The sequence below is a fragment of the Coffea arabica genome, chromosome 5c (genome assembly GCF_036785885.1).
Source record: "Coffea arabica cultivar ET-39 chromosome 5c, Coffea Arabica ET-39 HiFi, whole genome shotgun sequence".
NCBI lineage: Eukaryota > Viridiplantae > Streptophyta > Magnoliopsida > Gentianales > Rubiaceae > Coffea > Coffea arabica.
Window position 1 is genome coordinate 35927325 of NC_092319.1, and position 60948 is coordinate 35988272.

The 60948-nt window shown below is 34.2% G+C and overlaps 2 protein-coding genes and 1 long non-coding RNA gene across 3 annotated transcripts; all 3 read right to left on the reverse strand.

The window, feature by feature from the left end:
- Positions 1–12466: 12466 nt before the first annotated feature.
- LOC113688978 (lysM domain receptor-like kinase 3) lies at positions 12467–33435 on the reverse strand. The gene is made up of 11 exons (XM_072050007.1): positions 31811–33435; positions 30391–30423; positions 30001–30150; positions 28288–28472; positions 25659–25748; positions 24087–24180; positions 23243–23394; positions 23072–23163; positions 13039–13174; positions 12808–12907; positions 12467–12594 (listed from the first exon to the last, which is right to left on the reverse strand). Exons 1-11 carry the CDS (start codon positions 32436–32438, stop codon positions 12467–12469), a joined length of 1788 nt encoding a protein of 595 aa, XP_071906108.1. The 5' UTR covers positions 32439–33435.
- LOC140007514 (uncharacterized) lies at positions 15387–16403 on the reverse strand. The gene is made up of 2 exons (XR_011814829.1): positions 16298–16403; positions 15387–15570 (listed from the first exon to the last, which is right to left on the reverse strand). It is a non-coding gene; the product is annotated as an uncharacterized lncRNA (long non-coding RNA).
- Positions 33436–44307: 10872 nt separating the features above from the next.
- Positions 44308–60542, reverse strand: LOC113689340 (chitin elicitor receptor kinase 1-like). Its single transcript, XM_072050008.1, has 11 exons — positions 59861–60542; positions 57070–57090; positions 56178–56342; positions 54998–55182; positions 51917–52006; positions 50146–50239; positions 48925–49076; positions 48753–48844; positions 44999–45134; positions 44657–44755; positions 44308–44568 (listed from the first exon to the last, which is right to left on the reverse strand). Exons 1-11 carry the CDS (start codon positions 60501–60503, stop codon positions 44308–44310), a joined length of 1938 nt encoding a protein of 645 aa, XP_071906109.1. The 5' UTR covers positions 60504–60542.
- Between the last annotated feature and the right edge of the window lie 406 nt (positions 60543–60948).

Consider the following 60948-nt stretch of genomic DNA (forward strand, 5'->3'; position numbering starts at 1 on the left):
GATCACATAGATGAATGTGGATATCCAACATCAGTTAGGCTATGCCTACATAATTTTTTTTTTTTTTTAACAAAAGAGAGATGGAATTTAAAAAACAGAGTTCCGGGATGGAGATATTCCTACATAACTAAGATTCTGCGGAGTACGCATTCAAATGGAACATATAGTACGCCTTTGAACTTAACCACTAAAGAAAAAGTATGCAACAGTGTCGGCATGCTTTATTTATCAAGATTTGAAGGGAAAAAAAGAGTAGAACATACCAACAGACTAAAGAAGAAAATCTGCCAAAGTTGGTGTGATTTTCCATACTTTTTAATCTCAAATTGCAAGCATGACATCAAAGTTTGACACCACTTCCGCTCTGTAGCCCCATACATTCATCAACTAAGTAAAATATCATCAGATCTGAAAGGCATCTTTTACTGGTAAGTGCTTTCAATTAGTTCCACTTGAGTGTGATGTTGAACGAATTTAATGTTATGTCCCCATGATATTACTATGCCAGACTTTATTCTATATTCTGCATTATTGGATTTCCATAGTTTGGTCAGTGCATTAATTCAAGGCACGAAGAAATTCACTTCTTAATTGCGTCTACGACTAACTAACGCTACTTTGTACCCTTAAACTTGCATCACTTTCTCACTTTTGCACCTTAAACTTCAATTTTGGACGCTTTTGCACCTTGAACTCTCAAGTTTGTCCCATTTAAATTCAATCAAGAATTAGGTTTGCAAAATTAACGAGATAAAGGATGGTAAAAATTAATCACAATGCATCATTTTGTTTTAACTGTGATCTCTTAATTTTTTTTGACTATTTTTAGCACATTGCTATTAATTTATAGAACCTCAATCACTAATATTGTTAGCAACATTAAGGAGATAAAAGACGGTGTAAATTAATAATAATATTTTATTTCATTTATGCCATGATATTTTGGCATCTTTTGATCTCGTTCGGCACATTGTCTTTGATTTATTGGGTCCATTATGCTGTTAATTTTGTTAAAATTATCATTGATTGGATTTAAATAGAACAAATTCAAGAGTTTAGGTGCAAAGTATCTAAAATTGAGAGTTTAGGATACAACATATCTAAAATTAAAGTTTAGGATATAAAGTAAAAAAGCGATACAAATTCGAAAGTACAAATTGAATTTAGTCTTTGTGTCTATTCAGGTTGCATCACCTAGGCAACATAATGCAGCCTTTTGTCCCACAAAACCAGTAATGGGTTTTTAGCTTTTCTTTCTACCTTTTGAACTAATGAAGCAAACAGCATGAAAATTATGATAACTTTGAATTGCATGCATTAAGTATTCTATGCTAGCTCTTAATACTTGAGCGTTTGTGTGTATGACTAACCATGGTGCATTATTGATGCATGTAGTTTGGTGTTTATAACAAAAGTTAAACTTTTAAATGTAATAATAGTTATTCAATTAAGGATCATACAAGCAATTAGGATTTAGGAGGTATGTCAAAACGCAATAGGCTATCTCCAAATAAGTTTATTAAATTTAAATTCATATTTATGCATCTAGTAGGCAGGATAAGAGATTCTGATGTGGGTTTCGCAGAAGGTTCTGGTAAAATAATCTATTTAAAGCTCAAACAGATTTAACAATCATAAATGAATGTATAAACCACAACAGTGAAGAAGAAGAAGCATTTTTTTTTTAATAAAAATTTTATGTTCAAAGACACTATTAAGTTTAATCACAACCCAATCCAGTTGAAAATGAAAAAGTTCAACATAAATCATTAAGTTGAATTATTATACATCACATTCAGTTAAGATTAATCTTAAAAAATTGCACATCTCCTAGCTATTTAATCTGTAATTAAACCTAAATTATAGGGGCTAAACTGCAATATATTTTCCTGCGGACTTATAAGTTCAATAAAAAAGTAGAGTTTAAATTCCATATCAGCACCAAACTTTGAGTGAATTATGTTGACAGATGTCAAACCTGTACAATAATAAATACGTACTCAAGGAAAACAAGAATTTTGTAAATAGTGGTGAGTAGGTCGTATCCATAGGGATTCGGGGAATTCTATTCCTTTTTAGAGTAAAATTACAAGAGGAGATTTTTGTAAATTTAAAAGTACCTAATTAATCACTAAATCTTGAGTACTCAATAAAAAAAATCAACAAATTGCAGAAACAACTAAAAATCAAATTAACAACACAATAAGTGAGAATTAAATTAACAGGAGACGCGACTTTAGCCAAAGGTACAACTTCTTAGCTACCGTTCATACAACTGATCACTGATGCAGAAATAATTCAAATATTCACTGGTAGATTGGTTATAATCATCAATAAGCTTTGACAATAAACTCTTTCGTATTTTTTCGATAGTTAAGGTACGACCATTAACTATTTCCCTAATCAAGCAACAATCTTAGGTACGACTTTAGAATTTAATTCCTCAATCGCATTAAGAATTAAAAGAACCTAATCCTAACTAATAAATACGCTACGATGATTTGTTTAAATTAGATCATACATTTCCCTAACTTGAGACCAATCACGTTAGTTGCCACTAATGCTAATCGATCAAACAATTACGGATTTAATCATTTAAACTGACAGTAAATTAGTAAGTTAATTCGAATATCGAGCCATTGACATTAAAACAACAAAATAATCGTGAGAAATTAAAGCAGAAAACGTACAAATACCAATGAATAAAAGAAAGAAATAAAATTAATTCGATCTCTTAGATATTTGGAACAGTGACTTCAAGTCGACCCTTGACTAGAAAAAGGGATTTAGCTATGTATCATAGAGAAAATTTCAGACAACTTCATTGAATCTGATTGCATATGATTTTTCTCTAAAACTAACGAAAAGCAAGAAGAATTGAGAAAACAAGTGACGGCTCTCTTATGTTCCAAAGAATCACACCCATGAAATTGTTGCTGGCTGAACTCTTAATGACACAGGTCCGTCCTTCTTTTTCTCCCTTTGTTTCCTACTTAACATCAACTACTAATAATAAGACATGTTCCCCAAAATAGAAAAAGGAAACTACTAAAGATAATATTCCAAGTTTCCTAATCTAATACTAAAACTAATAATGAAAATTAAAGTCTTCAAAGTCTTCCTCCAAAAGCTGTCTTGAGTTCGATCTGGACTTGGAAACCAACCCTGATTGTGCCACCATCAAATTAACTTGAAAATTGCCTCTTTTAATCATGTTTGCTCCTTTTCCAACAATTAGACCATTAACCAAATATAAGTAGCATCCATCAATTAAAATAATATTTGGCTAAAATCAATGAAAAAATAATCATAAATTAAATAGCAATTTTGCACCTTATCATATGTAGTATAGAAATATATTTTTTTGTATTTCCATATTGTTGCTTATATTTTCATAGGGGCTAAACTGCAATATTTTCTTACGGACTTATAAGGCCAAAAATAATCATAAATTAAATACCAATTTTGCACCTTATCATATGTAGTATAGAAATATATTTTTTTTGTATTTCCATATTGTTGCTTATATTTTCATAGGGGCTAAACTGCAATATTTTCTTACGGACTTATAAGGCCAAAAAAGTAGAGTTTAAATTCCATATCAGCACCAAACTTTGAGAAAATTATGTAGTACAGAAGTTTTTTTTTTTTTTTTTTTTTGTATTTCCATATTGTTGCTTAAATTTACAAATTTTTTTCAATTGGCATATATCTAGATTACACCTAATTATCTTTCGAGTTCAAAATGCTAACTTATGTGAGAGAATTATGCTCAAGAACGAATTATCTTGTTTTGAACTTCAACAAAAGTATGTGTAATCTAAGCATGCTTACTTTTAGGGGATTAGGGCCAGAGAATTGTTTGGTGGTCTTTAAAATTATAAATAGAAATGAAAGATTAATTTCCAGAATAGACAAAATCTCATAAAAATGATTTCTTAGTCATCCATATTTTCCTTCACTTTTATTCTCGAAACTTGAAATTTGTTATAAAATTCTACCGTTGTGCAAACGCAAAAGTTCATACTTTTCATGTATCTAACTTCTGTGCAAATAGAGTTGGCATCATTAAATGGACGCATTATTGTGCCAGCGCCATGGAGCTGAAAAAAGAAAAAAGGGAGGGGGGGGGGGAAGTGTCTAAAGAAAAGTACTTTTGGAATTTTCTTTCACTAACAAGTTCAGAATTTGAATGATGCAGATGGAAGGGTAGAATGCCAAAAAAGAAAAAAAATCTAAATAGGAGAAAGTATTACAAAAATATAGCATTCATTATAAACTCATGAATATTGACACTAAGAATTTGGCACTATAAGAACAACTATGCACTATCAGATTTTGGCCAGTGCACACTCCACACCATCATTTTATACCTAATTTTTACTATGAAAGAATGTGACCTAAACACCTTCAAAATATAGGATGAAATACAGAGGCCAGCAGTCACCAAACTATTCAAAAATTTGATGTACAGACTTGATATTTTTTATTTGTGTCAATTGGTGCATCAAACTTTTAAAATTGCATTATTCTACTAATTTCTACAAATTATCTTAAACATAAGTAAAAAGCACATGATATGCACATCTTATTCTCTAGAGACAATTTTGCCATGACAAAAAGTGAATTTTTACAGATTTAATAGGTGAACTGACACAAAAAGAAAGTCAAGTGGGCAACTAAAAATATCTTGATGCATACATTATCATTATGGTAATTATTGAAAGTTGGAGGGATTAGTTTGGCTAGCCCTTTTCTGTATGATTGGAGTGTCTAACAATTTGAACAAAAATTAATAGATGTTTGTCTTTCGATTTGCCTAATAAACCACAAAAGTACATCCAGTTAAATGAATTATGAAGTTTTCTATGGTTGAGTTTATTCTACTTAAATTAATCATGAAGTTTTGTGATCCCGTTGTTTCATTTTTATAGTGTAACAACACTATTTTTTATTTTTATTTTTATTTGATTAAGTGAAGATAACTGTTTTTTCCCTTCCTTCTTTTTAGTTATTTTTTTCCGGAACATGCAAGTTAAAAGCTACTATTCTTGGTTTAATCTGTTGAAGTCCCATTCCATGATAATTAACTAATTGAAGTAACTTTAGTTAATAATGCTAAACTTATTTAGGAAGATGTCTCTATTTATTGCATTTAATTGGCTCCTATAACATCTATGGTTTGAGTCCGATACTTGCCTTACTAAACGTAGTTGCGCAATATTTTTTGTGCCAAACAAGATAATAGATTAGAAAAACTCCAGATTGTGTGAATTAACTTAGCCACCCTACCCTAAGAATCCTTTTATTAGATCCTATATTGGCCTTCAGATAACATTATCACCCAATTAAGAAGGTATATATCTAAACCATGCCATGAAATTGTAGGCATATCAGGTTCAAGATACTCTTTATTGATTACATGACTTGTTTACATGACAGATATTGGCCTTTAGATGATTTTGATTAAACCAATATAGAAACAGAAAATTCTATGATAAGCGATATACGATTTAAGAGACAGAAACAAACTAATAGATAACCCATCTTTTTTTAAAGATTCCCATGTTTTGTGTCAATCGTTTAAGAAAAATGTCATGATTTAGAATCATTTTTTTATAGGTAAACTCAGAAATAATCTTAGTTATGTCTTGAAATGGTAAGATGCTTGGGTCAAAATTAGATTACTCTCACGGTATCCCCTCTGGTTTGCTTCATATATAGGAAGCCAATAACCATTTAATTTGCAAATGGACCTCTTTATGTTTGTATAGCAAGTCAATAACTGTAATATCTCTATTGTTTGTGATAGGATTGTTACATTTTTTCTGAACTAAAAAGAAAATAAAGGACGTCAAATAAATGGTACCAACTACTAATTGAAGACAAACATTAATTTGATTAGGGAAGACGATCATATAAAGGCTGGCTTAGGGCAAAAGAACATTTTCTCAACAAAAAAGATGATCAGTTACATTACAATGGGCGTTTCTGCCTTAGTTCTTTCTTTCTTTTATTGTCTTCAAACCACTCGTGTTTTGCCTTGTATGAAATTCATATTGTGAACCGTCTCCCAAACATACCAATCATTTAAAATTTCACTGTTATTCTTCATGAGAGGGAAATTTGGCATTCCATGATCTTAGAGTAAATGGTGATTTCCATTTTCAATTCAACATGAACCTTTTTCAGTCTACTAAGTTTGTCTGCAAATTCTGGTGGGGCAATAAGGCAAGGAAATTTGCAGTGTTCGAAAGTAGTATAGCTTATAATGGTTGCAAGATTAAGGACGAATTGCAGTTTTAATTTTCAATATTTGGTCTATGTATCAAATTAGTTCCTAATGTTTTGGTCAAAAGTAAATTTGGCCCCCAAAATTTTCAATTTGAGCAGATTTAGGACAACTAATGAAAAATCATAATAACTGACTGCCAAAATCAAATTAGCATTAGTTAAAAGTTTTGAAGTTGCATTTCTAGTCTCCAGTGTTTGGAAGTTGGGATTAATACGGTCCCTTAAGTTTTAAATAGTTACAACTAGGATCTGCAAGCATTAATGGCCAGCATTGTTCAAATTTTTGTTTTAGCAGCTTTTAATGTTTTCGATAGGTAAACACCCTCCATGTGGTACCTTAACTTCTGATAACTTTCTGAACATTTGTGTTAAGAGTAGAGATACCTCTTGGCTAACATAAATTCATGCAAAGGTGATGAATCATTTGACAAAAGTTACAGTTCTTTGTGTATATTCAATCCTACCTATATAAGGTCAAATAATCGATGATTTGCTGCAAAAAATTATTCTCTACCTCTTGAACTTTCTACAACAACACTTCTATTGCTCTAGTGGTTCGTCACATAAGTTTGTATTATAGACAAATCATTCTTTATCTTATCGTAAAGGGTATTTGTCCAAATGATTACACAAAATATAGGACAAATATAGCTTAAAGAAAACTGAATCTGATTCACGATTTGAATCCTTGTTATTCTTGTTATTTCATGTATTTGTACCACCATCCTTCTGCTGAGCCAAGGGCAAATTCTGTCAATGAGCTCACAGCAACTAACATGCCAGCACATAATACTCGAATTGCAACCTAGCCATTCGTTTCAGCAGTCTCGACTTCCTCCTCTAACTGGTCAAACTCCACCACTTCCATATTGCCTGCAGATTCCTTTCCAGACCTTTTGGATCCGCCCAGGTCCATCGAGAACCTTCCTACACTAAATCTACTGTGCATCTTGGAATTTGTATCACTTTCTCTTAAATATTTTGCATCATAAGCTCTCAATTTTGGATACTTTGCAATCTACCCTCTCAATTTTGTCACATTTAAATCCAATTAATGATAAATTTAGTAAAATTAATGGCATGCAGGATCCAACAAATCAATGACAATATCCTAAAAGTAGTTTAAAGGTGCCAAGATATCGTAATAAAAACAAAATAATACATTGTTATTAATTTGCACTATCTTTTATCTGATTAATTTTGCTAACAATAATATTATTGATTCAGACCATATCAATTAATGACGATCTGTTGAAAGTGGTCAAGAAAAGTTAAGGGATCACAGTTAGAACAAAATGATACATTATCATTAATTTTCACCATTCTTTATCTTGTTAATTTTGCAAACGTAATTATTAATTGGACTTAAATGAAACAAACTTAAGAGATTATGATGAAAAGTGTCCAAAATTGAAATTTAGGTACAAAGTGAGAAAGTGATACAAGTTTAGGAATGCAAAATGAAGTTAGTCCGCTGTTTTGCATGCAATGAACCGACAACTGCTGCATAACATGTCGAATCATCGAGCACCGGAACTGCACGGATGTCATCCAGAAATATAGATCATTGTCGACTGTAGATTAAGATTCTGAAGAATACGGAGTCCAAATATGAAATATACATTTTACTGATTTAATTAAGACACAGTATCATGATCATTAAACTAGATATAGAAACGTGTTTTGCTAGGAATCTGAGCTGTTTCTTGAATAATATATCCTCGCACCAGTTTTACATGTTGAGGCTGGAATTCCTCAACCCTCAAAGTTTCAATCCTCTTTGAAAGAGCCTCAACTGAATGCATTGAGTCCTCTATCTGAGTATTCAGATCTCTCATTGCTGCTCTAGTCTTTCCGATTGAAGAAGGATCTACTCCTTCAACATCTTGGTTTCTAAGTTGCAAACACTTTATTTCATAAGTAATCCATACACGGTCACCCTCTCCGACTTGTTGATAGAACACATTCACTTCTTTTCATACATTAAATAGCATCTCTTTGTTAGATTAGTTATAATTGGATGAGAACAAAACGATAATACATGTAACAAAAAATTAGTGGAGGAAAAGGAGATTTCTAGTTCTAAAATATAAGTTTATCATAGTTAGTAGTACACAAATTCTTGCATGTCTTATGCGCACAAGCTTCAAATTCTTGTAGTCAGTCATTATAATTATAAAAACTAATGAAGGTAATAGCAATGTGAAGTACTTTTAAGAATTTTTGAAAAAATTCTCTTTTATTTTTTTGTTTTTCCTAATAATTAAAATCCAATGTTCCAATACAATAGTTTTTTTAAAGTCCTTATTTTACAATCTGATTTTATAAAATGCAGACTTTATTTCAAACTCATTTAATAATCTATTGAGATGCAAACAAAAAATTACTCACTTTGATTTAGCATATATATTTTTTATATTTTAAAGGGATAATTAATTGAACTATTCAATTATCACTAAAAATAGTAAATGATAAAACTCATTATCAACTAATTATTAATAGTCAATATAATAATATAAATATGTTATACCAAATTTGAGACTAAGTATGAAAAGACAAGAAATACATGAGATATTAGTGGCATAAATAGATGAAATAAAAAAGGAAAAAGAATAAATTTAATTAAAAATCCTATTACCCATTTGATACAAATTTTATTTTAACTTTCATCTAATTTTATCTTAAAACCCTTAAAGTCACTACTTAAAATTTAGAGAAATATAATGATTCAAAATCAAAACATTGGGGGCCAAAATTGCAAAGTCAAAGTTGTTGTTGACTAATGGCAATTTAATGTGGCCCATTGGTCATTATTAAGTTTCCAATAGTAGTCCTAAATGTGCCGCAAATCATAAATTTAGGGACTACATTTGTTTCAAACGAAATATTTGGGACCAATTCAGTACACTGACCAAACAATAGGGATCAAAACTGCAACTCTTTCCAAGATTAACTACATTGATTCTAGCTTATGTTATTGGCCAGTGAGAGCTGATGGCTTTTTTTATAGGCCGCTCACTTGACCATTCTCCAGGATCTTTCAAGAAAAAGAATATATGGCTTTGATGATGTGAAATGTAATGCTCTAATATATTATGAAGTACCCAATATTCATAAAGATCAATCTGAAAATTATATTATGAAGTACCAAATAAGTACAATCTTTTTTTTTTCACCTTTCCACCTTGAAAATTTGATAATCATCTTACTTGATATCAAACTTCCTAGTCAATGCTTTCTTCGTGGAAAAATAATTACAATGAAGTACTCTTTCCAAATCTTGTTTTTCTTTCTTGATGGCATGTAGGATTCTGTATTCATGCAAAGCCATTTGACATGAAATTCTAGATATCCAAGACGAAATTAAAAGGGCATGCATGTAAAGTAAATCCTATTTATTAAAAAAATTGTAGGATAAGCTTTTTCTGTCTGTCCCTAGATTAATACTTTACACACTTGCACCTTTACATACTTTGATGCATGGCTTATTTCCACTTTGCACCTTTAATTATACTTGCAATCTCATTTGGTCCTTAAACTTTAAAATGGGTCATCTTACACCTTAAAATACAAAATTTGTCCTCCGTAGAAGTTGTTGATGAAAGTGAGACAAATTTTATATTTAAATAGGACAAATTTTATAATTTAGGGATTAAATTGGAACACTTTTGAATCCTTAGGGCACTAGAGGGTGATAGAATTTATGCTTTATGAACTTTAGTGAGATAGCTTTTACACTTTAGGGACTAAAATATTCCACTTTAAGGATCAAAATGAGAGTTCATGTATAGTTGAAGCATGCAAAGTGAAATTAGCCCTGCATGATATACGTGCTTAAAATGCACATATAGACCTGCCTTTTTAACCTAATCACTTCGATTCTACTAAGAAACTCACTAAAATCACGACTGTGATGCACTTGCAAAACACTATGCATACATTTTTTTTTCTAAAGAAAAAATTCCAAAAGAAAATTGAAGCAAGCATGAAAAGAGAAGGAAAGAAAATCAGAAGACACAATACTTGATCTTCAATCTTATCTAAAATGGGATAAGTAAATAAAGATACAAAACTTAGAGTTTAAGCATCAAACAACTAAGCATGGCATATTTTCCAAATGGCTAAACTTAGGTGCATTTGATAAAATTGTAATTTAAAATCTGAAATCTGAAATTTGAATCCGTTAAGTTAGTGAATTGCTAAGTACTGAATCTGATACATCTTAGCATCTTCTACATTCAATAATGAGTGAACAACATATCACTTATTTGGTGAAATAGTATTTGTCTAGGTAATTCAAAACCACTTAATTAATTAAGATGTTCTAGTTTTTGTTATTAAACACACATGCATAAATAAGTTAAGATCTAAGCATATATAACTTAAGTGCTGAATTGATTATCAAATAGAATCTTAAATTGTCTTTCTCGTTAGTATCTTAATTCATTTTTGTACTTTTTTGGGTGAAGAAAACCAAAAAATATTTTTTTACAACTATGACTTTTGTCTTCCATTTATAAATTGTCAACTGGAATTGACAAGATTTCAGTTGATCTAAAAGACATTATAACATTATCTAGAAATAAGAAGGGATGATAGTCCAGGCCACCTAATATAACTAGGAAATCCTTACTTAGAAGGGATAAATTCAAAGATTCAACCTTTTCTTCTTTTGCTATGGAAGAATTTAGTGATTGAACACTGTGACAAAAGCACACTAATGGGGATAACTTTATTATAATTACATGGAATCATAACTTATATTGATTCATATTATTAAAGATTGTTTAAGTAACTTGAAAGGTTAAAAAAAATATTATAAGGGAGGATTCTTTAAGAAGACACTTTGAGGAGACGTTGGTATTAGATGTATAGCTTATAGCTTCATTCCAGGCAATTTAGAAACAACATTAAATTATAGTTAATCTTATATAAACCATCACAATTACATAAATTCAAATTATATGTCATGTATCTAACGATAAAAGTATATAAACTGACAATTATAAAAGATTAATCCTTCATTTAAATAGAGAAAAATATGAAAAAACAGAAGATCACAGTTTTTTTTTTTTTGACACCAAAAATGAGATAATTAAAGGTCTCACTACATGGTAGAAAAATTGAAAGATATAGCATATTAAAGTTCATTGTGGGCTTCAAACCGACACGAATTATGCCATACTTAAAACATGGGTACTGATAAACTGCCCACTTCCTCACCTCAAGCAACTTCTAATTAAGACCATGATCTTGTGCATGACTTCTAATAAATCATCATCTAGCATCATAGCTTTTCTTCTCCCTTATATATCTAACACTTATCAACACTTGTTCGTGTACATCAGTAGAGCCATTATGTCAATTATTGATGAATCTTCCGTTGCTTTTACTTATTGGCCCCAAGTCGATGTTGCTGATAAATTTTAGGCGGCCAATTTATAAGTAATGAATATTTTCCTAATATATAGATGAGTTATCATTGAATAACAACCTCTATTTGTCATGGCTGATAAATCGTTCATGATCTGGCCGATTACTTGTTTATCGATAAGTGATAAATATTGCATCATTCTTCTACTCCAATAGAAGTGGTGGTGCTTCGATCACATATCATGCCCGTAATTCTTTATTAAACTTAGAAATATTTCAAAGATTGGTTATAAGTATGTTATTCTTTCTAGCTAGTTACCTTTCTTCCCAACTAGAAAAAGAATAATCTTATACATATTACATAATCTTTAGGTGGAGAGAAGAGTATGATTTAATTCATGGAAAATTAGACCATATTTTACTCAAGCATGCATCTCACAGATGAAGCTTATGCTTATGGAGCAGTTGAGCATCCTTTGCCGATGAATTGGGCATTGTTCAATATATATGTCTTCCTGTTGATTTCAAAGGATGTATAGGAATATCTAAGGATATCCAATATCATCTCCTGTCAGTCGAGGGCCCTGGATACTGCGAATTTGATATTTGATGGCACAATCTCACTACCATGTTGCAGATATTAGTCACAACACCTCAGGGCAAAGACTCATTGCGGTTGCAAGTTCTATCGCAAGTATCTCCGCAGTCTTGGCACTAATTTTACATTGCAAAATTTTCCTTCCCATGTAAAATAAGTGTGAGTCGCTCAAATTTTGTCAGGTCAACTGCAATCCAATCCTTAATTGACTGCTTCAGTCACATCTTCTACTCTGTACACCTCAAATCCCAAGACCACAGTTTCCACAGATGCAACACTAGAAATCTCTACTCTTAGCACATCAGTTTCAGGGGTTTCATATCCCAATACTTCATTTTCCAGAGGAGGAACCGATCATAGACTCTTCTATGGAAGATGAAAGTGTCATTAGAGTAATGATAACAGATTTCATGCTCGGTCGGAGTTGAGGTTTTTTGAGCGTGCAAAGTTTGGCTAGCTGAAACATCTGCAAATAAATGAATTGTTTGTAAGAAGCTAACGGTGCATTTTTAACAGGGACTAGTGCATAGGTTGCTGCATACTTCTTACCTTTCTGACTGATTTGAGGGGGTAATTATCACCAAGTCTGGGGTCAACCAGATGGCGGAGGTCATCATTTGGATCTGGCAAAACTTGTTCAAACTGTCATCCAAGGGAAAAAAAATCATTAGGTCCCCAACAACTTCACTTACAAGATGGTTAACAGTCATTAATCAATTTCCAATTACTTCCTTGCCTATTGATTTATAATTCAGGAGGCTAATGAACTTTACCAAAGTAACAAGGCCCTTAGGGCCAGTAGCAGAGCCTCCATCAACTATGGCTGCCTTGGCCGAAATTAGTTCGTAAAGCATAACACCAAACGCATAGACATCAACTTTAGGAGAAACAGTACCGCGATTAGCATACCTACACAGAATAAAAGGTTGATATTTCTGCATGTCATGTGCAAAACAAACCAGTAATAACTTCATTCATGGCAAGTGAAATGCTTCTTCCAAATGAAAAAGGGTCTTATGCCGAATATTCAAGCCTCATCAAATAGGTATTAGGCCTTAACTCTATAATCATGATACCTAAGCCACGTCCAAAAGCGATTTTTAGCACATTTCTTACTTGTAGGACTGGGACTCTTCTACTTAGACATTAACATCGATTTTTTTTTTTTGGGGTCAAACAGCCAATGTGATTTAACCTAGGAAACTACCTCCTGTGAAGTAAAATCAACTAGTGCAGACATGGAGCTAATCGCGATGTTCTAAGGGATAATGTCAAATTGTAAGATTTTGAGTGATAAAATTTCTAACGAGTAATTCCGTACTTTTACCGCAGCATTTTGGTATCAGTGCCATACATTTCACCACCAAGTTTTCATCAGTTGGCAGATCCTATAAACCTAGTCTAATTTTTGAAGCAAGGAAACACATCTATAAATGATCATCTGCAGGAGTTTCACGACCTTTTTGTTCAAATTAAGGTTCTTGAAGGTCCTTAGAGAACAAGTACTCTATCTAAAGCTGGTTTGAAAGATGAAATAGAGAACAAGTTGCAGCAAAAAGTCTTACATTGCACAAACTGGTTTTCGAGCAACTTTAAAGGCTGGTCAGTAATTAGGACATCCTTAGATAAAAATGAGGTTCAAGCCAGAAAAAGAGCACCTAATGAACTTCATGACGTAGATCGTAATCCAACTACAGATCCTTTAGGTCCAAGAAAAGACCAAAGACCTAAAATTTTGCAGAAAATAACAATCATGGGAATCCTGATTCACATCCAAAAGAAGCTCATGATGATTTAACTTGAAAAGCAAGGAAGATATGCTTGAAGGCTGCAGAAAATTAAAAACACACAGCTTCATCCTTACAGCATGATATAGATGTTGATCAGATCTCTAGAGATGGATTAACTCAGGTTGATAAACCTGTTAAGCCTCTGGATTCATCTTATATATCCAGCAGCAAGACATTGAAGGAGTGGACCCAAAAATAAGTGCTTTAGGAATTGAAAGGTCATAAGTACCTCCCCCTGAATAAAAAATCCTTTCTGACATCTCAAACTACTAGTTGAAGTTCACAAGCAAAACTAGCTTTTGAGAGGTTTTAAGACAAGGTTATTGCCAAATCCCAAGAGAAAGCTCTTCTTGAAATCTCAGTTAAGACAATACTTGACTGAAGAGACCTTGGAAGGAAGAAGAGGCCAAGGGTGGATTTTTGAAGAATGATAGTGCAAGGAAAAGGCAAAAGGAATCATTAAAAGATCAAGTATTACTCAGTATGCTTTCAACATAGACTTAGGATAAAATCTTAAGAAATCCATGTCATTTCTTCCAACTATTGATTTTGTCATTCCCTAGAAGTTTCAAAAAAAATTTCAGGAGCTACTTTTTTAATACTGGTTAGAAGGAAAGTCCGCCAATCTAAAAGCTAGCCGCATTCAGCTTCAGCAAAATCCATAAAAAGTTGTAGCTCCTCATGCTGTACTACAAAACAGGGGATCAAGTTTTCTCCAACAAGGGAGAATGATGTAGAATATGCAAGTCTAATTAGAATGGCTGCTACACTTAAGCTCTTGAACCTTAAGACCCTTAAGACCCAAGTTCAAGCCCAAATTAGTTACTTATTTTGTTTTGCTATTAAAGCTTAGTTAGCCAACAAAGCTACAAGATAGAACTTTTCTGGTCATACCTTTGAAGTGAACCTTTTTCTGTTAAGTACGGAAACTGGTGTAACCAAGATTCATTTTTCCAGGTTACATAATTCCGGAATCATTTTCTAGGAAAAAGCTTACAGTACTTTAAATGTAGTGGCATGCGAATATGTTGTATGTTTGCGACTTTGTGGAATAAAAGCACATCACTGTCTTCGTCTGACTTGCTTATAGAAATTTTGCCTGCTATATTTTTAAGCCAAGCCTTGTTCTCTTACTTTCACCAGCAAAGAAAATGGAAGCCTCAAAAGCCAGAGGGAAGGGGAAAAGGAGTGCATCCACACACCTCTTGGGAGCTGACAAAAGCATGAAAGTAGATTACTGTGACGACCCCACTTCTCCCAAGGGCGAACCCAAGGGTATCGGCGGGCCGCCTGGCTAGCTCGCGCCAGGACTCAAACCTTAAAGCGATAAAAACCAGAAAATCCAAAAGAGTACCTTACATACTATATACAAATCCCAAAAAGAGTTATAATTACATTCTCCAAAAGTATCGAGTCAAACCACCAAAACAAAAACAAACATCCTAACTGTTCAACTATTACAAGCCAAGCTAACTATACTAGTATACGAGCCAAAAGTCCCCGCGTCGGCCCCTGCTAAGGAAAACAAAAGGAATGGGGTAAGCTATATACTTAGTAAGTAAACATGGGCGAAAACATAAATTTCACGTAACAGTTACACAATAAGAGTAAAGCAAAAGCAGAAAAGTAACATCACATAATAAGGATACAGGTGGCTCCAAAGCCAACTCATATGCCATGCGTGATCTCCTGCCGACACTCCGTCGACTGCAAATAATAGTCCGTAGAACTTCACTTGTACACCCACCGACACCTTATCACCCTCACTGGCCAGTCACCTCACAAACTTGCCCGGGCGAACGAAATCACAAACTTGAGCTTGAGTCACAAGCTCGGATCACAAACTTGGTCACCTTCTCGGTGAACCGGATTCACAAAATTGGTTCATAAAATGAACCTACAAACTTGGTGAGCTCAGACTAAGTTGGACTGCCTTCGACCAAGCCCTAACCGGCTCGAATAGTCCAACCAGGTCAAGAGTTCGCCCCAAACTCACAAACTTCACAAAATTATTCAAAATCACAAACTTTGCAAACTTCACAAACTTTATTCGAAAGTCGCCCCGAGCCACAAGCTCAAGGGTTTTGGTTCCAAAAGGTTCATATACATATGCCAAGTACAATTATACATTCAAATTAGGGTTTAGGTCGAGTGCGATAAAGTACACCCTCGCCTAAGTGCCCTTTTCACATATCTCAAACACATAGCAAAGAAAACACACCAAACCGGCCTGAATACTTACACAAAGTATAAAAGTAGTACAAACGTGAAAATCACTTCGTGCGTGTTCGCTAGTAGGGCCCACCAGCTCCGCCTAGCTCACCACGATCTGAAATAGAAGATTGCATCACATGATGTCATAAACGGCCACTAACGTGCCCAAAACAAATAAAACAGCAACATCGGCACACGCAAGTACGGAAAGGGCACACGCACGCGTGCGGAAACGGCAAACGGCAGATTTGATACTCATTTCTAGTTCACCCATAAGTTGAGCTACGAATATCGGATTAAGGCGGATGAGATGCCAAATCGAAGCTTAAAGGATGAACAACAACTGTTATGAAGACATCCAGAACTGAAACTGGAGGCTTTAGTCCCAAATGAACCAAACACAATCACTTACGAAATCTGGCCAATGCACAAATGGTCAGTTTTGAGTACGAACTGTTTTCTATGCTACGCATGGTCAAAAGAGCTGAAAATTGGCAGTTAGATAGTTCATTCCAAATGGAACAACTTTCATGAAGGTCGGCAATCCAAATTCGGAACGGAAATTGGTCATCAGGACCAAAACAGATTTCTGGTCATTTTCACGGGCAGGCCTTGTTTGTTCGGCTATATCTCAGGTTTTATAAATCCGATTCATGAAATTCCAAGGGCGTTAGAAAGCTCTGATATAGGGCTATAAGTTTGGTGTTTTGGTCAGAAGCCCAAACAGCTTGTAACTCAGTCAAATGTGAAGCCAAAGTTCCAGCCATAAACTTTCCAAAAACGTACTAGAATCACAAACCGTATTTGACCTCAATATGCGGTAATGGCACCAAATTCACTACGGTTATCGGATGGGGGTGTAAGACCCACCGTTTCGAAGCTAAGGAACAGGGGTACAACAATGTAGAAGGCCACTCAGTCCAAATCCTAGCACAACTAGGTCAAATATGCAAAATACAAATCCAGAATTACCAAAACAGGTTTGCAAATCACATAAAACTGTAATGACTATAACTTAGTCTATACAAGTCCAAATGCCGAAATTCCAAAGGCATATGTTAGATAAGACATCCAGCTACATTGCATCAGAAGACACCAACTTCAAAATCCAAACTAATTCCAGCCAAAATAGCCAAATACCAACGCAGTTTTCGCATTCTGACCAAAGCAGAACAGCTACAGTAATTTCGTCATATCTCATTCTACATTAATCCAAATGACCTGAAATTTTACATCAATACCTACAACTTTCATGTTTTGAGCAAAGTCAAATTCTGCCTCTAACCCTATGATCCAAAACCGGACAGAATTGGGGATTTAGGAACCCTAACTTTTCAATTTTCACACCAAATCCAAAATTGGTTGCATTTATCCACATTTCACACTCACTAGAGTCATTATAGGCTATTACCATTCATCATATTCAACCACACCATCATAATCCAATTAAACCAGAAAAATCATCATAAAATGGAAAACTTCACCAAATCACTTCAAACCAAGATTAAAACCAGAAATTTCAGCACTCTTATCACTAATAAGCACAACATAAGCATCATTAGGTGTAGTAGGGTGTTTCAAGCTTCACTTACCAAGAACCAAGAGAGAGGAAGATGTTGGGCACCTTAGACCTTCAAACAAACTTCACCACAACCCTTACTAGCACTAGAAGATAAGATTTTATGGAGTGAAATCTAGTCTAAGCTTTTGTTTATGGAAGATTGAAGCTTATGGAAGCTTGAGAGATGGAAAATTTCCTCCCTTCTTTGAGCTTAGAGAGCCGGCCACCAAGGAGAGAAAAATGGTGATTTTTGGTTAATTTTAAGATATTTAACCAATTGGGTCAAAAGTCAAAAAATGGAATAGTAAATCTTATTGTAAGAGTTAATCTTATGGTGACACTTGTCACCTTTTTTGAAATATCTACCTAACTTTTCTCTCTCATATCAATCCAAATTGCAATCTCTACTTATCTCTTAACACCCGGTAAATTAAACCCAGTATTCGAAACTTAACCTAATCGGCCGAAATTTTCCGAACTTTTCGCACTCGTGGGTCCCACGTTCGATATACGTTGTTAATTTCTCAAAAACCAACTAATACTAGAAAAATCATCTAAAAACTCTATTTACTCAATAAAAATTATCTGGGAATTTTCTAATAAAGAAAATGTAGGAAAACGGGTTTTCAATCTTAACCGGAACTGAGGGTTTAAATCTTAATCCCTACTTAGGGTTTTCGAAATACTCCCAAAACCAAACGTTACCGCCCAATTAATGAATATATCAACGTAGAACGAACTGGGGCCTCACAATCTCCCCCACTTAGGACAATTTCGTCCTCGAAATTGCAATCAACGAGCTAAGGGTTGAAAAACTCGAAATAATCAAAAGATCAAAAGGTGTACATATATATACAAGTCACGCCAAAATGTACGCAATATAATGCACCATATACACCAAGAGACATTTCAAGTTAGACAAAGTCAAGTGCAGCAAGTACTATAGATGCAGGTATTAACATACCACAAGTAAATGACATGTAGGGACAATACAAGGGCAAATGAAAGAAACGCGACTTGTCGTCCCACACTCAGTGAAAACCACCCTCGTCCGGTTTCTTACTCCACTTCCCAAAGTGCCCGTTGATCTCTTGTACTCACTCTAGTCAGACAAAGCTTGTTCATGTTCCCCAAAATGCAAATCTCAAGTACTTAGCAGCGCCTCAACTCTGGAGTACTCAGGCACAAGAATCCGAAATAAGATAATTCACATCTCAAGCTGCAGTCCCAAGAGTAAACTATCTACAATCGAAATTCCTACCTGACGAACCTACCTATGGTCCTCAGATACCATGAGAAAGATTTAAGGCCTATAACATTTATGATCCATAACTTATGCTTGACCGAGCATCTAGTCCTTCATACTTATTCACCACTTCATCCAGGCTCACCCCGCGCAGAGACCATGCGAAGCAGCTATAGGTTTTATCCCACAAATTGCTTAACTTTCAAATAAAATCAAATCCCACAGTCCGGCATCCTAAACTTTCAGCCTAGGATACACTACAGAGATCTGAAGCCTAAGCTCTGATACCAACTGTGACGACCCCACTTCTCCCAAGGGCGAACCCAAGGGTATCGGCGGGCCGCCTGTCTAGCTCGCGCCAGGACTCAAACCTTAAAGCGATAAAAACCTGAAAATCCAAAAGAGTACCTTACATACTATATACAAATCCCAAAAAGAGTTATAATTACATTCTCCAAAAGTATCGAGTCAAACCACCAAAACAAAAACAAACATCCTAACTGTTCAACTATTACAAGCCAAGCTAACTATACTAGTATACGAGCCAAAAGTCCCCGCGTCGGCCCCTGCTAAGGAAAACAAAAGGAATGGGGTAAGCTATATGCTTAGTAAGTAAACAGGGGCGAAAACATAAATTTCACGTAACAGTTACACAATAAGAGTAAAGCAAAAGCAGAAAAGTAACATCACATAATAAGGATACAGGTGGCTCCAAAGCCAACTCATATGCCATGCGTGATCTCCTGCCGACACTCCGTCGACTGCAAATAATAGTCCGTAGAACTTCACTTGTACACCCACCGACACCTTATCACCCTCACTGGCCAGTCACCTCACAAACTTGCCCGGGCGAACGAAATCACAAACTTGAGCTTGAGTCACAAGCTCGGATCACAAACTTGGTCACCTTCTCGGTGAACCGGATTCACAAAATTGGTTCATAAAATGAACCTACAAACTTGGTGACCTCAGACTAAGTTGGACTGCCTTCGACCAATCCCTAACCGGCTCGAATAGTCCAACCAGGTCAAGAGTTCGCCCCAAACTCACAAACTTCACAAAATTATTCAAAATCACAAACTTTGCAAACTTCACAAACTTTATTCGAAAGTCGCCCCGAGCCACAAGCTCAAGGGTTTTGGTTCCAAAAGGTTCATATACATATGCCAAGTACAATTATACATTCAAATTAGGGTTTAGGTCGAGTGCGATAAAGTACACCCTCGCCTAAGTGCCCTTTTCACATATCTCAAACACATAGCAAAGAAAACACACCAAACCGGCCTGAATACTTACACAAAGTATAAAAGTAGTACAAACGTGAAAATCACTTCGTGCGTGTTCGCTAGTAGGGCCCACCAGCTCCGCCTAGCTCACCACGATCTGAAATAGAAGATTGCATCACATGATGTCATAAACGGCCACTAACGTGCCCAAAACAAATAAAACAGCAACATCGGCACACGCAAGTACGGAAAGGGCACACGCACGCGTGCGGAAACGGCAAACGGCAGATTTGATACTCATTTCTAGTTCACCCATAAGTTGAGATACGAATATCGGATTAAGGCGGATGAGATGCCAAATCGAAGCTTAAAGGATGAACAACAACTGTTATGAAGACATCCAGAACTGAAACTGGAGGCTTTAGTCCCAAATGAACCAAACACAATCACTTACGAAATCTGGCCAATGCACAAATGGTCAGTTTTGAGTACGAACTGTTTTCTATGCTACGCATGGTCAAAAGAGCTGAAAATTGGCAGTTAGATAGTTCATTCCAAATGGAACAACTTTCATGAAGGTCGGCAATCCAAATTCGGAACGGAAATTGGTCATCAGGACCAAAACAGATTTCTGGTCATTTTCACGGGCAGGCCTTGTTTGTTCGGCTATATCTCAGGTTTTATAAATCCGATTCATGAAATTCCAAGGGCGTTAGAAAGCTCTGATATAGGGCTATAAGTTTGGTGTTTTGGTCAGAAGCCCAAACAGCTTGTAACTCAGTCAAATGTGAAGCCAAAGTTCCAGCCATAAACTTTCCAAAAACGTACTAGAATCACAAACCGTATTTGACCTCAATATGCGGTAATGGCACCAAATTCACTACGGTTATCGGATGGGGGTGTAAGACCCACCGTTTCGAAGCTAAGGAACAGGGGTACAACAATGTAGAAGGCCACTCAGTCCAAATCCTAGCACAACTAGGTCAAATATGCAAAATACAAATCCAGAATTACCAAAACAGGTTTGCAAATCACATAAAACTGTAATGACTATAACTTAGTCTATACAAGTCCAAATGCCGAAATTCCAAAGGCATATGTTAGATAAGACATCCAGCTACATTGCATCAGAAGACACCAACTTCAAAATCCAAACTAATTCCAGCCAAAATAGCCAAATACCAACGCAGTTTTCGCATTCTGACCAAAGCAGAACAGCTACAGTAATTTCGTCATATCTCATTCTACATTAATCCAAATGACCTGAAATTTTGTAGGCACCTCAAACACATCAATACCTACAACTTTCATGTTTTGAGCAAAGTCAAATTCTGCCTCTAACCCTATGATCCAAAACCGGACAGAATTGGGGATTTAGGAACCCTAACTTTTCAATTTTCACACCAAATCCAAAATTGGTTGCATTTATCCACATTTCACACTCACTAGAGTCATTATAGGCTATTACCATTCATCATATTCAACCACACCATCATAATCCAATTAAACCAGAAAAATCATCATAAAATGGAAAACTTCACCAAATCACTTCAAACCAAGATTAAAACCAGAAATTTCAGCACTCTTATCACTAATAAGCACAACATAAGCATCATTAGGTGTAGTAGGGTGTTTCAAGCTTCACTTACCAAGAACCAAGAGAGAGGAAGATGTTGGGCACCTTAGACCTTCAAACAAACTTCACCACAACCCTTACTAGCACTAGAAGATAAGATTTTATGGAGTGAAATCTAGTCTAAGCTTTTGTTTATGGAAGATTGAAGCTTATGGAAGCTTGAGAGATGGAAAATTTCCTCCCTTCTTTGAGCTTAGAGAGCCGGCCACCAAGGAGAGAAAAATGGTGATTTTTGGTTAATTTTAAGATATTTAACCAATTGGGTCAAAAGTCAAAAAATGGAATAGTAAATCTTATTGTAAGAGTTAATCTTATGGTGACACTTGTCACCTTTTTTGAAATATCTACCTAACTTTTCTCTCTCATATCAATCCAAATTGCAATCTCTACTTATCTCTTAACACCCGGTAAATTAAACCCAGTATTCGAAACTTAACCTAATCGGCCGAAATTTTCCGAACTTTTCGCACTCGTGGGTCCCACGTTCGATATACGTTGTTAATTTCTCAAAAACCAACTAATACTAGAAAAATCATCTAAAAACTCTATTTACTCAATAAAAATTATCTGGGAATTTTCTAATAAAGAAAATGTAGGAAAACGGGTTTTCAATCTTAACCGGAACTGAGGGTTTAAATCTTAATCCCTACTTAGGGTTTTCGAAATACTCCCAAAACCAAACGTTACCGCCCAATTAATGAATATATCAACGTAGAACGAACTGGGGCCTCACAATTACAATGTCAGAAGTGACTGACTGACACAAAGATAGAATAGTCCTCATTCTCCTCCAGCTTTAAGTAGACGGGTGTTCGGAACCAAGAAATCCCCAGGAAGAGTAGACCAAACAAGAAAAGCTATGAGTGGACAAACACTTGCCTTGTTCTTTATTGGTCATAAAAAACTAATTCCACCAAAGAAGGGAACTCCAAGGATTTGGAAACATCAAAAGGCAGATTTAACAAAGTGAAATATGTTTAAAACTACAGAATCAGTAGAACAAGGAATTTCAACCTGAAAGTAAATGATCTGCAAGCATCAAGAAACAGATTCGACATATTCCCAGCAAGACCCTAGTACCGATATATTCCTAACACATGTATGTCAACATTACAAAAATAATAAATGCTTACTCTGGTGCCATGTAGCCAAATGTACCCACAAGACGTGAGTGCAAGGAAGGACCTCCAACCTCAGCCAATTTAGTTAAACCGAAATCTGCAACCTGCAAAACAAACAATTAGCACAAACAATTTGGAGATTCTTTAACATGATTTATCAAAATGAGAAGCCTGTGGTACTACCTTAGCATGCAAATCATTGTCTATCAAAATGTTTGCCGATTTAATGTCACGATGGACATAGGGAGGTATAGTATGCTCATGAATGTACTCAAGACCTCTTGCTGAATCCACTGCAATTTGCACCCTAGTTGACCATGACAGTGTGTCCCTCCCTAGAAAGAAGAGCCAGATATCATAACAATAATTAAGAGTGCGAAGATGAATTACTATCTGAATAAGACCACGTTTCAAACTTAGGGTTCCAATATGGAATGCTAATAAAAGCACTAATATGAATACAAATCCAACGCATAAAGAATGCATCAACTACAATGAAATGCAACAGTATGAATAAAGAGATAATATGCTTGTACTTCTAATGCGACAGAAGATAACTATGATTTTCAGCCTCAGGAACAACCAAAGAAAAAAATGGTAGATCTGCATATGAAATGAGATGAGCAAGCATTGATGGAAAGTTTGTAAATTTGAGGGATCTTTTGTCTTAGAAATGACATCAACCACCGAGATTGTTTTGTCAAGGAAACTATAATGCAATCCCACCCAGTGCCTGCCATTGCCTCATCCCCACCTTCCCCAACACCCCCCCCCCCCGCCCCAAAAAAAACCAGAAAATCCTCAAGACTCAAGCATTAGTGACAGATTTGGCTGTGCAAAGGCCTGCCAGGGGTTTTGCTACTCCACAGAAAAATAGCGTACGAAAAACAGGAGAAACAGAAACCCATGGATGCAGCCTAGTTTACAAATCAATAGAATTCTTGTAGCAAATACTGTCTAAGAATTAGAATGGTGCCATTGATCTTTGAACAATGATTATGGCATAAAGTTCAAAATGTTAGCTTACCTGATCCACGGAGATGCTGGCTCAAGTTGCCATTCTCAACATATTCATATACAAGAAAAAGAGAACCCTCAACGCAATATCCAATTAAGCGCACCTGTTTTATCATAAATGAAAAGTATTGACATTCCAAAAGCATTAAGAGTATTAGCTTACAATGAAAAAACAATTAAAAATGATGACATATCTAAGGTATGACCCCATAAATACATGCTAATTTTTTAAGCCCAAATCCAGCAAAAAGATATGATTAAACTAAGATTACATAGATAAAACAAATGCAAATGATTTTCAGTAGTATTCAATGTATCATTGTTCGGCTAAATAAAACCTCCTGAAAGTTGACAATGCCCATTTAAGCACTTACTGTAAATAATATTACTTAAGACTACCATTTAATCAAATTCATAATTGCTACTAGCCAAGAAAGTAACACTGGATGATTCAAAATTATACATTCAGTACAAGAGAAGACAGCTTAAGGAAGCCGTAGGGTGGCAAATGCTTCAATGCGTGGGTTGGACAAAAAAAGTTATAAGCTGTGTGGTGAAATTTTTATCAGGTAAACAATTTCAAGTCAAAACTGGTCGATCCATGAGAACATGTTGAATAGATTTCTTCACAAAGACCATGAATACAGGACTGATCTAAGTCTGATGCCTTAGTCCAATGGAATATGGACATACAAGAATTTAGGATAGTTCAGGTTTAATTACGAAGAGAAAAGCAACATAACCAGAATAAATTAACTAAATCACCAGGAACAACGAAGTGTACATGTGTGTGCTTGTGTGTGTGTTTTTTCTTTTTCTTTTTGTGTTTGTGTGTGTTTTTTCTTTTTCTTTTTCTTTTTTTTGTCCATGCATGTATAGATAGGCATGTCCAAGTGGAAATCATAAGCAGTAGACTGCTGAGCATTTTAGGCAAAATTTAGACCAATAGTGTTGCATGTTTTCCTGGTTACAATGACTTATTACATTTAAACATGAGTGGAGAAGCAATGAGCTTAAATCTTGACTAACACTGTATATAGCTCATCATAACTAGGAAAACATGCATAACTCGTCTAAATTTTTCTTAAGTTCCCCAACTATACTTCTGCTGCTCATGTTTTATTAACAGACGAATAACTAAATTTGCAGATTCTTTGCCTTTTTCACAAAAGTTTGCTACGAGAAACAACTTCATCAAAGTCTCAGATTCCAATATACAATCTTTGAAAATGCTGAAGGAGAAAAACCATAATTGCATCTTAATCTTTCAGATCCAGGATATAAATGATGTTAAAAGTAATACATGAGTATGGGATAACATCTGCATGTAAAAAGTAAGAAAACCAATCCCTAATTCCAAACAAAGCTTATTACTACGTTCAAATGATGTTCATACTGTTAATCTTTAAAAATGCTAAAGAACTGAAAACATAATTGGATCTTAATCCTCCAAATCGAGGATATAAATCATTTTAAAAGCAATATATGAGTGTGGGATAATTTCTGCACGTAGAAGTAAGATAATTAACACCTAATTTCAAACACACCCCAACATGCATAAGATTGTTTAATAGTTTGTTACCAAGTTCTGATGATGTACACATGTTAAAACCCTCAATTCAGCAAGAAATTCTCTTGTTGCTTTCAAGTCCATTTTCTTGATTGCTGCTTTCTGCACCAGAGTTTGGGTGTTAGGAAAACTCTAGTATGTGTAGTTGGCAAAAAGGAAATTGAAATGCAAAAAATGACCAACTTGGTATTACATATACTAAAATGGGGGGAAAACAAAGACAATGGATATTAGACATAGGTTAATGAGATGTTGAACAGTGTATCATTGAAAGCAAAAATGTCAAAAAAGAAAAAAAAATGAGAAGCAATTCAGTAACTCAGAGACGTTTTTGCATATAACTCGGGAACTCTCCAAATAGCATGACCAAGCTACTCAAGTATACCCAAAAAAACTGAGTTCCTTATTCACGTCAATCATAAAAAGTTAAAAGTCCTCACATTTAGGTATCCCTTTACTTCAGTATAACCAATTTAAGATGAATAAGGCGAAATACTATATGGCCCGCAACTTACCTTAAGGCACTCATTCTCTAACACCAGCCCTGACTGCCCAAACCTGCTATCTCCAACTCTGTAGATCCGGACCGAGAGTACACCTGGAAACTCCCACAAATAAAATATCTCCAAGCCCATTGAACTCCCTTTCCACCCCAATCCTGTGCCTCCACTAGATCCCTATTCCTCATCCACCCAGTAAGTGCCGAAATACACATTACCAAGCCACAACTTTCTGTACTCCCTCAGTCTGCCAAAGCCCGCTTCCCCACATCTCAAACCCACACCATACCAGGCAAACCCCAATTCACCCAACCACTCAGCTACTGTTCTGAATCCAATTCTGCCACTTCTTCCCTACTGGCAACTGTTTAGAGAAGAATTAAAGAGACTCAGGTCATGTATTTGCAATTTTTACAATGATTGGACAAAAATCAAGCCACTATTGTGTGGTACACTCCAATGGTATTGCTTAAAACTAACACAAAAGAAAGGACATAAAGGTGTTTTACCCCTAAATTTTTCTGTTGATGCGGGTGTAATATTCACTCTCGAAGTATCCATGACAGAATTTGTCACTGATAGTCAGTGACCTAACACGATTAAGGAGTTTATCCTCCATATTGTTGAAACTAGATACTCACTAATTACCACCAACCACCCATTCTTTAAACCTTGTCAATGGTCGAACTAGAAGATATGAACTGAATGCCATTTAATAAATAAAGAACAAAAGAAATACTACAACTTGGGCACTGGGCCTAAATCTCTGAAAAATGATGGATCACTAGAATCAGCACAAAGTGGCTGATAGACAAAGGAGGTAGCCCCTTCAGTTGAAGGCATGAGATAGGATGTCAGCCATTGAACTCCCTTTCCACCCCAACCCCTGCCTCCACTAGATCCCTATCCCACATCACCCATTAAGTGCCTAAATAAATATCACCAAGCCACCACTTTCCCTACTGCCCTCAGTCTGCCCAAACCTACTTCCCACACCCCCCCCCCCCCCCAAAAACACCATCCCAGGCATACTCCACGCCTCCACCCATCCACGCAACTACTGTTCTCAATCCAATTATTTCCCTTCTTTCCTACTGGCAACTGTTTAGAGAAGGTTGCAAAGAGATCGAGGTCAATTATATGCCATTTTTGAATGTTTGGACACTGCTAATCTATAAGGTATATTCCAATCTGGAAATGCTTAAAACAAACAAGAAAAGAAAAGGACGTAAACGTGGAAATGCTTTAAATTTTTCTGTTGATGTGGGTGTAACATTCACTCTCAAAGTATCCATGACAGAATTTCTCACTGATCTTCAGTGACCTGGCATGGTTAAGGTGCTGAACCTCCATATGGTTGAAACTAGCTACTAACTAATTACCACCACCACCCTTTCTTTAAACCTTGTCAATGGTTGAAGTAGAAGATATGAACTGAGTGCCATTTTTTATAAAATAAAGAACAAAAGAAATACTAAACAACTAGGAAAGTGGTTCTAAATCTCTGCAAAATGACAGACCCATAAAAACAGCACACAGTGGCTGATAGATGATGGAGTTAGCCCTTCAGTTGGAGGCATAAGATAGGATCTCAGCCTGTCTTCTAAAAAATATGTTTGAGAAAGCAATCTTGATATCTTTAAATGGACAAGATATCATGCTCAACGAAAATCTAAAGCTTCATTTACATATTCATTTAGAATTTGGAGACAGCCTGGCTGACAAAGGGTAGACTTCTAGTAGTCCAGTCTAAATGGAAAGAAAAACCTTGAAAGTAAGGGGGTAAAAACCGAAACAAAAAAGAGCAATATGGTGTGTAAATAAAACCAGATTTCATACCCTACTCTTTTTTATTCTACAATCAAGTTTGCTTTACGGTGGAAGTTAGATAAACATAACCAAATATGTCATTCTATCTAGATCAGATGATTATCCTCTAGGAAAGTCTCAGGGAACCTGTCCACCCATCAGGTGCCAGAAATAAGGTGGTCATCCCCCTCGACAGCTTAACACTCAAGATCACGAGAGCAACTTTTACTCTGATTTGGTAACCAAGAACCTTAACCAAGAAATAACAAAAATATGTGTGCACAATTTCATCCTTCCTCATAATGGCGCATACAGAAAGAGATTAAACAAACCTCGCCTCTAAGCTCGGCATAATAAACAGAGCCAAAGCCGCCTTCACCAATCTTATTAGCTAAACTGAAATCATTAGTGGCCGTTGCCAGCTCTTCATAAGAGAATTCAACAGATTTTTCAACAACTATTCCAGCAAGGCCTGGAGATGCCCCTTTAGTAACACCAACGGAGTTTGAAGCTTTGGCTGCAGTACCTCCAGGGTTTCAACCAAAGAAGAGGATCAATAAACTTACACAACCAGTGTAAGGGAAAGCTTCTAAGGAAAGAAACAACAAAAACATGCATATGCTTCTTTAAAGCAAACATCATTCCTTAGGTGTATGCACACCACCATACTGAATTTAATTAAATGAACATTTACATGGTGTCTGTTTTGTTAGAATGATAAAAAGAATATTGAAACTAATTGAGAAGAATGAACATTGTATCATCTGGAACTCTGAAATAATCTATAGCAGATAATAATGATATAACATACTGACCACTGAACAGAAATTATGGGCCACTTGCATTAGATAACAGAAGCTAAAACCTATGTCTGGCTCCAGTCAATGTAGGATCATGAGATTCAAATGGCAAAAAGAAACTAAAGCTGAAACCAACTATGTCAGATCCATGCAAAGTGTCAGCCCAAAGCAGTGCAGACTATGAAGTTTTATCATGTTTGCAGAATCCACAGTCTAACTAAAATGACTTCTGGCTCAGTCAAAGTTATTGATAGAAAACTGAAGTAGTAATCTTTGTCTGCTTGAAAGAGATTGAAGACATTATTTGTAAGATTTATGTTATCATTTCGCAGAAACAAATCCGTGCAGCAGTATTCGTGTATAAAGTAGATGACACTCGAACTCCTCACTAAGATTATGACACAAAATTTTTTTAAAATGCAACTTTTAACATAATCATCGAGCAACAACAGCATGCATTTTGAGGAGTTGACATAATATTGAACTCTGATGGTACACTTTGGACTATCACTTCACAAACCTTAACACTGTCATACGAAAGCATGCACTTAGACATGATCTCAACGCACTCCAGCCTCTAGGTGGGAGAGATAAATAGATGGAAGGATTTGAAGGCATAGTTCATTTTTGAGTTTTTAAATGTAAAGCTATACAAAGCTTATTAGCCATCAGTAAGCATGATTACTCCCAGCAAGTATAGCTCATCCAAGATACTAACATGTCATTTTTTCACTGAACGGACCACAGCTGTAACCATATCCTATGAGGTCTGAGGTTGAAGTCATGCCACTATCTCCTTGAATTGAATCAGAAAATTTTAGTAAATATACCTTCTTCACTTTTAGTGCAGACATGCTGTCCCAACAAAATGTTCCAGTAAAGTGCATGCAAATTTTATGGCAAACACGACAGATATTCATCTATAGGCCTTTATAGACAAATTTGCTTCCCTTAGTTCCATATGAGGAAGAATCACCATGGATCTGGTTTGTGTTTGGGGTATACTAGCACTACACCAAATATTATTTAATGACTTGAAATATAAATTGCAAAACTACCCAATAGCTTGCTTTCTATCCACATAAAACAAGGTTGAAATAACAGAAAAAATGCAAGGCTTCCCTGCATACTTAAAAATAAGCATGCTAAATCTGCAAAGTAAAGCTCAGCAACGATTTTAACGTGGTCTCCATAAAAAAGGAAAAGTACACAAAAACTTAGAGAGAGAGAGAGAGAGAGAAGTACACGAAGCAGCTCGCTTAAATTGATCTTTAGGAGATATTTTGAGTGCCTTCCTCATTCTGTCAACCACAAAATACAAGCAAGCAGCAAAGAACAGCAGTCCCGGAACTGCCACAGATATCCCAGCAATAGCTCCAGCAGACAATCCTGATCCTAGAAGGGGAAGGGGGCAGGGGGCAGGGAAGGCTTCACTAGAATCAATAATTCCAATGTCAATCTTGAAGTAAATTTAGTAATTGGAAATGAAGTAAGCTAATACTTATCCAATATGAGACAGAACCACCTCTGCATTAAAATAGAGAAAAATATATTGAAACTGATGCTAACATCCATCAATAGTTGGAGATAATAATAAGTTCAGTCCAAAAACCTCAGAAAACCATCAAATGCTACCTGAACTCAAAGGCCGATAGCTTCCACTTTCATCTGCATAACAAGTAAGAATATTTATCAAACTTCACATTTTTAAGTCACCTTAAAATTCATTGGCAACTCATACAATTTTAACTACAGCTACAACTCTTCAAGTGACAAAAACAATTAGTAGCATGACCTAAGAATGTGATAACACATTTAAACCAAAAGTACCACCCCTATAGTCAGTAAACAGTGAACTATCTCATGTAAGCACATCAGAAATATATCACACATAGATCCAAACTTCATGGGATTATTGCATATCAAGTCTATCAGTTACTTATTAGACTTTACATGTATCATTTTATATATTGGTGACCAAAAAAGGAAATTAAGATGAAGTCAATAACTTGTACACCCAAAAAAAAGACTTTAAGATTTGTTTCTATTTTGCTAAATCTCCACACTAAAACCTTGTTTTTGATAAACAAAGATGACGTCAATAACTTAAGATTTGTTTCTATTCTGCTAAATCTCCACACTAAAACATTTTTGATAAATAAAGACAAATGTTCACCAACAAAGAAGGATGATAGATATTGGCAGTGTATGTTGTCAATTGAATTGTCATAATGATTATAGGGGTAAAGAACAACTTTTCAGTGAACTGTAATATCTTCACTTAATTGTCACACACACTCATTTTTAGTCACATCCAAGTCTGTCCATATCACTGTCCTAGCTAACATCCATTTCTTTTAGGTTAACAAACTAGAATCACCGTTTGGTCAATGAACACAAAATGAAAATGAGAACAACCAATCACACTCTTATCCATGGAGATTCTGAAAAGAAAATCTTGCAAAAAGTAAGACTGCTAACTTTCAGTGCCTATCTTCTTTAGGGCTAACTACAAAATAGCCCCTCAAAAAAAAAAAAAAAAAAAAAAAAAAAGTTTCTCAGACTTCCCCTTCCTTTTCTAATTGAACTAATTTGGCCTCAAGTGTTTCAGTTTTTGCCAGTATGATACAGTTAACCAAGTAACCCGAAATCGAATTTCATTTCCCCATTTGAGATGTCCATGTTGCAACTCAAGGACAAATATACCATCGAGACACTAAGAATTTGTGGATTTGCACAGAACAATGTGCATTTACAGGCATAAGCTATTACCTTGGAAAACTTTGAAAAATTCTAGAGACTTAATTGGTCAAATCAGACAATGACAGGGGTGAAGCGAAAAACCTATAATCACTGGGGAAGAGGAAGGGCATTTGGTGATCAACCCAAACACACGCACACGCGCTCAAACGAAAAGTACCTCAAACGGACATCTAAGTTACACACTCTGGCAACAATTAACACAGAAAATCTCAGTTTCGTGCATCAATACATAGAGAAAACAATCTCTGCTAGGTGTCAAAACTATCTTGATTGCGAAATATCTGAAACTGACCTTTTCCTGGAATGAATAACTGATGACCTTCTTCATTAAAACTAGCTGTTGGATTATATCTCCTGACAACATCAGCACTCAAATTGTTTGCAGCAGCCACAGAGTCCAAAGTATCTCCGTCCCTTATGGGCCAAGTTACAAACAATCCATAATCCTTGGAAATTGCCTTATCCCCACAAGAACAATTAACGGTCACATTCAGGACACTATTAACCGGGATTGCATTTCCTGGATATCTATTCCATCTCTGCAGGCCAGTAGAACTAGTCAAATTAGAATAATAAGTATTTGCAATTAAATCATACGTGTCCCCCTGTGAAACATTGTAACTGAAGATATGAGCCAGAAAATCTCCATTGATGCAGTCACAAGTAAAAGGGATGTTTATTCTTGTCTTGGCTTGGACTATATACTGGTCCGGGGAATTAACTGGATTCCAGGAGTTAATAGTAGAAACTGGGATGCTGAAAAGTTGGGAAAGGAAGGCCGTGGTTAAGCCTTCCCAGACATAGTAGTTTGCTAAAGCTAAGTCACAGCCCTTGATACACTGGGAATTGGCTTGGCAAGTTTGGAGTGAGATACTGAAGAATAGTACTAGTAGTACCAATGGGGATAGTAGCAATGACATGATTGAAACGGGGAAAAGTCGTGGTGCTGCTATTGTAGCAGGGTGTTAATACTTGTCCCAGCCAGTTTATTCTTGTCCCTCCCACGTCTATGTAGAAGTTGCGGTGCTGCTGCTGAATCAGGTCATTATTCTTGTCCTCAACCATAGGAGTGGTGCTGCTGCAGCAGCTGAACGAGGTAATTATTGTTGCCCCAGACCCTATACGAGTGGGGCTGCTGCTGTATCTATATATATAAGTTTATTCTTGTCAGATATCGAAGTTTTGTTTTTTTTGGTGGAGATTTGATTAGTCTCCATCAATGGCGAATCAATTGACTCACTGGCTCTGAATCTTACCTCTTCAACTTCAAATAATTGCGGATGGGAGAGGGGGTTGGTTGGAAGGGTGTATTTCATTGTGTATTGTGGTTTAAAGTCAATTTTCAAGAAGGTACTCTATTGCGTTTGGAAATGAACATTGTGAAAATCAACTTCAGGCAACTTGTGCTCCCTGGAGACATTTGGTAAGAATGGAGAACAGAGCTTAATCTATAAGTCGAGATCCTTCAAGATTGATTCAGGCATATTATCACACAACAAGGACAAATCGATTTCCTTCAAGATTGATTCAGGCATTTTATCAAACAACAAGGGGGCACTCACAAGGTTGTCCATAGGACCAGGCACAATAATCCTCTAAACCAACAACTCTTCACCCCAATCATGGCTTGGCGGAAGGCCAATCACTTTCTATATCAGTAGACTGTCATTGTCCAACAAAAATTATACAGAAAAATGCTAACAAGAAATCAGTGCAAATCCAATATGCTGAGAGTGTATCTTTTTCTTTCCACCATATATATATATATATGGTGGAAAGAAAAAGAGGCCAAATAAAATTGTAGAATGAACTGGACGCTGGAATTGCTTGATGCGAAGGAGAGACAAATTTATTTTAAAAAAAAAATTCCTTCTGTTTTTAAAATTGATTAAAAACCACAATTTATGATTCGGTAAATCCGGTCCACAATTGTAATCTATGATGTAGGCATTGAAACCAAGGTTTTGAAATCCAAACCGATCATTGATCCGGACAAATGATTGGTCAAGGATTATTGGTTCAATCACTGGATAAACTGTTATTAACCCTGGTATCATAAGTATTATTAATAAATATTAAACATCTAAAAGTATGTAAATATATGTAGAAACTTCAATAATAATCTTTTATGTATTACTTGTTTGAAATTCAAGAATAACTTTTATAAGTAAAAGGTAAAAGAAATATAGAATAGCATTATTATCTACATTTTTAATTTTCCTAAATTATATGATAAGTAGTTTATAAGATAGGAATAAAAATAAATAGAAGGCAATGACAAACAATTGAAATATACTAAAGAGTTAACATAATTAATATACTATATGCAATAAATGTTAGACAAAAGTTAATACATCATTATGAGAGAGAGAGAGAGAGAGAGAGAGAGAATGAGGACTCGAAATAAGGTAATAATTGTTAATACCTAACTAACTGGAGACAATTATGCATGGATAATTGGTAAAGTTTATTTTGGACTGTCAGTGAATGAGATTAATTAAACAAATTAAAATTTTTTTGGTTAATTAAAGATGGGCAAGGAACCCCTCGATTTAATAAAAATTGTTCTAATTCAATGGTCCAACAGTCGAATTATCTAGGCTAGCTGATTTTTACCAAACAAAAAAAAAGGGCAGTTTTTTAACCCCTTGGGTTTGAGGCATAACTCAGCCCGCCTAGAAGTCTGATTAATTGTTCAACCGATCCAACCACGCGGTTCGAGCTAGATTTCAAAACCTTGATTGAAGCTAAAGATGGATATAGAGCCGTTTATGAGTTTGAGACAATTGATAAATGCTTTTCTTTTATTGGTTTTTTTAGAGCAAGAAAAGGGTGAAATTTAAGAAGCGAAAAAAGGAAATAGACAATTGAATCCATGAACAAGTACTTTAATTTTTGAAGCTTTCTTGTATGCAATTTGGACGCAATGGATCTTCTGTCCCACTTTTTGTGCCACTATCTGTCCTACTTTTAATTATATTGTTATTTTTCCTTTATAATTTTAGTTCTTTTTTTATTCCTGAAGATCTAATGACTATTAATTGAGGAATACTCAAAATTTAACAAGTCAAAAAATCAAAATGCATAAAAAATGAGATTTTTTATCAATTGTTTGCTGTATTTTTTAATTTTCTATTAAATATTTTGTTTTTGAGACCGTTGTATTTCTGTAAAGTTTTTTGAGAATGTTAAAGTAACAACTTATGCCACTAATTTTCTTCAAACTTTTGGTCAGTAAACATTTTAAGGTTACGTATCAGTCATATTAGTGTAGTATTTATTTATTGGCCTCTCCTACTTTGGGGCGAGATAGGGGTTTTATAAAAGGATTAATATTTTTAACAGTAACATTCATGCCACACATGCAAATTTTAAAATTCAAATTAATTATCATGTAATAAAACCTGCTAATATGCACACTATCAAAAAGTAGGAGGTTCTATAAAAAGATGAATATTTCTTACAATAGCAGTGTAGAGTAAATGCATACTACATATGCAAATTTTATGTTTCAAATTTAAATTAAAATTATTATCATATTCCAAAAACCGCCAAAATATACATTAATATTAAAAAAGTTAATCCTTTATAAAATGTTTTGCCAAGTTTGTCGCATAGCACAAGTTAGGATATCTCTTGCTTGTCTTTTAGTATAAGAAATACCTAATCACCAAGAAAACATCAATAGATTTTTTAACGCTGCCTTGGTTCCCTAAACATTCACTATTTTTTTCTTTGGCCCTTGGATTTTTCACTATTTTCAATTTGGCGTGAAAACTTTAACAAGGACAAAATAATTAAAGAACAAAAAGATGTTAGCAGATATAGAAGTGAGGTAGACTGTGTAACTAAGGCTGCAAACGAACCGAGGATCGCGAGCGGCTCAAGTCAAGCTCGACTCAAGTTCGATCAATATCGAGGCCAGAAGTGAGGTGGACTGTGTAATTAGGGCTGCAAACGAACCGAAACTCGCGAGCGGCTCAAGTCAAGCTCGATCAATATCGAGCTCGAGCTCAAGATATTAAGCTTGTTAGGCTCGCGAGTTCAAGATATTAAGCTCGTTAGGCTCGCGAGCTCGAGTATATATATATATATATATATTATTTTAAGTATATATATATTTTTTATTTTTTATTTTAAGTACATATATTTATTTTCATAGTAAAATTACATATATATCCTTAATCTTTTATTATTTATTAAGAAACAAATATTTATTTATTTATTTTTTTAAAAATAAAATAATTATTTTTTATTTTTTTCGAGCTTGAGCTCGCTCGAATCAAGTCGAGCTTGAGCTTGAGATTTAAATTGTCGACTCGTCGAGTTCGAGTTCACTAAAATTAAGTCAAGACTCGGCTCGATTAGGCCAAAACTCGAATTGGCTCGGCTCGTTTGCAACTCTATGTGTAACTCAGTAGCAACATCTAAAAAAATGTAAACAAAAATAATCTTGAACAACATATATGATTGTCTCATTTGACTAATGAAAATGTTGATCAACTTCCCATCCATTTAATTAACCATATCAAACAAAGAACAATATCAACAACTCAGAGTAACTTGGAGTGTTGGTGTGATGCTAGTATTATTGGATGCCAAATTAGATAACTATGTCAACATATTCTGTCATTATCTTTTTCACCAACTGGATTTTGATTTTCTTTACTAGACTACTCAGGAATGAAACTAGAATTTTTGTTTACAGGGAGGGAATACCAAATACATGATAATGTAAGCTACCCTATCCTAGGTCAAAATTTGATTAACTTTGTTGGGTAATATAAGCATTATAAGAGAAAGATATTAGCCAGCAATTGTGAGTTATTTGATTTGACTTTCAAATCCTCTCCTTTTTCCTTTCCCTTATAAGGTTTGGAATCTCCGCTTGAACTAAAAAAGATTTTAAAAAAAATTATAGATGAAGTTCTTCTAAATCTGAAGAATAATAGTGATGCAATTTTGTATTCTGAACCATCTTTTGACATATTGTAAATTGATTTGTTAAAAAAAAAAAAAAGAACCTTTTCAACATAGTTTATCCAATATTATAGTGTATGGGGAAAATTTTTGATCAATTGAAATTGTTCCGAGGACAAAAAATTCAAACCAAAAGTTAGATTCTAAATGACCGGAACATTGAAGTGAAATTTGTTCCTTCTCCAACTTAAGTGTCATATCTTATTTGCTTGTTCTATCTATTACACTTTTGTTCCTCTCACATATAACAGTTGATTTATTGAATTTTTTTAGAAGATTTACCTTGTCTATTACCTTATTTATATCCATATTCTTAATAACTACGTATAAATTATATCTTCCTTATCCTCCTTTTTGCCTAATTTATCTCGTAGAATAGTTAATTCAAAACACTTGCAATTGGAGAGAAAGGCGTGCAAAGGATAAACATAAAAAATTTATGAGGGGGCAAGAATGATAAGATTATGAATTTTTGGTTAAAGCTTATATTACAAATTAAAAGTTTTAAAAAAATTTTGGGGGCGGCTGCACCACCACTGCATCCGTCCTTGAGACTACTAAACCAGCGCTCAGCAATCAGAGTTATTGCCCTGTTGATGGGACCTGCAGTCTTGATATTTGATAACCAAGAAATAGAAAGATGCCCCTTTTTGCTTCATTCTTCCACCTAAAAGAGATGACTAATTAACATAATCATCGTTGCAAACATATTCAACAACATCATTTTCCTTTATTTTTTTTCCAATTCTTCTGCCAATTACCGCAAACCAAATTGAAGCGGAATTCATCTCTCTCTTGTTATCTTGTTATGTCAAGCGTTTGTTCAAGGGTGACAAAATCAAGGGCGTCATGATGACATGAAACGCTAAAATCTTTCGGAACATCATCAACAATGTCGTATCGAAAAATAGTTTAGAGTGAAATATCTGAACGCTCCTTAAACTATTGTCGTTGTATGTTTTTTTTGTCTATGTTTGAGATCAAATTATCCACTCAACAATCTGAAACGTCCAATATAATTTTAACTGCTCGAATTAATGATGAGAATAATTACTTCAAATAAGTCTTCATTTTATGTTAAATTTTCAAAATCTGAGTTTTTTCTAGGGCAAGCACTTTCCCACATCTACAAAATAAGTCCAAATCAAGCATCATTTATACCAAACTGATCATGGAATATTATCTCTAGTTCATGCATATATGTGTTATTTCTTGCTCGATACGACACACATGTTCCTTTCTTGTCGAGAATCTTTGACCATGATGATATTTTGTGAGATTTAGACGTTGATTTGATGAGAAAATTGACGCAGCCCCATAATTGGAGTGATAGGCTGGAATTTAGGTTAATTATTGTGAATAAATAGCCATAGCCGCCTGGTTGGTGTACTTCGTCCGTATAGAAAACTAGGCGCAGTAATGGATGAAATTGGCAGTTGACTAACAAAGCAGGACTTAAAGGTCTCCATCAACAGCTGCCAAAGTAGAACCTAAAGAAAGTGAGGAAGAAGGAAATGAAGCTTGAAACCACCCTCTGAAATCACTGTGACCATGATTGGTACAGTCCATCCATGCAAGATATCAACCGATTTCTCGTGGTTTCTCCCGCTTTGCAGTTGAATATTTATACTAATTCAAACGAGAGAAGATTCTTGAGTGAGTTTAGGAACAAAGGAGAATAATTTTGGATTCATGATGCATTATATTTTTGTTATTCAGCGTTTTATATGTAATTATAAATTAGTATTTTGAGAAACTTTTACAAATAATTTCACTTTCTTCGATTTGTCTTAACGTTTGGAGAGAAAAGTTTTTAACCATTATTTCATCCTTACTTCTTGCTTGTGCCCTTCGTTTCATAATACTTAAAATTTCCAAACAAGATAAAAGATTCTCAATTGGTTCCCTTCTAGTCTTTTCCTTTTTCTCTAAATCCTTCTATCCAAAAAGTCATATCTGGACAAGATTGGTTTCCTCTTTGTTAGGCTAGCCATGGAGTATGACTATTGAGTTTTGAAGTTGAATTTTAACGAATTGACTTCCATAACTTGGAATCCGTATAAAAAAGTGGTACGTCTTTTAAATTTGAATAATTAAAATGACAATAACTGCTGCCAATAATCCATATATTGAGCAATAGAAAAAGGAATTGGTAATGCAGATGATAAAAGGAATGAAAATAATGCATTGCTCTTGTCTATAACTTTTGGGTTAATCATAATTTGTCCCTCTAAATTTTGAGGATAATTTCACTTTATCATTCTAAACTTCAAAAATATACGCTTTTCCTCCATACTATGGAAGCAAATTACTGTGTCTCGAAGACCCAACTCAGTGTGTAAAGAGATACCAATATTGGACTGAAGAAGAAACTTTGCCAAAGTTGGTGTGATTTTCCATATCTTTTAACCTCAAATTCCAAGCATGACATGAAAGTTTGACAGCCATTCTACTTGTGTAACCCAATGTATTCATCAACTAAGTAACATCAAGTCTGAAAACCATCTTTTACTTGTATTGTGATTTCAGTTAGTTCCATTTGAGTGTGATTTTGAACAAATTTAATGTTGCGTCCCCATGATATTACTATGCCTGACTTTATTCTATATTCTGCATTATTAAGAGCTCCACAGTTTGGTAGGTGCATTAATTTAAAGTGTGGAGAAATTCAAATAGTAATTGTACATGTCCACTGACTCTATTCAAATTGAAACATTTAGGCAACACATTACCAATTTTTGTCCCACAAAACCAATAATGGGTTTTTAGTTTTCCTTTCTACCTTTTGAACTAATGAAGCTTTACAAAGGCAAACAATATGAAAACAATGACACTAGTGTTGAATCGCGTGGATTGAATAATCCTATCCCAACTCCTAATATACACTTGACTCAAATGCATGTGGTTTGGGATTCATAACAAAAGCTAAACTATTATGTATTATGTATTATGTATAAAAAATAGGAAATTATCTGGTATGCAAAGAATGACAATAGGGCCATGTGGGCTTCCCAGGGATTTTGTATAATCGTTTATAAAGTATCAAACAGATTATATGATCATATGCCCTTGTGTAAATCACAATGGAGACTGAAGAACAGATTTTTTTTTTTCTTAATTTTTGTATAAAGCCAAAACTTGGTACAACAGATTAGCCAATCTACCAGCATTAACTATGTTGAAAAGCAATATACACACGTTCATTTATTATATGTATATATATATATATATATATATATATATCTCAAAGTTCATTTATTATACATCAAATTTGATCATGTTCGAAAATTAAACCATGCTTAATTAATTTATTGAGTAATTTACAAGTCTACGTTTTACTGATAGTCTTTAGTGATTATGAAGTAATCTTCCATTTTGTGTCACATAGGATTAGAACTATCAATCACAATCCAATTATGTTGACTCATCCAAACCTACCCACTAATAACCCGCCCATTAATATTGGGTTGGTCTGATTGGCTATCCAAGTAAATCCATTTAATTACTGGATAGTGGGTTGATTCGATTCACCCATTTATATCCATTTAAAAATAATTATATATTTAAACTCAACTTTTAGTGAATGTTAAGGAAATAAATTTGAATTTCTTACTAATTTAATAATAATAAAATATCATCATTTCTTGTCAAATAACATACGAAAAAAAAAGAGATTGAGTTTAAATCCCATGCCATTTATTTTTTCTTGGATTTGTAAAGTCAAAAGAGATTGAGTTTAAATCCCCTATAGGCACCCAAAAAAAAAAATCCCATATGGGCACCAAAATTTTATATTAAGCATAGCGTGATTTCTTTTCACTTTTCGATTTCCATTTTGTTATACATATTTGCAATTGTATTCAATTGGCATCCAAATTATCACTTAATTATTTTCTTTTTGAGTTAAAAGTTCTAGTTTAGTCAACCACTAGCCGTGGAGGCTAATGACCAAAGAGTTGAACTTTTGTTTGATAGACAAAGATCAAACTTGGCTACTACTAGGTTTGGAGCAGCGAGGACTCAGGGAAGGGAAAAAGGGTATAAAAAAAAGAGTAAAGTAGATAATCATGCTTGAGAACTAAATCTCAATTTTGACCTTCTTCAAACGTGTATGTACTATGTCTTGAAAAAAAATTTATATGTACTATAGGCATGAATAGAGGCCTTAGATCCATAATATTTTGGTTGCTTTCTGAAGTTTTGTTTGGGTTGCGATGCTTTTGGTAACAATATGCTTTTGAGTGATAAAAGTACTTTAGAAACTTTTGGTGAACACCATTTCATAAAATCAGGAGTAAAGTTTTCAGTGTTAAAAACATTTTTAGCAAAAACTCAAATTTAGTACTTTTGTGTTTTAAAAAATAAAACGTATTTAATCATTTTATCTTATATTATGAATTAAATAAAGATATAAATATATTTAAAAATTTTCAAATTATACATCATTCAATACAATTACTACTATTGAGTTATGTATCCAAACAATATACTTAGAAACATTTAAGCACTTAATAAATGTTTTTATTTAAAAATCTATTGGTGAAATACTTTGTATTAAAGTACGTAACTCCAAATGGACCATTAATATTCTTATCATTCTTATAATCGATATAAATGATTAATTTCCAAAAAACAAAGACTTCATTATTTCTAGTTTTCCATGTGTTCCACATGTTATTGAAACCTGACGAGGACCGCTTGCAATGCTTGAAGACAAGAAGCATTTAAGTATTTCTAAATGGAAAATCAGAGAACTCTGATGCCAAATCAGTTTTGAAACATGTAAAAATTTTCTAAGAAAAGGGATCTTAGCAGGGCGAAACAACCTAATAGCAATTCATGATGGAATAAATAAGTGAGAATCGATATCCTTTTCCTCCAGAAGATGACTTGTTCTCTTCTTTTTCGTGCAAATGCACAAATCACTTTCTATTCCTAAAATGAAATTATTTATAAGTTTTAACTCTTGTACCAGCTCGAATTATGATACTTTTAATGCATAGAAGCCTTTCTATAAAAACTTCATCATTATCTTTGATGACAGTACTTGCACAATGATAGGATGTCGGGCAGCATGTGCAATAATAAAAACCTGTTCAACTAAAGTTAATTTTTATAAATAGTGGTAAGTAGAGTCGAATTCAAAGGGACCGGATGTAACTGTTTCTTTTCAAATTCACAATAACCAGGGAGTATTTTTGCGTAGAAGGTGACAATCAAATAAATGCAAATAAAATCCAAGAAACTACTAAAAATTAAATAATAATTTACTAAAGTCAAATGAATGATAACTAATGATCTAGCCAAAAAATAACTTCAGCAATGGTTCACCTAATTGATCATCGATGCACAAGCAATTCCAATTATTTATTAATAAATAGGTTATAACTACCAAACAAGCAATGACAGTCAACCCTTTCTTACTGTGCCGGTGATTAAGGTACGCCCGTTAATCACTGCCCTAATTAGGAAATAATCTTAGGTACGCCCATAAGATTTAATTCCCCAATTGCCTTACGTATTAGAGGAGCCCTATTCTAACCAAATAACGCACTACCAGGATTATTTCAGATTAGCACGCATATCCCCCTGACACAAATCTAATCGTGCCAGTTATCACTATTTCAAGACAATTAAGCAATTAATGATTTAATGCCCTAATTGATAATAGATTACCAAATTAACTAATTATCTGGATCCAAGACAATCAATTAATTAAATAATCACAAGCAATGCAAACAAGAAATATGCGAATACCAATAAATAAAAGAAAAAAATAAAATTTAATCGATCTCACAATTTTTAGTCAAACTAAAGCCTCCGTTGTTCCTTGATTAGAGTGAGAAAATTAGTTGATGTTTGATGAACAAAGCCCACAAGAAATTGAAGCAAGAGTTGCGGCCATCAATTGGAAAATGGGCGAATTCAATTCGTTCTATCCAACAAGAAAAGCAAGCTACAGGAGGTAATTGATTGTGTTTTGCTTTTCCTGACATATGGAGCAAAATAAACTACTAAAAGCTGAAAGGGTCCAGAGCTAAGCTAAAAGACGGAAAACTAAGGAGAAACAAGATAGTGCTAGTCCTCTGCTCTCAATTCATATTCTATCTAGTTACTTTTTTTTTTTTTTTTTTGTCGGCAATGATAGATATCTATAATTTAATCTAGACTAATCTAGGGAGAATGGGTAAGGGCCCAGGGGAGATGGTCAATTAAAACCAACCACATATTGTGACAAATTTGAGGGAGGCAGGGGTAGAACCCTTGACCTCCAAAGTCACCAAAGAGAGTGATGATCACTGGACTAAATGGCCAGTGACTTATTCTATTTAGTTACTAACTAAGCATCCTCTGTGCGGCGGCTCCCACCAAGAAGAAGAAGCCCTTCAGCCGTCCTTTTTTTTTTGCAGAAATTACCAAAATGAGAATAAGTGTTCCTTTTCCAATATCGCCCCTTGAATAAGCTCTATTATTTGGATTCCTTTTCTGTCAAATTGATACTTATTATCATATTTTCGTTTTACTCCCTGAAATAAATGCAAAATACTAAAAATGAGATCCACATCGGGTCAGGTAATAGAGGAAATTAATAATGAAATAAACGATAAAATTACAACCTATCACACAAATTGCTTTCAATGATACGAGGGTAGGGAAAAAGTACTAAACTAATGCGTATTTTTAGTTACTAAAACAATCCACAAAAGACGAAGTAATGCTTTGCTTAATTAAACCAAATGTTTAAGAATCCAGGATGATTAGCCATGAATGGACGAACATAACCAATTGATATAGTAACCACATACTACCAAAACGTGAATTGGAATTAAATGCAAAAACATCTTAGATACAAACTACTGAAAGTAAAAGTACCCAAACAAAGATTTTGTTCAATATGTTTAAGATTCTATCTGGTTGTTATCTTGTACTGTCATTGAGCAAGACTCAATGCTGGTCCAAATTATTGTGGAAACAGGATCACTTCCAACTGAGAAAGAATATTCTAAGCAATTAAACTAGTTGGAAATTGTGAAAACAATCTTAATTAATCAGTTAAAAATCTGGTTAAAAAAGAAGCTATTGAATAAAAATGGTCTAAGCTAAGCCAATGGGAAATATAAACATTAATCTGGATAATTTAAGGAAATTTGGCAGACAAGTTTTGGGCCAAGTTTGTTTTTTACAAGTTTTTTAACAACTTTAACTACAGTAACTTCAAAAAACTCCTCAAAAATTTTAAATTATACGCTTCAAAATATCCAAAAATTTACACACTTCAAAACTTTTCCTACAACTTCTACAGTAAACTATAATAAAGTTTTAGACAAACACCCAAAACACTTATTTGCCAAACGGGCATTCGTGAAAGTCCATAAAATCAATTTTGTTGGCAAGAAATAGAACGAAATAAATACCTTCATTTTATGAGAGAGTAGGAGATTTGCAAATATATAGTTGGTGAGTGTAACTTTTCTAATGAGATAGCAATACATATGATAACATTATTGCAAATATTTCTTGCTTCTATGGATAAAGTATTCATTTGAAACCATCTTTAACACATTTGCATATAGTAATTCCAATCTATTTCCCTTGCATCCTGGGAAAAGTGGGCATGAATGAATGTGAGTTTGATATTGTGATTGCACATTCTCACCTCTATCTTGTAGACATTAGTTGCAAGACCTGGTGAGGATTGTTTTGCAAAATTGTTTTATCAACGTAGGTCATTGGTTTCACATCTAAAATTTTTCTTCTTCATGAAAAAATAAATTTGAGCAGCCACATATCGTTCACGTCAACTACCATTTAATCCTCAATTCCTTCTTCTATTGTATAAGCCTCAGATTCCACAGATGTAACTGTAAAAGTCTCAGATCCCAGAACTTCAGTTTCCATAGACTTGATCATAGAATACTCGTATTTCAAGATCTCAGTTTCTAAATGAGGAACAAAAATCTTAGAACCCTTTTTGGGGCATGATAATGCCATTAACGCAACGACAACAGATCTCATGCTCGGCCTTGATTCAGGTTTTTTATGCGTGCAAAGTTTGGCTAGCTGAAACATCTGCAATTAACCGAATTGTTTTCTTTAAGAAACTAAAGACACAGTTGCAAGAGGACAAGTGCTTAAGTTGTCATGTACTAATTTTTACCTTGCTGACTGATTCGATTGGGTAATTATCCCCAAGTCTCGGGTCAACCAGTTTGCGAAGATCATCATTTGAATCCGGTAGTATTGGAACTTGTTCAAACTGTCATATGAGCAACAAAATTATTAGGTCCTCAGAAACTGAAATTTACAAGCCAACAAATAGCCACTAAGTAAATTTAAAGTCTTGGAAGCTATCCGTATTTCTTAAGAGTTTGCGGACACAAATACGAAAATCTCTCAAAACAAGTCGTGTGTAGTTTAGCATAGAATCTTCCTTTTTTTTTAATATCTAACTTTAGTGCATATAGCAATCGAATTTGCCTCCTTATGCATATAAACTTACCAAACCAACAAGGCCCTTAGTATCAGTAGTAGAGCATCCATCAACTACAGCTGCCTTAGCCGAAATTAGTTCATAAAGCATAACACCAAAGGCATAGACATCGACTTTAGGAGAAACAGTACCACAATTGGCATACCTGCACAAAAGTAGAATGAAGGTTGTTATTGCTTCATGCCATGTACATCACATAAAACCAGCAAGAATTCCATCCATCAAAAGTAACTGGCTTGCTGTAGAGAGAGAAAAAAAGGGGGGGGGGGGGGCTTATTGTTTCTCTACGTGAAAAGCATCATAGAGAATCCAATGGCCAATAGAAGGAAATTGGACTGGCAGGACTGGTGCAAAAGCTGTGTCTTGACATCTTAAAAAAATCTATACAAGGAAATTGGAACCTTTTCACCTTTGATGCCTAACAATTTAAATATGGCTTGAATATGAGATATATAGCATCATTTTCATATCGACAATGAGCAAGTAATGGTTATAATAAATCCATTAAAAAGAAAATAAACAAAAAAGTTTTGCTACTGCCAAGCAATACTTTTAATTACTTTTCTGAGTAAAAGCAAAATGTATGAGCCCAAAACAGAGACTTATGTTCTGCACATAATGGAACATTGCATACACTTCGCCTTAATTGTCCATAACTCGAAAAAGTGGATCCGAGGGCTGCCTGCCTAGAGCATCATAAGGAGAGAACATATGAATTTCAAGATTCTTTTGTTATGGCATTAATAAGAACGAGTTTTTTTTATTTTTATTACAGTCCTCCAAACCAAGTCAATTCCGGTCTTGGAAACTAAAGGCACAAGCAGCAAGGGACCAACCCAAAGAAAAGGAGACTTTTGTGCCAAAAATTTCTCCAGCTTGACGAATGAGTTTAATTGAGAATTTCAAACCCCAACAAATTATCAATCAGATCAGGCCCAAGCTATTTAAACTTAATACCTATCCCAAGTCCCAAGTAGACACTTAAACCAGTTTCCTACTTCCAGTATTTTTAGCACATTTACTTGGACTAGGACTCTTCTAGTTAGACAATAATGGAGAAGTTTGTTTTTATTTATGTGCCTTGGTGATTTAACATAGGAAACTAGTTCATGTCATTAAATATAATCAACTAGTGGCAGACATAGAGCTAATTGTGATGTTTTGCAAAGATAACATTAGTTGTCAGGTTTTGACTGATAACAATTGTCCTAAGGAATGGTTCCTTACTTTTACTACTATATCATTCAGGAATCAGAACTATTTACTTCACGAAGTTTCTACAGGCAGATTCTGTAATCCTAGATATATAGATTGCAGTCTTGCCAGACTTTTAATTGATACTTTATTTGAAGCAAGGAAACATGTCTGTAAACGGTTATGTGCAGGAACTCCTTGAGTTGTTTGTTCAAAATAAAGTTCTTGAAGGTCCTCAGAAGAGAAATACTGTATTTAAAGCAATGTTTTTAAACTCGGACCGGTCAGTGAACCGGAGAGGTGGCCGGTTCGCGGTTCGACCGGTCCAACCGGCCGGTTCAAAGGTTCACTGTTTTTTTTTTTTTTTTTTTTTTGTGTTAAGTACTAAGCAGGTTTCATTCTACACTTGAACTTTACCAACATAACTTAATTTAAGTTATGATAATAATAAATTTTCTAAAAGTTATACATAAAACATGGAATGATAAATATAATTAAAATATCATAATTCACCATAAGTTTTCATAAATTCATTATAGACATAAATAGATACAATCCAAATGTTCACCAATTATCACAAAAAAAAACACACAAAAAATAAATAAATTAAATATTGAAATTCTTTTACAACCCTTAAAAAAATCCATAAAAGAGTTCAAGTTAAGACAAACTATTTGAATAGCAAACTTTTATCAGTGACATGATAAGCAACCACACCAACTTCATAATTTCATCAACTTAAGCTGAAAAAGTTAAAATTTTATTATAAAAATATAAATCTAATTGCTCAAACTAAAAAAAACTAAAAATTTTTTAAAAACAAATAAACAGTTAAACACATAAAAAATTAATTGCTACTAAACATTACTAATTAACATGTTATATTAAATTCAATGATCCTATACCATTAATTATTTTAAATTCAATTATCAATAGCTTCGATTATGTGCCAACTACCATATTTTTTACCATCCCAATGTTATTATTTGTAATTCCTACACGGATGTGCACTACTTTTGCAAAAATTTCATCCTTAATTAATCGAATAAAAATAAAACAAAAATGAGGGAAACATATGAAAATTGAGGGGAAAAAGAAGAAAATGCAAAAAATCAACTAAAGATAATAATATAGAAAAAAAACCTTGAAAAGAAAAAAATTAAACTTACTAAGATGTTGGAAAACAAAAAAGGTTGAAATTTTCAACTTGTTTACAATTTGCTAAAGATAATAACCTAATAATAATGGTGAAAACTTGAGAAAATTTTGTTGTGGATATTTGGGTTAAAAATGGTTAAAAAGAAAAAATTGAAAAAAAAATAAGAGAAGAACTTGATGTTTTAATATATTTTTTAGTCAAGTAAAATTCTTAACAAACTTAATTACAGTCTAGCGGTGAGATTGTCATATCCAAACTTGGAGACCCAGAACTTCCGGCTTTAGCATTAGACCGGACCGGTGACATGGCCGGTTCGCGGTTCAACCGGTCGAACCGGCCGGTCCGGTCCGGTTCTGAAAACATTGATTTAAAGCTAATTTGAAGGATGAAATGAGGAACAAGTTACAGCAAAAAGTTTTATATTGCACAAAGTGGGTTTTGGGCAACTGTTCATGCTGGCCAGCAATTGGGACATCACAATAGTCAGAATTAGAGCACATAAAGGACCTCATATTTCTGTGTTCTCAATAGTAGTTGGGAGTTAATTGGCTTGATTTTCTATCTCTTTATTGTTTGACAAAAGTGCTTATCATTAATCAATTAGTAACCAGTTGTTACTAAATCATGCTAATTCAAATCCAACAAATTCTGCTCCTATCCAACAAATTGGTTTGAAAATCAATTTCAAATTTAAGTTCAAGAAGAACTACTGCATAATCCCAGAGACAATTCTAGGAATGAGGTCACAGTACTTCAGATGTGATGGCACGTGATTAACTTGTATGTTTGAGACTATGTAAGCAGAACTACTGCACATTACTGTCTTCATCTGACTAGTATATTTTTTAAGCCAAGCCTTGTTCTCTTCCTTCACATCAGGAAAGAACAAGGAAGGCCTAAATAGTGGGGCGAAAGGAATACATGCGCACACCTCCGAGAGCTGACAAAACCTTGAAACGATACTACATTCTGGGGAGTGACTAACACAAAGAAAGAAGTCAAAACTTTCTCATTCTCCTCGAATTTTGAATACACAGCTCCTTAGCACGGGAAATTCCCGGAAGAGTTGAACAAACAAGAGAAGCCATGGGTAGGCAACCTGTTACATTTTTTCACTATAGGCTTTGAAATTCTGACTCTTCTTAGGAAGGGAACGCATAAGATAAGGAAACACCAGAGATAGATTTAACAGGGTGAAATATGTTCAGTTTGCAATCTAGCATAATATACGCCAAACTTAGTTAAAATTATCTAGAAATTGATGGATCAAGGAATTTCAACTGGAAAAAGAAATTATCTGCAAGCATTTAAGTAACAGATTTCACTACAAATTCTTTGCAAAACCTAATATTGACATAGCAATGACACAGTTACGTTAACAGTACTACTAACTAACTAATCAAAACTTACTCTGGGGCCATGTAGCCAAACGTACCCACAAGATGTGATTGCAAAGATAAACCTCTGACCTCAGCCAATTTTGCTAAACCAAAATCTGCAACCTGCAAAACAAACAATTTAAGCCAAAAATTTGGAGATTCTTTACATGATTCATCATACAACTAGGACCAGGTGATACTACCTTGGCACGAAAATCTTTATCTATCAAAATGTTTGCTGATTTAATGTCACGGTGGATGTAGGCAGGAATAGTGTGCTCATGAATGTACTCAAGACCTCTTGCTGAATCCACTGCAATCTGCACCCTACTTGACCATGACAGTGTGTCGCACCCTAGAACAATCCAGATATCTTAAGAAACACTCACACTGCTAAGAAGAATTACTGTCTCTGCACAACCATGCTTCAAACTTGTGATTCCAATATGGAATGCTAGAAAAATAAAAAACTGATGATGTATTCCAAAAATTGTGAGTAACAAGATGGACGGGTAAAAGGAACTGAATGAGTTTATAAAGATGTAGAATAATAAATATAGATTGACATTACTTTTCCCTAGGTTTTTGTATCAGTTCCATGTTGGTCCTCATGCTTTGATTTTGAAACTCGTTTAATTTCTTATGTTTATTAGGCTGTGCTATGTATTGACAATTAACATTTGGCACCATAACAAATACACTCTTCTTGTCTAATTGACATATTCTGCTCCTGCCAAACTTTACTTATATAGCCACAGTATGAAAAAGAAAAGGTGATTTTGTCAGTAAGAAACATTAAACACCTAAAACATCATACTTCTATCTTAAGATGTAGGTACTAATTTGAGTACAAATCCAGCTCATGAAGAATGCATCAACCACAATGAAATGCGGCAATGCCAATAAAGGCAGATTATGCTTGTAACTTTAATGTGACATACAGTTTATTTTATGATATTCACGTATAGTGAATGACCTAAAAAAACGCATGGATGTTTACAGATGAAATAAGATGACAAAACATTAAGGAAAAGTTTGTAAATATGACAGACTTTTTGTCATTGGAAATGATGCCAGTCAGACAAATTGATTTCATGACAAAACAAGAGATACATTCCCACCTAGCCCCTGCCCATTCCCTTCCTCCTTCGTCTCCCTTCAATCAGAAACTTTTCAAGACTCATGCACTTGCGATAGATCCGGCTTGGCAAAGGCCTGCCTTGGGGTTTTGCTACTCCATAGAAAAATAGTGCAACTATGAAAGTGCAAGTATGAAAATAGGAGAAACACAGAGCCACCCATGCAGCCTACTTAACAAGTCCTTGGGAATTCTTGCATATTAATCACCGTGTCAGAATTAGCTAGAATGGTGGCAATTATCTTTAAACAATGATCATGACTTCAAATACGAATTGCTAGCTTACCTGATCCTCGAAGATGCTGGCTCAAGTTTCCATTGTCAATGTACTCATATACAAGAAAAAGGGAACCCTTCACACAATATCCAATTAAGCGCACCTGTTTTTCTCACAAACGATTAGTATCAAATGCCAAAAGCACCAATAGTATCAGCTTATATTGAAAAGACAATTAAAAAATAGCACATATCTAAGGTATGACCTTACAACAAAGTTCTAATTTCTTCAGTCCATTATTAACAGAAAGATATCATAATACTAAGATTTTAAAGACAAACCAAGCTACAAATGAGTTTTAGCAGCATTGTGTGTATAGTTGTTTGTCTAAATAAAACTTCCTGAAAGTTGATAATGCTTGTCTAAGCCCTCACTAATTTATGTATAATATTATAATTGTTAATGTAATCCAAACAGAATAGCTACCAGAAGGTAATAACAGGCGAATTGCATTGCAGATTGAATGCAAGACAATCAAGAAAATAGCTTAAGGAGGTAGTTGTGGTAGATGCTTTAATCTTTAGGTTGGATAAAATAATTTTAATTTGTGCGGTAAAAGTTTTCTGTTAAATAAAAATTTGTTGACCAAGGGATACACATTGAATAGATTTGTTCAAATACCATGATTACAGGACTGCAGTAGGGTCTGATGTCTTAGCCTTATTGACATATATTCTAGGTTCAATTATAAAGAGAAAACCTACGAATCACAATAATTAACTAAATCATCAGGCTCGTTGAAGTGTGATCGTGAGCTTTGTCTGCTTTCACTCTTGTTTGCATGTGTGTTTATATCAACCATAAGCAACAGAACCACTGCTGTATAATTTAGCAAACATTTAGACCAACAGTCGTGGGTATTTTCCTAGTTAGAATGAGCTAATTGTGACTAGGAAAATACACAAAACTCTTGGTCAAATTTTGCTTAAAGTCCATAGCTGTACTTCTACTGCTTATGATTTATTAACAGAAAATAAGCGCATAACTGAATTTGCAGAGAATTGTTTGCCTTCTTCATTAAAGTTCATGATGGAAAGAAATCCATTAGAAAAGAAATCCGTTAGATGCATGCATTTCAATACAGAGTCTATGGAAAATGCTGAAATGGAGAAAACATATGGTATTGAAATCTTTCAAATCGAGAATAGACGGGATGTTAAGATAAGAGCAAATTACACTTTATCCCCCTGTGGTATAGCTAATGTTCATATAACCCCCTCTAGTTTTAAAAATTATATATAACCCCCTCATAATTTGGATAAAAGTGTTAAAATGACGGAAATGATTATCTGTAACGGAATCTATGAAAATGTCAAAATTACCCTTGTTTAAAAACTAAAATGAAGTTTTTTGCATACTAAAACGTAATATGTAGGACACCTAACCCTGTATGATTTTATATTTTACCATATAATTCCCTTGTACTTTAGTACTTTAACATATAACCCCCTTATAATTTTCAATATATATACATAACTCTCCCGTGGTTAATAAATAATTTTTAACTTTACATAGGGGTATTTTTGATAACTTAATTGATTCCGTTATGGATTGCAAATTCTGTCACTTTGCCACTTTAATCCAAACTATGAGGGGTTATTTATAGTTTTTGAAATCATAGGAGGGTTATGTAATAAAGCACTAAACCACAGGGGGTAAGTAGTAATTTGTCCTTAAAATAAATACTACATGAGAGAAAGTGGTATAATTTCTACACGTACAAATAAGAAAATCAACAGCTAAGTAAAACACATCCAAGAAGCATAAGATAGTTTATTACCAGGTTCTGATGATGTACATGTGTTAAAACCCTAAGTTCAGCAACAAATTCTCTTTTTGCTTTCAAGTCCATTTTCTTGATTGCCGCTTTCTGCACCAGAGTTGGGTGTTAGGAAAAATATAATACATGCAGCCATCATAAAGAAACCTAAAATAAGAAAAAAAAAAAAACAACTTTGTTTTGGCACATGTACAACAATGGACAAAAATAAGGCAAGGGTTACCAGAAATAGGTATATATGAGATGTTAAATTGTATGCCACTGACAATAAAATGCTGGAAAAAGCGTAGGAATTCAGTAATTCAGAGACACGTTCGATATAATTCGAGAATTCTCTAAATAACATGACGAAGCTACTCAAGTATGAACAAAAAGACATGGATCCTTGTTCGCATCAATCTTGAAGAAAAAAAAAAGTTTACTCCTGAAGTAGAATTTCATGGTGCTCATATTACCAGTTTAAACTCTAACATTCTTTCTTTACATGTTGCAGTAAATATATGCAAAAATTAGGCAGTCAAAAAGCGTCATAATCAGCTACCATGTTACAACAGAATATCTTGTCAGTAACTTCTCACGGCCAATCTAGGATGACTTGAGGTAAAACACCATATAGCCCATAACCTATCTTAAGGCTCAGCTAATGTATCTATTAGGCCACTTTTAAAAGACAAGAAAATCATGTAAGGCGTCTTGGTTGCTTATTCTTCTATAAACATTGGAGATATAAAACAAAGAAGCAAAAAAAAAAAATTGTATTGCTTCGCGGGAGCAAGGCAGGGATGATTGATCTATTAATCGTTCCTGAACAATGTAACATTTTTTTGAACGTTTTATAACTTTATGTAAACTTCTTATATATCCTTACAACAGAGGTGTGATATTTTGTTACTATTTATGTAGATCCCATATGTAATAATTGTGTCTCTGTTGTTAAATTTTACAAGTAATTCACATAGAATTACACCTTATTAAAAAAATGTTATAGTGTTCAGAACGGTTGTTACTGACAACTATTCGTGCCCTTGGTCCTTGTTTAACGGATCATACCTATTTATGGCATGCTCTCATCCACCCTATGTGGTCCGCCTTCTACCTCCCCTACTCCCTACAGTTGTCCGATTCCAAGGAAAAAAAAAATCTGGTTGCTTCCCCAATGCCATCCCCAACTCTATAGAACTGAATAAATAGCACATTAGAGATCTATTTGATAACATAAAAAAATGTTAAAACTGAATTTTATCAGACATTCAGATATTTTGAGTATTTGATAAATGAAAATCCATCCGCTGAACTTGTTAAGCAGTGCTATTTTTTTCAGCACAAGAATCCTAACTGAATTCATAATTCCGATAACAATCAATAGAATTATTTTAACTACCTTATATTATCTATCAAATCTACCCCTGTTTGTTAATTATGTTAAAAATTCTTATTTAATTAAACAATATGATATTCTCTATCTAACGATTTTTTGTTTCTCTTTTTTAATGATTTCACATCTTCTCCATACTCCTCATATAATATATTTGATCTTTTATATTAATTTGATTTAAAAATAAATATTATCATTTTCACACCTAATAATTTTAAACTAATTAAATCATAGGTTCTATTTCTTTTTTGAATGAAAAGATATAAGGGCAAAATTGTCAAATTAAACTTATTAAACATTCAGTTATAAATATTTATCAAACAGTATAAGTAAGATTAGCATTAAAATTCAGACATTCATATCTTTCTTTTCAGTGATTAAAATTTAGCAAATTAATTGTTTTAGTATTCAGATTTCAGAATTTAGACTTCAAAATTCAGATTCTTATCAAACGGAACTCAGGAAAGTGTCACAAATAAAAACAACCCAAAGCCTGGTGAACTCCATTCCCACACTAATCTGTAATCTCCTGTCTCCTACAGATCACTATTCCACATCCACCAGCATGTGGCTGGAATCATATCACCAAGCACCACTTTCCCCACTCCCCTCCATCTGCCCAAAGCCCACTTCCCCACATCTCAACTCTACGCCATCCTAGGCCTCCTTCCATCTAGTCACTCAACTACTGTTCTTGTTCCATTTTTCCCACCTTTCCTACCGGCAACTATTTAGAGAAGATTGAGAAAATTGAAAAAATAAAGAGAGAGAGGAGATTGTAATCAAGTGTTTGCCCTTCGTTGAATGTTTACACAAAAATCATGCTGCTATTATGTGGTGTTTTCCAATCTTGCAAGGCTTAAAACTAACAGGAAAACCAAGGGACACAAAGGTGTTTTACCCCTAATTATTTATGCTAATGGTGGATAGGGCAACTCATGAGGCATCTGCTAGCAAATGCTGATTCCATGTTAGAAATTGTCACTGATCATCATTGACCTTACCTAGTTAAGGAGTTCAACCTTTCTTTAAAGCTTGTCAATTGTCAAACTAGAAGATATGAACTGAGTGCCATTTCATGAATAAAGAACAAAAGAAATATTGTAACAACTAGGGCTGTGGGTGTGAATTTTAGGGAAATAAGGCATCCCTAAATTCAGCATGATGTGGCTGATAGAAACGAAGCTAGCCCTTTCAGTTGGAGGTCAAGGAGATAGGATCTCAGCCTGTCTTCTAAAAAGATGTGTGTGAGAAAGAAACCCTGAATTCTTTAAATAAACAAAATTTCATGTCAAGGAATCAAAAGCTCCACCATAAGTATCTTTTAGAGATAGAGTGGTTTGCACGGGTCTGACTTCTACTGTCCTATGTACATGATAACAAAAATTTGAAGGTAAAGAAAAATTAATTGCAAAAAATAAAAATAAAAATAAAAAAGCAAACTGGTGCGAAAAGAAGATCTGATTTCATACTCTACCCTTTTTTTTATTTTGATATAATCAACTTGCTTTTATGGGGAAATCAAATGAACATAACCAGATTATCCTCGAGGGGAGCTCATTCCCCATACAGCTTACCATTCAAGATCAAGTGAAAAATCTCACTCTGATTCAGTAACCAAGGAACTTAACTAAGAAAGAACAAGAATGTGTGCAAGCAATTTCATCTTTCCTTATGCTGCTGTATAGAGAAAGAGATCAACAAACCTCGCCGCCAAGCTCAGCATAATAAACAGAGCCAAAGCCGCCTTCGCCTATCTTGTTAGCCAAACTGAAACCTTTAGTAGCTATTGCAAGCTCTTCATACGAGAACTCAAAAGATCTCTCAACAACTACTCCACCAAGGCCTGGAGAAGCCCTTTTAGCATCATTAGCAGCCTCTGGAGCTTTAGCTGCAGTATCTTCAGGGTTTCAACCAATGAAGAGAAGAAGAGGATCAACGGAGTCATACAACCAGCATAGAGGGAATACTGTACGGGAAAGAAACACTTAAAATACGCAAATGCTTCTGGATTAGTGAACATAATTCAGTAAGCGTACACGTCTCACTCTGTTGAATTTAAATAATATGAAATACGTGCTCTCCAATATTGTGTAGCAAATGTAAAAGAATATTGAAACTAATTCAGAAGAATGAATATCTTATCATGGGAATATAACACATAATTATGCTATATCATACTCCCCACAAAAAGAAAATTAGATGTCACCTGCATCAGATAACAGTTGCCAAAACTGTCTGGCCCCATTCAAATTAACTAGGATCGTGACATGCAAATGGCAAAAAAGAAATAAAATCTGCAAAAAATTACACAACATCCATGCAAGGTCTGTGTGTGCAGACTACGAAATTCCATCACGTTTGCAAGCTCCACAGTTTGGCTAAAATGACTTCTGGCTCAAGCATATTAAATTACAGAAACCCGAAACAGTAATTTTTTTTCTACCTGAGATAGTTTGACGAAATAAGTTCTAAGAACTATGTCATCATTTTGCAGAAAGAAATCTATGCAGCAGAGTGGTCTATAAAATCTATGTCATCATCACTGTTATATGTAGTTCAGTGAACAATTTCCCGTAAAATATTACAATATACCTACAAATTATAGTTCTCTAGTATAATGCCCTTGTCCCACCCCTTTAAATCTGTTAGCTTGGATTTCCCCTGCTACAAATAATGGTATTAAGTGAATCCTAAGATCAACGGAAAGGCTTCTAAAAATGATAATATTAAGTGAATCATAAGATTTAATACGAAAGAAAAAGAAATGCTCTATAAATAAATGGAGAATTCAAGCTTCTAATATTAGAATCAATAACAAGTACATCAATAATTTCAAAAAGCATCTTAAATTTGCAGATTAAACTTAGAGAGAGAGAGAGAGACCAGAAGCAGGTTGCTCAAATTGATCTTTAAGTGATATTTTCTCTGCCTTCCTCTTTCTGTAAACAACAAGATACCCGCAAGCTGCAAAAAACAACACTCCAACTACTGCAAGAGATATCCCAGAGATAGCCCCACCTGACAATCCTGATCCTAAGGTAGCAAAAGCCAGGATTAACTAGATGTCAAAAATTCCAACGTCAATCCTCAAGTACATGCGGTAATTGGAAATCGATAAAGGTAAAATGAACCAATATGTGAAGATTGAACCACCTGTACGTGCAGCATAGTATGGAATAATATATTGAATTAACATAATAAGTATTTGGAAATATATTTGATTTTAGGGCAAATTACATTTTACCCCATGTGGTTTAGCATTTTTTTACATAACCCCCTTATAGTTTCAAAAATTATACATAACCCTCTCATGGTTTGAATTAAAGTGTCAAAGTGACGGAAATAGTTATTCGTAACGGAATTTCTAAAAATGTCTAAATTACTCTTATAAATACATGACACCTGAATCCCGTATGATTTTTATATTTTACCATATAACCCCTTTATGGTTTAATATTTTACCATATAACCCGCTTATGATTTTTAAAATATACACATAACCCCCCTAGTTAATAAATAATTTTTAACTTTACATAAGGGTATTTTTGACATTTTAGGTGACTCCGTTAAGAATGATCATTCTCGTCACTTTGACACTTTAATCCAAGTCATGAGGGGATTATGTATAGCTTTTGAAACTATAAGGGTTATGTAAAAAAATGCTAAATCACAGGGGGGTAAAGTGGAATTTGCCCTTGATTTTAACATGATAAATATTTGGAAATATAGATAATGAAGTTTAGTTCGAAAACCTCAATGCTACCTTGACGCAGAAGCCGATAGTTTCCACTTAGATCTGCATAAGAGTCGAATGTTTAGCTAACACATTTTGAAGTCACCGTAAAATTACAATTTGAACTACAGCTACAACTCTTCAAGTGACAAACAAGAATATATGGTAGCATGATTTGAGATGGTACCAAAAGTCTAACACATTGAAATGCAGCAGACCTATTCATTTACATATAAACTAAACAAAGTACAAAATATATTCTATGATCCATGTGTATTCAATAGATAATGGGCTATCTCATATTAGCTCATCAAACATATCAAACGTCATAGAATTATCAGACAGTAATTCTATCAATTGCCGTGTCACAATGACTTGTACACTGAAACGTTAACATTTTCCCCTTGAAATGTCCCCCGTTAAGATTTGCCATCATTCTATTAAATCTCCACATCATTGGCACCAGGATCTGTGATACATATTTATTCATGGGGTGAGGGTAAAACTAAATTCTACAAAATGGTGTGGTAGTTTCTAACATTTTTATGGTAAAGTCATTTTCAACCTCTAGAAACTAGACAACACAACAAACATTCACATGTGGTATTAAATAGAACATTCACAAACTTGAAACCGGGTGCTCTGTCCTATAGTAATAAAAGTCTGGGACCCAGATAATATGACTATAAAATAAAGTGATATTGGAAAAGTTTCTATTTTTTTTCAGAGGAAAAGTTTCTATTTGGTCCTTTGAAATACTCTGAAAGTATCAATTTGGTCCCTAACACAAATCTCAATTTAAATTAAAGACTTCAGTTTAGTCATATAAAGCGAGAAGATTTTTTAATTTAGTCTTCCAAATATATAATACTAAAAAATATAGATTAAATCTTATATACACTGTCAGTATAAATTCACTTTAGATAGATGTTATAGAAAGTTTACAACTTTATCAAAATCATTTTATTTTTAATAAACTACTTCTAAAAATAAACCTAGTATATTTCACGAATAATTCTGCAAAAGATTTGTTCTTCTCTTCTAATTTCCTACCTTCTATCATCTACATCTTCTATTTGACTTTTGCATTATCCAAACCACTAATAGATCTCAACCATCATTGTTTCATAATTAAAATAAGAATAAAAGATTTTTTTTATCAATATGGAGGAACTGATGTAAACTAAGAAAATTTTGGGAAAAATTTTTGAATCTAGGGAGGCATGAAATCATGGATCATGTATGGAAAAAAAAAAACTTTCTCTTCAAGCTATGGAAAGATATGCATCTTTGTAATTAGATGTAGAGAAAGAAAATTTTGAGGATTTACAAAGGCGTGAATTTTGAGATTTGAATTGGGACAAGTGATTTTCACTTCAATTCACCATGCAAGATAAGTGGAAACAGATTGCAGAAAGTGAAAAAGTAAATACATTTATTGAGTAAAAGCATGAAAACAAAGGCAATGGATGGATAGACTTGTAGGTTTTTCTCAAAATTGATTCTTTAGTTTCATGAGTTTTCATAGCTTTAGTTGAGATAAAGCTCTAATTTTATTAAATTATTGATTTTTTTTGTTTGTATTAACTCTTTTTTTAATTAATTTCTATGTAATTTAATACTTTTGGAAAATTATTGCTTGTATCATAAACATGTTTTTTAATCACTTTTTATATCACATATATCACATCAAAAGAAAGCTATAGTATTTTTTAAAATATTATCCCAAAAAATCTCCTATCCAAATTAGCCATTCCAAGGCTTTTATGTGCTACCATTCAAGCCACGCTTATATCTTTCAAGACCTCCCACTTATAAAAAAGAAAAAAACACTTATATTTTTCATTAATGAAAGAAGCTAAACTTAGTTACCCAACAAGTTACGCACCTTCATTAATGAGTTGGCATACAATACTTAACCATTAGTATAAAATGAGTTTATACTAACAGTATATAAAAGATTTATTCAAAACTATATGGATAAAAGACTGACCATTGTCATTTTCTTTCTTTTGTTTCTTTTTTGTTTTTGGGCGGGAGAGGGGGGGTTGGTACAATTACGGGTGGCAATGGGGTGGGGGACCGCCCTGTTGCCTATTAATTCCCCCCGCCCCATTTCCCCTAGAGGGGCACCCGTGGGGTTAAAAAAATTTATTATATAATTAAATTTGAGCAAATAATCAAGTACTAAAATATCAACATATTACCAAATTATTATTCATTGTAACTTCACAATTGAAACTCATAAAAATAATTAAACAAAAGTTATTTGAATACAATCTAATATGATAAAACAAATATAACTAAAATAATCAAGTTTTTACTTTTGAAACAAATATAATCACTAAATTATTATTGTATTTTTTTAGAAAAAAGTGTTATTGTATTAAGTGTAGTTAGGAATTTAATATAAATGTATTAATAAATTTAGTATAAACAAATAATAATTTTTATTAATAGACATGTATAATTAGTAGTATAATTAATAATATCATCAGATATATAATTATACATATATATATATATCTTTTTTTTTCAAACGGGCCACCCCCGCCCGCCCCGCCCCAATACCGTTGCCATCCCTATACAATGCCATCTCTTAGTCAAGTTGAACTAATTCAGCCAGTAAGTTTTATTGAGTTTTGCCAATGTGATACAATGCCCGAAATTGAATTTGATTCCGTTCCATGACTTGTAGATGCTACAACGGAAGGACAATTAAACACTCAAGTAAATTAACAATTTGTGGATTTGCACAGGAAAAAGAAATGTTGCACATGACTGTGTAGATAAAATTAATCCAATTCGATAACATCTAATTGTAAAAGCTTACCTTTTGCAGGGATGAACAACAGACCACTCCCAGCAGTAAAATTTGCCGTTGGATTATACCTGCTGATCAAATCAGCACTCAAATTATTAGCAGAAGCTACAGACTCCAAAGTATCCCCAACCTCTATCGGCCAAGTTATGAACAACCCATAATCCTTGGAAATCGCCTTATTCCCGCAAGAACAATTCACAGTAACATTCAGAACTCCAGCATCTGGGATATTATTCTCCGGATAACTATTAAACCTCCGCAACCAAGTGGTACTCGTTAAATTCGCGTAAAAGTGGGACGCAACTATATCATAAGTATCCCCCGATGAAACACTGCAATTGAAGACATGAGCTAGCAAATTCCCATTGATGCAGTCACATGGAAATGGGATGTTTACTCTCGTCCCTTCTATGACTGTATCCTTGTCTGGGATGCTGACCGGGTTCCAGGTGATCAGAGTGGAAGTTGGGACGCTGAAAAGTTGGGCGATTATGGTTGGGTTTAAGTTTTGCCAGACGTTGTAGCTGGCTAAAGCTAAGTCACAGCCTTTGCTGCACTGGGAATTGACTTGACAAGTTTGCAGGGAGATTGAGACGACGAGAAAGAGCAAAAGGGCTGTAATTATTCTGGGTTTGATGAAGAATAACATCATGAAATTCGGATTTGGATTGAAAGCATGTGAGATTGGAGAAAGAGTGGTGCTGCGGCTACTGTTGCTTCTTGAGGACGCAGAGTGAGAAGGAGACTGACAGATTTTTGCCAATTTGAATTGATATAGTTTAATCTATTCAGGTACGTTGACCTGTCTTTCGTTTTAAGGTTTTTCTCATGCTTTGACTTTCATACATTAGTTAACCTGTCTGTTTTATTTTGGGTCTTAGTTTTGGACCTATTTTTGGATCCAATCCGTTTGGTTGTATATATATATACACCTTATATTTAGTCGATAAACTATTCTGATTAGAACCCTAATAAAATTTGATTTCTCCCAAAATTGGTTCTTGTGTTCTTATTTTGTTCACTTGTTTGTTGCATCTAACACAGTCAACTCGGTCAACAGTGGTCGATTCACTCTTTCTAGATTTTTCACTTTACAT

What these genes read in the sequence shown, in the direction of transcription:
- LOC113688978 (XM_072050007.1), bottom strand. Translation starts at nt 32,438, where the DNA reads ATGTCATTGCTACTATCCCCATTGGTACTACTAGTACTATTCTTCAGT. An exon ending in ACAATGATTTGCATGCTAAG is followed by an intron (nt 23,164 to 23,242) that starts GTAGTACCACAG and finishes TTTGTTTTGCAG; the next exon opens with GTTGCAGATTTCGGTTTAAC. An exon ending in CTAAGGGCCTTGTTACTTTG is followed by an intron (nt 12,908 to 13,038) that starts GTAAAGTTCATT and finishes CTTGGATGACAG; the next exon opens with TTTGAACAAGTTTTGCCAGA.
- LOC113689340 (XM_072050008.1), bottom strand. Translation starts at nt 60,503, where the DNA reads ATGATGTTATTCTTCATCAAACCCAGAATAATTACAGCCCTTTTGCTC. An exon ending in ATGCTGAGCTTGGCGGCGAG is followed by an intron (nt 52,007 to 54,997) that starts GTTTGTTGATCT and finishes ACTCTGGTGCAG; the next exon opens with AAAGCGGCAATCAAGAAAAT. An exon ending in ATAAAGATTTTCGTGCCAAG is followed by an intron (nt 48,845 to 48,924) that starts GTAGTATCACCT and finishes TTTGTTTTGCAG; the next exon opens with GTTGCAGATTTTGGTTTAGC.